This window comes from Megalops cyprinoides, chromosome 6, assembly GCF_013368585.1.
Source record: "Megalops cyprinoides isolate fMegCyp1 chromosome 6, fMegCyp1.pri, whole genome shotgun sequence".
Lineage (NCBI taxonomy): Eukaryota > Metazoa > Chordata > Actinopteri > Elopiformes > Megalopidae > Megalops > Megalops cyprinoides.
Window position 1 is genome coordinate 26,545,463 of NC_050588.1, and position 72,089 is coordinate 26,617,551.

Below are 72,089 nucleotides of genomic sequence, written 5' to 3' on the forward strand. Positions count from 1 at the left end.
GACAAGAGGGCGGATGTTGTGCAAGCCACTTGTCACTGAGAACCTCTAATGATTGATTCAGGACCTCACAAATGCACATCCAAAATGAGCAAGGACATTTATCTGTGGTGCATTGGTGCAAGGAGTCTAATTATGTGATGCAATCTTTCCTACAGTATGTTTGCATCTGAGAGGTAATTATTTCTTACCAACTGTAACCATTCTAGAGTTCTTACTGAAGAACATATCGGCCCACTTCATTTCAGAAGTTACTTGTTTGACTTTTGTACATAGTCACACAGGCTACTGTCACTGGTAAATCCTTACATAACCATTACGTAACCATTTACATTTTTAGTAAAAAACACAATGGATGATAGAACCAAAAAATGCATTTGGCATTGTGCCCATAATGTCATGTCACCATACATCTCCAGGGTTGGAATTGTTCTTCCAAGCTAAAACCTATATCTGTATTGAATTGCTAGTGTTTCTTATGCCCCTTTAAATTGATTTAGTTCTTTAAACTTAAACCTGGTCCAGGTGAATGCTGATATAACCACAATACCAAAGAAAGGCAAAAAATCAGAAAGGCCAAGCCTTGCCAATTAGGCTTCAGTTCCTGGCAAGGACAATGATATGCTGGTCAGAGGCCTGTTAAAATAGTTCTAATTCCGTAGTAACAGTCTATCTAACAATCTCTTCCCTTCATAGACCTGAGAAAGAGGGATTAGGAAACAAATCACAGACAAACAAAGCGACCAGACAGAAGCGACCAGACCAAAGCGACCAGAATACAGTTTCTCAAATTGCTGTCAATATTATTATTCTCAAATCATTATGCTCATGATGTGCTTTTTTCTCCATATTGTTGTGAGAGTACATGTGCAAGCAGACAGGTTATGTGGGCATGACAGGCGGGCACTTTTCTGGTTTCTGGCTTGCCTCCTCACCATGGTCTGTGTACCACTGCGCTCTAACCATTTCAGTGGACCCTCCTCTCCTCCACTGCCATTCTAAATTAACTCCACAACACAGAGGAAAAACAAAGGCTGATGTATACAAAGAAGCTTTGGCATGCTAGTTACATAACATTTGGTCAAAAGTTTATTAAACTATTAGTTGATTTAGTGACACTTAAATCATGTTTTCTATTCATTGTTATGATTATTTACCAGATCTCACATGCCACGTTGCTCATACTTTCAAAGACACAGAACATCAATTGAACTAAAATCACTAAGCATATACTGTATACTGTAATAAGTTAAATAGACTTGACAACATTTTGGCTAATGAAAAAGGAACTCCATTTCAGGTTTGAATTACGATCAATATAAAGCCTTAATACAAAACATGACAATTATTGTTCTTCAAAGAATTTCACAAGGAAAACATTTAAAGAAGCGAGCATGAAAAGTCTAAAGAATTTTAATCTTTTTTGCAAAACAAAGCTTAAGAGAATCCACATACAACAAAAAATTAAATGATTAGGAAAATCCTTTTGCCATGCATCAGAAGTACGCCTTGAATATATTATTGCAGATAGGAAAATACAAACACTGTGAAGCCATATCCTCCCATCTCTTGTCATGTCTTACTTCTGAAAAGCCCTAAAAAGTAAGATTGACTTTCAAGCTGGATTTTGAAAGGAAAGGGTTTTGGTCTATAATTGCAAAATAATGAGGGTTTCAGTGACCTCCTGCTACATCTTGGCCATGTTTTTTTATTTACTCGTCTGGTAATAGCCAATGGCTCAGTCAAAGAGATGGAAAAAATAAGTCTTTCCAGCTTCTGCAGGAATTTGAGTTCTCCCAACAGCTGTCTTGCTTTACACAAGCATGAAGTCAGAGAATCACCCATCTCAAATCAATCACACGGGCTGACATTTCCTGAAAACTGCGTTCATAAGACAGACGGGGGGGGGAATCTGAAAAGGGAACATCAAGTTGCCAGAGGAGCAGATGGAATGATGTGTTCTTGTTTATGTTTTGGCCATTTAACCAGGCCAAAGCTTTAATGCCTTCCCCCATTAGTGTTATGACTTTGAGTGGTCATTTACTGTGCTGTAGAAAAACACCTGACACTGACATTAGGAAATTGTACTTTTAATTGAAGTCTATTAAAAGTGGAAATGCCCTAAATCTAGGATTAATGATTTAACTTCACTAAAAGCCTTTGCACGGGCTCATGGTCTCATCAGGAGGTGGGTTTAAGTCCAACAAATGTTTCTCATCCACTTCCCTTCATCAAATTGACATCTCATCCAAAGACCATTTTAAAAGCTGTTCTCTTTTTTCTTGAAAAAGGAACTTTACTTAAAATCATGCTAGGTGTTAAAGTGAAGATTGTGTATGATCACATGAGCACCCTTTATCTATACAATAATACATACATACATACATACATACATGCATACATGTCTAGTTTAACAGCTGTAGTTAACATTTATGGAGAACTTCTACCCATGAGATTATGTTTACACAAATGCTGTAATTTAAAAAGAAAATAACTTTGCACTGGAGGGAAATGGCAGGTAGAATACACATTTTGGTCATTATGAATTATAAAGCATAACTCTGAGGCCTTGGGACACATAAAAATGATATTTATTTTACAGCGTTGCTTTGGGTGAGTGCCCACTCACTGGTATGGGCATGTGTGAACACAGAGTCTTAACAGTGGAGCCCTTATTCCCAGGCACATCAACCCTCAAGCTTCTACCAGCTTTAAAGATTGTGCAACATGGAGGGCTGTCCATTGTTCAACCCCTGAAAAAGCACAGGATTTAAAAAAGCCAAAGTCTTTCTTTATGTGGCATCTCTCTGGGGCTGCTAAAAAACTTCCCACTGAAAAACCTGCCACAAGGCTAATGTTTTCGATGGATATAACATGTTTTGCTTCTCTGCCATCCATCATTTAAGTACACCAGAAGAATGCTGCCACTGAATGGAGTACACTTCCAGTGTTTCCTGTGAACGACCTGGAGACACTCAAGGTGCCACCTACACGTGTCTCTCTGCCTGAGTGATTTATGTGCATCATTCCTCTCCAGCAAACTCATTAGACTCCATCTTTAATCTCTGACATTTCCTCCTCTGCTGAGAGGTAATGACAGTGGCGTAATTGTACATTTTTAAACCATTGCAGTTTACAATATGCTTCCTTTGGCGCAGTCCACTCTTTCTCTCTATTACCAAATGAGGAAAAAATTCCTAAAAAATTATGTGTGTTATTTCAGACCTTCTTAATGCACTCACACAGAAGAAATACAAAAACACAACAAAAAGATTTTATTTAATGGCTGTACTATCTTTTTGATTTTTTTTTTCTGCCTTGAAATTCCATTTGTAAAAGTAGGATGGAGGGGGGGAAAAAGTCCTGTTGTCAAGGAGAGTCCAAGGAAAATATGAGGAGGAATGGCGCAGTGAATGTGGAGCAGCGCCTGGGCTCCAGAGTCTGGACAGAGTTGGGTTTCATTCTAATTGGGATCATACGCCGCATGTGCAGTTTTGGCACATACGTTAGATTAATCAGAAAGGCTTTAATCGTGGATAATTTCTCCTGTGTGCGCCTGGGCGGACGTTCAACCACGGGCCCCCAAGTCGTATTCTGTTTAAGTGTGCACCTTTTGACTCCACAAACACCCGCTGCAGAAATTGGGGTCAGCATCCCCCTCGCGCTAGTATGCTATCGTGCCTCCACAAAAAGGTCCTTCTAATGATTAAATTGCGTCTCACATGGAAGTTCCAAATCACCAGATTCCTGGGGGCTGACTCTTCCTCTTGATTGTAATTTATGTCGGAAGTCGGGGCTGTCCAATACCCGGCGTGCTTTAGACTCTGGGGAAAAAAACTCCATGTGGACGCTGACTATATCAGACGTCCGTTAGATTTGCCGTAGAACGTAGAATACCGCTTTAGCATCGACGAAAATGGCACCCGCACACATTTTGCAAGCACTGTTGAAAAATGTTAATTGGAGTTGCCGTGGTCACTGCGTTTCATTGCCTTGGTCGTGCTTGCTCTCCCTTCAAGAGAGCCCCCCACCACCTCCCCGTCCAGTGTTTGGGTGGACCTGTCTTTAATCTGCATATGATTACACCAAGACACGAGCTGGACATGCTAAGTGAGCACTAAGGAATGATTAAACAATTTTCCTGGGAATGGGTGGGGGGTTTGGGGGGGTTAAGGGGGGTCGGCAGCAGTGGATATCTGAGGAAAGCCTTTTTCTGTGAAACTGAGAACTGTAACAAAGGACCACCAGTGCACAGACTCAGAAAAGGAACATTTGGATAAATTGTCATTTCTTTCATGATTAGGAGGAATTTCAAATAGCCAAAATCCAAATAACTGAGAAGGTACTGCTTCCATTCATGGCTAAATATAAATAGAGTGAGACAGGCTGACACAGATGCTAACACAAGTACGTATCAGCCTTGCCAGTGGAATTCAAAATTATGCGTTTGTGCCCATAGCATATAATATCTCAGATTTGTCATTATAATATACAGTATTTGTATATTACAAATACAAGGGACATTCAATGAGAAGATTCCCTGCAGGATATAGATCAGTATGTTTTTTTGGAATTTATTAGGTATTACTAGGGATATGGCTGAAGAATAAATAAATAGATAAATAAATACATTTTAATTTGCATACATTTACACTTCTGGGGTGTTTCAAACCATTAGACATAGCATGTTTTCATGTAGCCTAGGTCATATTTTATTCCTGTTAGCACTGAAGGATGATCAAAGTATGTTTATTATAGAATGTAGCAGTGTTAATGAGAGAATCCTAACGCCTTCCACCATCAGTCTGAACTCTTTGACGTAATGCGTTTTATTTTCTTATGTCTTATCCCTCATGGCTATCTTATCTTTTGAGTATCCCTTCAAGCTGTTCAAATATAGAATTTTGTATTATCAAGTTCCTTCACATTTGGAATGGTAATGATTGTGATGCATTCAATAATTAAAAATGGTAGGTAACTAATTACATCAAATGGGCTTGCATGACTACTGCACTCAGTAATATCTGGAAGAAAAATCATAATTCCAATCCACAATATAATTTAACAGTCAGCATGGTTTGTCCCATTTAAAGATAATGTGCATATTCTGTGATGATTGAATCAGACAGAGAGAGGCTTCCTTTAATCCACACAGTTATCTATAAAATAGTTTACACAATGAGATGACTCTTGTGGGTAGTTTATAAAAACTAAAGAAAATGAGGATTCTTCCAAATCTGACCCTAAGTTCAGGGCCGTGTGCTCAAAAGAAAGAAGTTTGTGTTCATTATCTCTGAGAACCTCAAGCATCCCAATGTCTTATTTCAGCTTTGTTTAAGGCAACAGCGTCAAGATGACAGAGCACCCGTATATTTCTTAAAGGCTCTTGGAGACTCTTAAACAAATTCCAACAGCAATATGGTGCTGTAACTATTTACAACAAATTTCAGTACCTGTACCCAAATCCCTCTTTGAAACTGAGAGATAATACACTTTCAGCAGGAAAGGGTTATTAAGAACTTGCCTTGAAATGTGTGAATGCCTGTTTCACTTCAAATATGTCTTCTGTTTTGATACACATTAAATATATAGTGCTCCTGCATGTACTCAGTCCTCATATTATTGCACACTGATTGTATTACATATCTGAAAGAAGAAACACTTAAGCAAAACAAGAATGTAAGCTCATTTAGTCTTCTTGTCCCAAATCTTCCACATAGAATACAATTTTATTGACTAACAATGACTGCCTATAATTAAGCATGCTATTTTGATTCAGTGTCTACTTTTAACAGTTCACATCTTTTAGAAAGCATAATAAGGATTAGCGAGTTCTTGTTTGTGGGATCTCTGCTGTATAATGTTCTGCCTCTCAGAACAGTCTAATTCATTTCCAAGTTAAACTTAACAAATGTCCACTGTTATTGAAGTGCACAGCAATTTGGCTTTCCTTACATAAAACCAGTCACACAAATAGCACATACACCTCTCTAGTGACACTGTTATTATAATGCTGCATATAATTTTGATAATACTAACAGCACTCTATAATTTTATTTTAAATGCACCAGTTATTCTCAGGTAATGATAACAACAATTAAGGATTTACAGGATTAAACATGTTTCCTATGACATTTACATCTCGTGTCTATGCAAACAGTATTTTATTCTCATAAATTCTCATAAATTGTTTTCTCATAAATAAACAGTGCAGATATTGTTTTTTACATATGTGTTAGATATGAATGAGAATTGATGCTGTTTAAAAAAAAAAAGACTGATGTAATCTTGATATCAACACAGTGAAGGTGAAGTGGTGCATAATTTCCTAATTTTAAAGAGGTTTAGCTCCCTCAAAGGTGACCTAGTACAATTTCATTTTGCAACAGCAACAATTTTCTTGTCAATTACTGTTTTCCTGTTTACACTCAAAGGCTGTGTATCTAGTGCAAAATTAAAAAAAAAAAAAAAAGTTATTAACAAACTCAGCACCACCCCTCTGGGGAAATTCACACTCTAATGCAACAGATTACATCATGATTTTTCTCTGAGTATCAGAGCTCCATGAATTAACAGGAGGAAGTAATTAAACTTTATAATACCGTGTCGAGCGACTTGCACACTGGCCAGGTCCAAGTCCATAAGTGAAGTGTGCCACGTACTGTCACATGAAAGAAGGAGGAAGCTTCTGGCTCGGGAAAACAGGGATTGGTTAATTATAAGGAAACAAGAAAGATGCTTGATGGTTACTGAGCCTGTTGACTTAAAGATGAGGAGCATTCTTTTGCTTTTTCTCTCTTTTGAGACCAAATTACTTTGTGTTGTAATTCATTACTTTTTAATGGTCATCTTCTGTTTCCACTGATGGCACCAAATGTAGGATGAACTGTAAGCATGAAGGACTGTTATTAGTAGCTCTGACATACTCTTTTGACAGAGAAGGTGGTCTATACTGAAATCAGGGCTATTAAAGACATACTGACCAGAAAAGTGTAGGCCTATACACTTCAAAATGAATACAAAATAAAACACAATTGTACAGTTGCAAGGCAAAAACATTGGTTTAATAATTTCAAGAGTTGTACTTTCAAAGACAATTATGAAACTGGCATACCTTGTAGGATAAAAACAATACATCATGGACATCCATCGTTGCTGATGTTACTGATATTAATTGTGAATAAAACTAGCAGAAGTTCTAAATTCTGAAGTTTGTCAAGCTTAACAATGATCAAGACATCAACAAACAAGACAACGGAGATAAAAATAAAATTAAATTTTTAAAAAATATATATTTTCAATTTAATCTTGAAATAATTGCCATATTTTTACCATAAATTTATCATATATATTTCATGTCCTGAAACTCAAGAGTTTTGCATTTTGACATGAAGTTACATATTGCTTGGAATATTTAATTCATTAAATGCAGGTGCTTGCTAATTGTTGAAACTGTTCCGCTTGCAGACACCAATGTGATGTGATCATATTTGATTACTTAGGGATGCTTTGCTACCAACAAAATTAGGCAATGAAACCAAGGAATATATATATTTTTTATTTATCTCAGATATTTTATTTCAGTTTGTTGTTGTTCTTAAGGACCAGGAGTGCAAACAACTAACAACAAAAAACTTGAAATTATTTATGGGTTATATTACTAATGTTGTAGTGTCAGATGTTCAGTAAGGAACTGGTTAATTGTTTTCTTTTGTTAAACACAGAAAAAGAAAAGGATTAGAGTAATCAAATCTGCATTATTTTATCCAAAGAAAAACATTTTTAACAAAGATTTAATGGATTCAGTGTTCAAACATGAGAGCCATTTCTCTGAAATCTCATTAAAAGTAATTATTCCATATTAGGCCTTGGCTCCAAGGAGCAGAAACTCTTCTGGTTTCAACAGTCAGATGCCAAAAGCAACACCGAATTTCACTTTGAGTTAACCAGACATATAAGGCCCACTGCAAGAAGAAAGGATTTGGCTCAACTTTATACAATACAATGTAATAAAATGAACACACACTTTTGTAAGTCGGATAGATACCAGCGTCTGCTATAGCGAAATCTCTAATGCAGTGTTATAAATAAAATTTAGTTAGAACAAAATTTTGTCCAAAAATACCCTTATCTTCGATTCTTTTGTGAATTAGAGGTTTATGCATGGCTTCTGGTGTGTGATCTGGGGACGAACTCATTCTAAACGCTGTGGTACCCAAGATTTTCGTAGAGAAGTTGACAAGGTATTACGTATCTTCATTCTTAATCACCACACCGAGATCGGCTGTCACTCAAATGAATGTGAAAGTTATGGAAGAATCGAGAACGTCTCATACTTGTAGAAACCGTTAATCGGGATGACGGATGTAACTGTCGAAGGGTAGATGGAATTCTACTCTTTTTACCATCCTTTAAACCCCAAACAATGTACATAGTAGTAACACCCAATGTGCTAACAAGCACAATATTCAGAGGTGTATGATGAAAAAATATGGAGATTGTACAGTCATGTCTCTCCAAAATAAAATTCACATTTCATTATGTTTGGGCAATTAGACACACATTGCATTTTTTTTTAAATGCAATTTGTGCAAAGAGGTAGCCATTATCATCGGAGTGAGATTCAAAGGGAAATAACATGTCATAGTATTATTAATTGGTCTTTTCCCCCTCAAACTGCTAAATTCAAGAAGCAAATGGACTCCCCGACCCCATTGTTCATATGCCTCAATCTCCAATAAATTACCTAAACAAATCTCAAAAACAATTCTGAGTAGAATAGCGTGTTGTGGTACATAAATAAGGAATAGATTAACATCAAATCTACACTGTTGCTAAATCGGCGTCACCGATATTATTTCCACAAGCCACAAGAAAGGATTGGGAAAAGTAAATGGTATGCTATGAATGAACCGGAATAATTATATTTCATTCAGAAGAACACCAAACCGGTTTACTTGACTTAACAAAACACATACGGAGAAAACCTGAGCACCAAATGTTAACTTTCCATCATCGGTTTTCTATTAAAATATTTCACATTCAACTTTCCTCGCGGAAAACATATTCGTTTTAAAGTCACATCTTTTCTATCAAACTAATCCACACCACCGCTCCAAAACAAGTGTCCACATGCAGTGCCTTACGTTGCCGCTGTTTATTCTGTCATAGGTACTGGCAGAAATGCCAAAAACCTTGTAGGCCTGCGTAAGCCTGCCGAAGGTAGTATGAAGGAAATGTAGTCTTTCAGAGACATATGGGTTATTTCCTTCAGCGAACCCGATTTTTGAAAACACAATCAGCGGTAATGCCATGGTCAGTTACATCGTCATTGGATTGAATATTTGTAACCGACCGTTGGCTGCATGTAAACTGCTACCACCGCTACAACTAGGCTACTAATCAAATAAAGGTAGTTTAAACTCGTCACGTCAAAACAGGATGAGAATGGTAGAACTGATTATAATGTGGAAGTCTGATAAATCGTATTTTAAGACTGTGCAACATGTTTTAATTTGTGTTCTGATTAAAACAAATCCAGACATTAATACAGTTTCAACCATAACCATAACCACAGTTTCATATTCAGGCACCAGTGATATCACACTAATTAGGCTACATAGTCTATGTCTACTTAAAGGTATTGCTATTGTCATAGACAACGCAGTTGTAAGAGAAACCGATCATTGCCTCAGATATTTATTTAACTGTTATAGTGTACAATGATAACTGCTGATGTCTACTTTACGAATTTACAGAAATGTAGCCCAACAAAAATTAACATGAAATGTTCAATTGAAAACGTCGGTGTCACGGAGGAGTAACTAATGCTGTACTGCAAACAGCGTCATAAATCCATCATTTAGACAACCACACCTCAAGTTAGTGTTGAAATAATCACAAAACTCACAAAGTTCAGCGGAAACAACTCAGAACGTATGATAAGGCAATACAATGCACTGTTAAAACGGTTTTATAAGTGAACTCAGTTCACTGCTCTATATTTGTACGATATGATCACTGATGTTTTCGAACTCTATACGCTATACGCCTTCGCGAGCTGAGTGCTCCAATCTATTTGTATAATAATAAAAAAGAAAATTGTATTTCTATTGAGTCACGTTTTTAACGTCGTATGTCTAAGCAAAACCACAGATTATAAAACTTCACAGCGCTCATGTTTTAGTATTCCGGTCCATTCGGCAAAATAAACCAACTGATCACAGCACAGATGAAAAGTGATCAATTATGCACATTTGATGTGTCGTTGCTCTGAAAACACTGAGATTTGTGTTGTTCACAATAACATAAAATGTCCAGTTCTTACATGCTTTATACTTCGTTACGCCCAAAACCAGCAGAAAAGCACATACCAGAGACAGCACATGGCTACATACCTTCATTGCCGCATATAGGCCTACAGAAGATATCCTGTTGTCCAGAAAAGATGCCATTTGTTGGGCCCTGCATTTGATTTCGTGCGAAAATTAAACTGTAGGCTTTAAAAGCGCGTACATTTTGTGCTGATGAGAGGACGAATTACAAAATAGAGACAGAGAGGAAAGGGGTTGAGCTATTTATTTCGCTCTTTTGTTGTGTTTCATCTAGAAACACATGTACAAAACGCATTTCATGAATCACGGGTATTTCGCACAACATGTGGGTGTATAAACGCCCAGTAATGACAATACAGGACATATTCTAGAAATGTGGCTCTGATATCTGTAGTGTTGTCAGAATATGATTCACAATTGTAACTGCAATAAAGAAATGGTAATTTTGTCAGGCACTGCAGAGAACCAAACCCTGTAATGACATGAAAAGGTTAATTATCCATTTAACCTCCTCGTTCCCTCTGCATAAACGCGGGCATATGGTCTGCAACTGCTGTTACTGATTGGCAACCTATTTATTTTTCCACCGATTTAATTAGTATTTTTAAAGCAGCGAGTGGTTGATTAATATATTTTAACTTTAAATAGTGCTGTTGTGTCCTCGTTATTCCTTGTTTTTTGGGATCCTTTAGGTGTTATACTAGGCTTCAATAACAATTTGGCTACATCTAGCCTACAAATTCCCTCTTTAACTACGCATGTCTTCGCTGTGTTTTTCAAAACTGATAAACGAACGGAGTGGGATTAAACATTACATGCAGTCCTAATTTGATATACAGTCATGTAGAGCATAAAACAATAATAATTAGGTTATGCAGATGTAGCTGGTATGTTAACAAGGGCGCAAATGAATTTGTTCAGATGGAATTTGTGCTCAACTGATGTGCTGATATTCGCATTTGATATTATTATTATTATTATTATTATTATTATTATTATTATTATTATTATTATTATCGTTGTTGTTGCGTGCGTAATAGTACGAGCAGTACTTCAGCAAGGACCAGTAGTAGTGGTAGTAATAGTTGCAGCAGGAGTAGTACCGTAGCGACTGTGATTGAGATGAATTGTAAAAAAGTATCACTTTGTCTGTACTCTGTCTCAAAGACAGATGTGTTCCTAGAACACGGTGATAAGGTTGGTTAATAAGAAAGGTTAATACTTTCACTCTTATAGTGTTTTGCTAACATCTAGCATCGCTGCATCTACTCTGTTACTTAAACAACCACAGAAGCGTCGATTTCTTTGATAAGTGTGGGATGATTATCATTTTCTCGCATAAATGACTACTTGCAGTTCTGCCCCTACAGTATCTGAGTGACGTTTAGGGATATTACCAAAACACAAGTTGTGGAATTGTTGGAAAAAATTACATTGTTTTGGTGACCCCGGGATTTCTCTGCTTTAGCGTTATTCCTTATGTTGCCGAATTACAGGTAGGAGATTTAACATGGAGCCTTACGTCTCAAGAGAATGCTGACATTTCTGACATTCACCTCATGCAATCATTTATGAAACCAGGATAGGTGTACATTATATCGGGTTAACACTGATTTTGGATCATGTGTGTCCACTGCACTATTCACATACATTTCAACACTATGAGGGGTAATTAAGTTCTTCCGCTTTGCGGGTTCTGCATGACTATGACCAGCGAATTTGAACAAGGGTCACTTTGGCAACTATACTTAGGCAATATTATGAATCCGACGTTCGTCAAAACTGGCGAAAATGTTGAATTGAGGCTAAAATGTAAAACTTGAGTATTAAGTCTATATGCTTGTATGGTCTGTATTTATGTAGGCCTATTTATTTATTTTAGAAAAGGTGTGGATTTTCACTTCAGGGTGTTGTAACGAGATAGCACTGCGTGCACGTGCCATGTCACATTGGCCTCGCTGTCTGGTTGGCAATTGAATGGGTCACTCTGTTTATCACAATATCACGTCATCTCCATATGACCGAAATATCGAGGACAGCATTTTCTCAAGAAACGAACGGAGTAAAAAACAAGTTTCTATTGACAGTTGTAGCCTTTGACGTCATTAGGTTTAATGTGTGGCACAGCACTAGTGCTTGAAGCCCACATGTGTTTAAGTTTGTTGTGATAGGCCTAACTTAATAAGAAGAGGTTAGAAATATACAAATAAGAATGCCATTGAGTGAAACCTACCTAAAATTTAATGTTAACGGCTTTACTGACTTTGTGATTTATGACAACTTGGCTAAAACTGACCCCAGCTGCGAATGATTCTGTCTACGTTGGGTATATTTGGTCAAATTATAATTACGGGACCTGCATTCGGCGCCCATTCCCTGCACACACTAACAATAAGGAAATATTGTTTTATTGTGTCTAAGTCAAACAAAAATTTTCCGTCTTGGAACCCCATCTAGCATTTCCGATATAAACATATAAGTGTTTATCATTACATGTCTATATATATAGTATATATTTAAACAGTACTAATCAATAAATTAGATTTTACTAACTTCAAATTCACCTTTCAAAATTTAATAAAAAGTACGAAGACGCTTCTTAAAATTGCATAACAGCGCACACCTTGCATATCGAAGTGTCAGCTAAGAAATATACATTTTTTACGTTGCTCGTGTAACCAATGTGGAAAGTAGGGGTGTGTTATAAATAAGATATGACTCAGCATCTTAATTAATTTACTTAGTTATTTTTACTTACTTACTAATTAACTTAGTTTTTAACTTAATTAGCGGGCTTTAATACCCGTTGGTAGCATGTGATGTACGCCTTCAACTGAGGTGCTTCTCAATACATCAGAAAAACCGTCATGTAGGCTGGACCCACAACCCCTGCACCTGATGAGTGACTGAGGTGCAGAACTCTACACACTTTCAAAGTACAAACCATGTCATGAAATTAGTCAATTTGATAATTCACGTTTATGAAATAGTTGAAATTATGAAATGGAATTAATAGTATTCATGCAATTTAAAAGCTGTCGCACATGGGAGAATTGCTCTTGTAGTTTTACAGACTAATTTTACCCCATTGGAAACAATGTGCATCTGTGCACTGGGTGTCAAAGATGCTTACAGTAACGGAATGGTCATATTAGTATGGTCACATTTTGAAAAGACAACTGTAACGTATACAAAGGAAGGGAAAGTAATCCAACCGTTATGCCTCTTGAAGGAACGCGAGCACGTGATGCATACTCTGCCTTTCTCCCCTCTTCTTTAATGTTTAAAAACACATATCACTGTGCAATGTCTCTTTCTACACCAATGAGATGTGGTGTTTAACACGTTCATCATTCAGGGAAGTGTTGTTAGGGAGACAGTTCCACCAGCAAGTATTTTGTAATTTCATGCATTGCCCTGGAATCTTTCATTTATGCAAATACTTAACAGGCATGCCGTTGAGGCCAATTTCTGTGATTAAAAAGATTTCTGTAAATATTTCTGCTAGAATAAATAACTTGGTTCAAAGTTCTGAAAATATTGTGTTATCCCATGGCACATACCACATATTTACACTACAGAGTAAACATGTTCTCCCTGAATTCAAGATTTAATGAAAATTGGCATACTTGCAGGATCTCCCACTGCCAAGTAGTTAACTCTAATTCTAAACACTTCTGCCCGAAATTAAAGATCTTAGAAGTAATTTCAACTGATGTGGCTCAAGATTATATAGTCTATAAGATGTGTATTTTTAGAATAGCAACACAAAACCTGATTGAGTTCTTGTTTGCTTTCTGATGTGTGTATTCAAATCGATGAAGATTTAGATCTTGAGTAGACAACTAATGCGTAAAAACAGTCTTTGCATACGCTTTGTACTGGATCAATCGAGAGATAAGACGATTTGACACATATTGCCGCCTTAACCTGAACAAAATTGCTTGTAGGAGTTGAAATGAATGCTATGTTACGGATAGGTTGGGGACGCGAGCAAGGCAATCGCACAATTAAATGCAAGACTATTTTTTAAGAGAAAATTGAACTTTTCTGGAAGCCACCTTTACAAAATCAAGATCCTAAATCTTTATGCGTTGCGGTTTGTCTTTCACTTTCAATAACAAAGTTCAGTATTACGCTTTTCTTTACTTAGGCCTACATGACATTGACTTCGGTGGTCGAGAAAATGTTAACTTAATGAAAAAATACTTGCTCAAGGCCGTTATTCTAAGTAAAGGACGAACCGCAAAGCGGGCGGTTTGAATCACCGACCAAAAGTGTTTAAATTGGCGCTGGATGTTCATCCTGTGACACGCAGTTACTGTACAAGCCGTTACTGATGCGGCAGCTCCACTGAAGGCGCTCATCATGAACAAAATCGACAGAGATGCAATTGCAGCCATTTGCTTTCTAGATGGCAGTCGTGAAATCACAATACAAATGCCCTAAGTAACAGTAATATCAAACCATGTTTATAAACACGAATGTTGAAAAGTTACTATTTACATTCATTTAAGAAACTTTAATTTCACTCCAAAGTTTTCGGCCCAGGCCGTAGGACGAAAAGGGGGAAAATATTAAGGGAAATTATATCTCAGTCAACACAGGAAACTTGATATCGTTTTAATTCCCATAAATTATTGAAAATTTCATGTAGTTGTGGGCTCTTTTACTTTAATGCGGTGAATGCACGGGTTAAACATATAAAGCACAGTTCAACAAGTACCTTTCTTTTCCAATCATGTAATCTTCAAAATGATATTGCATGGAAAAATAATATTGCTATTCTCTGGATGTAACCATCTTTTAATCTCACTCACTTTCTACATAAAACCAGGCGGACGAGTATGAGTCAGATATTAAAACCTTTACCGCCTTTCGTTCCCCATTGCTCCTAAATGGCATTTTCTACTGCCTCCCTACGTAAATTAATACAGTTATCCGTGCAAGAAAAAATGACAATCTGCCCAATGATAACTTAACCTTACAATCTTACAATTTTTGATCAGAGAAGCGAAATGTTTCTACAGGCACGTCCCAAGTGTAGTGAAACAGTTGCCTTGATAATATACTTTAATTCTCGATCAAGAAATTTTCTCAACGACGTCGTCTGAATCAATCAACTTCCGTGTTTGTACTGAGCAATTATTGTTGTCATTATAATTTCGATAACATTTTACAGTTCGGCGTGCAAAATATAACTCAATTTTAAAATACGTTTTACATTACATTATACATTATTTCTATACACATCACTTACGACATAGACTGCATTAATTAGCACTTATATTTTGATCTGTTCAAAGTTACTGGATTCTCATGGCCCTGATTACATAATTATTCCAGTGGAATATATCTAATGAGGCTGACCTCCTATGCTGCTTCTATGTAGTTCTTCTGACAAATGTTCAGAATATGGTTTACAGATTCATGGAAATAGTCTTTAATGTTTAACTCGTATCGCAAATACAGCATGCTGACATTTTATGTAACCAAGCTGAGAAAAATACATCGGTCCTAAAGGAAATATGTCATTTGACATTCGATTCAACAGCCTACACATGGATACCCTCAGCATGTATTAAACTACACTGAAATTTGTTGAATTCAAATTACATTCAGACAACATCAACATGTACTTGTTTTTCTACTGTGTGAGACGAATTGTGTTGCTTCTTTGCATTTCCTGGGAATGTAAATACGACAGGAATGGCAAGAATAGGGTCATGTTTTGAACTGAATGTGATTACCAGGTCTGTGACTGTTATGAGCCTGTGATAATACAGTAAACTATGAGTTAAACAGGTTTGAGAGCTCATTATAAATGCTATATGTTGTAAATTTGCAAGAATGATCCAATAATATGTTTCTGGTGGTATGAGAACGTATAGGAATAAATGGCAAATCATAACCATATCCGTTATGACCAAGTAATTAAAGCAGGATGTCTAATTACTTCAAAACAGTCATCCATGGAAACGCTAATTTTTCAGGAAATAAAATATACTATAGTTCGCTTCTCGGCATCTCCATTGTTTTTGCTGTTTTATACGAAACTGATAATGAAAAATAAAAGAACAAATAACTGTTAAAGAAAACCCATTTAATAATATTCAATCATTTCCTCAAAAAGACAGAGAAAAAACGCAGAACAGCGTGTGTTTAAGTGGGAGTCGATAGCATCCTTGAATGGAAAGAAAGAGTTGACCTACTGACCAGTGTTTCTCTCCCCTCCTTTCAAAATGACTGGGGGCATACAAGTTCATCGCGCCAAGTTGTAGAAACCCTTGGTTGTTGGAATTTGACTTGGAAGGAAAAAAAGTGATATAACGTGTGAAACATTCTACCACATATGGTAGGGTCTACATTTAGTCTTTAGTGCCAAACTGTCGACTTTCAGGGATGTACCCTCCAAAAATCTTGGGTAGTTCGCATTGGCACAACGGATGTGCTCTAAATCTATTCCTCTTGATTGATGTCAGAATGCGACGAGGAGGAGCCATCGGACTGGCGGTCCGCGTCTCGCGACCTCTCCTGCTCTGACAGCTGCTCGCTTGTGGGGATTGAATTTTTCTTTGGTCGGCCTTTGGGTTTAGTGGGTGACTCCAGTCCGCCACCTTGTAAGACCTGTAAATTGAGAACGATATACAGTTATAGTATTAAAAGCACACTATTGTATGAAAAAAATTCCACTAACAATAGTAGCATTAAATACCCGATAGTATAACGCTAGGCCGGAATGATAATCAGTGGCTACAAGTTTAAACATCGTCCCTATCACCACTTCAATCATTGCTAATTGTATATGATTTACATGCGGTTTTTGTATTATTGTTAATTTTACGTTGCGTATTCTATACACGTGCAGAATAATAACACTTACGATTTTTTTCCACTTCATTCTTCTGTTCTGATACCATGTTTTTACTTGCAGTTGACTAAGGCCCAGTGACTCCGCAAGGTCTATTCTGTGGGTTGAAGAAAAACACGATTTTGTGTCTGCTGCGGACTGTAATAATAGTTATAATAATTTAATGCGAATATTCCCATAAGTAATTAGAACAGAGGTAATTTAATTGAATTAAAACTACCGTATTCAGTTTGCTCAGTTTGTATTTCTTAAAATGTGCCGGGCATGTGAGAAATATTGCCCGCATACCTGTCTGGCGTTGACAGATACTTTTGTTTCTCAAATCTTTTCTCCAGGCCCATGAGCTGAAGTTCGGTAAAGACAGTTCGACTCCTCCTGCCTTTTTTTGACTTATTTCCTCCGTCTCCTCCGGGGTCCAGTTTACTGCGAAGGTGGAGGTCCAGCGGCAGGTGATGAGACGCCGAGCCGACCTGCAGACCCGAAGCCCCAGATAGGAGCGCCGATCCCAAAGGCGCGCCGAGCGAACATGACAGTGGTGACATTGGAAACTTAAGGATACTGGTCTGGTCTGCCTTCAGAACTGCAGAAAAACGATTATATAGAATTAGTTTTTAAATAATCACCATATACTTGCATATGTCTTATTTTATTACTGTTTTCCTTTCATTCAACACTTCGCTTATACTGGCAGTTCATCAGAACGAAAGCAAGTCCATAGTCCGTTGGAAATCGTCCTAATGACTTTGCTCACAATAAATAAATAAATGCATAAAAATTCAACAAGACTGCGGTGAGATGTTTTTTCACCTTCTCTTACCAAGACATTTCATAATTTCACCGGAAACAGCGCTAACTGTGCGATCAATACGGATGAATTGCAATTTATGTTCAACAGGAATATAATTGTGGCCTTGCAGTGAAGTAATAGAGGATTGGCCTCAATTAAACTATTTATTCTATTCCTACCGAGAACATCTATGTACAAAGTTCTTCTTATGCCTTAAACTTTTTTCCTACGGAAACACTAAATTATCTGCCAGACCACAGCTTTCATTAATGTGTTTTTATTAATATATAATTAATTGAGTGCTAATATTTATGGAGCAGATTACTCTAAGCACATTACCTGAAAGCTGTAGGGCAGCCAGCGTCCCAGTACAAATGACACATTTAAAGTGGGGTACATCCACGAGACCTTTCTATTAATTCTTCAAATGGAAGAATTAAAATGCCCGTTCATTTTTTTTCTGTCACAGTAGTTGCCATTTAAATATAGGCCCAGAGCTTCTAATAATTGTAAGAATCGGAAGACGACATTACCTTTTTATTAACTTTGAAAGTATTGTCAAAATAGCCTTAATTAACAATGTATAGGGTATTTTTGCGAATTGACTTGTGATTCATTTTACAATTTAAATTTATCAAAGAAAGATTTAAAGCCTCATATTAATCTCTCTTTCTTTGTAGGCTATTTTATATTTAACTTATAAACACGCACCAATATGGTATGCTTCTATGTAATACTACCAAAATTGCAACATTGGTACTTTTGTTTACTTTCAATAAACACGTTAGCTATTGGTTGCGTAGAAAAGTACAGTTATAAAGAGAAAAACATTTTCCATGTTAACGACATAACAGTCGTGCTATTCATTCACGCGGTGATTGGGTAATTGGCCTTAGCGAATGCAGGATTACAAATACTAAGTACAAATAAATACTGCTTCATGCACTACTTTGAGATTAAGCGATGTGCCATTGTGGTAAAATTAAGTTATATTTAATATAATCCATCAACGGGCTGATTCAGTGAAGCACGATGTAAACTAGTGCAAGAGTGTAACACGTCAGTGGGTCCTGTGGAAATGCGATAAGGAAAAAAAAAAACAAAAGATGTTTGATGCCACTGGTGCTAAATATGCGCTTAAATACGATATTGATCGCGACTGACTTTGCCTCCACACATCGAGTTCATCTAATGCAACACGTGTACGAACGACGTGTCCTGAAACTTCAGTCGGGAGTGCATTATTCCGTATGTGTTTACTTAAGTTGCAAATAAATTCGGTTCAACTTACCTAGGTGATTGTGGTACGGCCGTGCCGACAAAAGAGCCTGTACTCCGAACTTGAGCAGCTCCCCTGCCGGGGCAGACACCTTGTGGTCTGGGTGGTCCGTTAGAATCTCCTCGATCATGAAACTCCGGTATCGGTGCGACCTGTGGTCAGGGTGCACTTCTGGCGGATAGTAATGAGCGCCCATCTCCAATGGATGCTGCATTGTTTTATCAATGTGAACAATTGAATCCCAGTAAGCAAGGTACCGAACTCTTAGTTCTTGAGGATAATCTGCATGTGGGAGAAATTCGACTTAAAGAAGACGCATTGTGCCAATTACAGTTTTCAAAGCTTGCATGTCATTCTTCTTTGACGGCTGAAGAAAAACATCCTCAAAGAGACTAAGAAAATAAGGGGTAAAAATAACTCCAATCCTTGGGGTTTGTATCCGATCACGCGGTCTCTTCTCATCTGTTTTCAGCTTTACTGTAGATGTGTAAAGTGTGCGCTTTCTGAAGTGGGACGTAGAAATATACAACTCCGTCCAAATGACTCGATGAGAAAGTTTTATCTCCGCCCAGTTTAGAGTAAAACAGCCTATTACTGTTCTAAACGGATATACCCTTACCTATGAGTTCAGAATGAAAGTCTGAGGCTCGGGGCTTATACGGGGCCTCGTGCTCGATGCCCCTCCTACCATAGGCACAGGCAATTCGCATCGGCCATTGATAATAACGCATACCAAAACAAATATGAGTATCTCTCCTAACAAATTCAGCAAGAACTCAAACGGTATCTGAGAAGATGCCATTCAACGACGTGTAAAAAGTAGTAGTAGGCTAGCATACATAAAGTAGTAGTAGCATACATAAGGACACCTACTCCGTCCGTGGGATTGCTCTACTTCAAGATAAAATTTACAAAGTAGTTAGCGTGCGCATGAATCAGTAACCTTACTGTGGGCTACTTGAGGGCTTGATGAGTTTAGATAATGCCATATATTTGGATACGCCGTACTTCAGTCTAATTGCACATGAATTCTCAGAACAACTGTGGAGGAATACCCGCCGAATATAAACATGATGCAAAGTGCAAGGCGATTTCCCACAGGATTTCGTAGAATTTACAAATAGCACATAGGCCTATGAACATAAGAAATCGGTATACTTTCATTATAAGCGGCAAAAGCAGAGGCACATTACTTACCTCTAAGATTAGTATTACATGAGTAAATATGATAGTGATTATATGACCATTATATACGTCTGCTAAATGTAATGTAATATGAGTAAAATGTGGGAATAATTACCCAGATTATGTAATTCATCTTTCTTACAACGAGGTTTCATTGTAACTATATGTATACTATATATATACAACGTAGACGAGCGGATTGTACATACAGTGTCTATACTGTTTATCTGTAGAAGTCTATAGCGACAGTATAGGCCTATCCATTCCTTCCGCTATCATTTGTTAATGGGCTACCCCAGTTAAGATATTCTCGATTTTTTTCCCCAAAGCGTAATTCATAAACGCACAATAATACTGTAACAATCTAGGCGTCTTCACGATTATAACGGGAATAAAGCGTTTTGATACTACGTTTCCACATGAAAATTCCCGGGCCACTGAAATTGGTAATATGCTATACTGGATTCAATTTACATTTTCCTCATCTTTGCTCTTTGCTCTTTTTTCAACACAAATACGTTTTTCATTGACCACATGGAGTCGTTAGGCTGTGACTGATGAAAAAGTAACACTTGCATTTCACTAAGTCAATGTTAAGCAGAAATAAATATTGGTTGAAACCAAGGATTAGTGACCCATTACAATTATTATTTTCGTTTTGTTTGCGTAGAAAGTGGGTAGAAAACGTTGTTGTTGAAGCGTACTGTACATTAAAATGTTTGAGGCGTGGGGCTTCAAACAGCTATTCCTACTTAGAATAGTCTCGCCAAAAGACTCGTGCTGCTTTGTGTGGCTAATAGACTACTGGGTTGCGTGAAAAGGGAAGTTGTTATCGGTTGGTTTTGATGTAACCACTAGGAGGCTCTCTTTCCTCTGAATAAAGCACACATAAACGTCAATGTGCAGGACAGGGGTTTGTGACTGTTCAGGGTCCTCAGATCCCAGTTTACCAGCCGTTCGTTTGGATATCAGCGCTATAGAAGGCAGCAATGCTGACCAAGGCTTCTGCACAAGACAGGACTTGTGGACTAACAAACAATGCAGAACATGATTAGCTATTTCTAACATAATGTTGTGAACAAAATTTTGCATCACTCACCCTGATGAATGAAGTGCGAAGAGGACACCCACGTAAGTGACAATTGGATTAATGTTAAATCTAGCCCAACAACATATGTGGACCACATGGCTGTATAACCCATGTATTCTGTTGCTATTGCAAAAATGTCTGCTTGGTGGAGATCAGTTTACATCTGATCTATCTTACAAAATTTTATTTGTCATTTACACAGATTTAGTGAATTATTAGTAAATTATAAATAATATAAATAAGAACAGCAAGAAAATATTTTTAAAATAGCAAAGTATTAACATTATGTACATTACAAAAATGATGAGTGTAACCATTACACTTAAAAGTATACCTGACAACACCTTACATCTATGTAGTACCCTTTGGTATATGTAGGCAGCCATCTAAAATTCACACTGACTGCTTTCCCATGAGGTAAATTCATTATTTTGGTGAATTTTTTTTTTGACCACGGTGCTTTTTTCCTCCCTGAATGTTTCTGCAAATGTTTTTTGTTTTTGTTGCTCACATAACATTGGGAGTTTGATAGTCTCTGAAATCAACAATAGGTTGTTTTTTTGTCAGGAACATAGTGCAACACCTGTTATTACTCAGTTAAGGAAAATGTGCTTTGCTGCTTGATGAAATCTGGGTCTTGGTTAGAACATTGCCCATTAGGCATGTTATGCTCTGTAGTTATTATTGTATTAGTAAGGGATACACATACACTGCCATTCAAATTGCTGTTGTCAAAATGTTCCACTGTGATATTCTTCTGTATGTATTTATTTCAGTTCATTGGTTTACTTTAAGGCTGACTCAAGACAAAATTATAGTGCTGATATTCTTTTCGAGAATGACATCCAGCATAGCTTTCCAACTGTAAGTATATAATTTGCATGCAAATCTGTGTTTCACCGGGTATAGTTGAACACAAAAACTACCAGAGAACCAACACGAGGCCCATTTATCTGGCCCATGATTACATGTGGCAACATGCTATTATCTATTTTATAACTATCCAAGATGTGCTTAGTTGCTAAGTCAGATTCCAATATGATCAGGAAATTAGACCCTCATTATTACATGCAATGTAATAAATGTTTCCATGTCTCATTGAGTGTGTGTGCAGAATTCTGTCAAATGCTGTTAAGCTGGAGCCTAATGGGGTACACATGCAAGCAAAAATAGAAACCTCCCATCACTTTTGGCACAGTTACAGCTAGTATGACTGTTAGAGCTCTCAAACGCAGCATTGTACAGGTATGTGGGTGGCAAACAAAACCCTTTTGCGCTGTTCTCAATGCAGGCTGCATATGGTTGTAATTGGTGTGGACCCAGTTGCCACTCAAGGAAACACCAAGTCCTTAAGGGCATTTGAACAAGGAAATCTTGAACTGTAACCTCTAATTTACTCTCCAATGGTATTTGATATTCAGGAAACGCAGGCAGCACTGTAATTTTTAAGGAAATGGTGACATCACACATTAAAAAAGCTTTTAAGCATGGCTGTCGCATGTATTGAAGACAGTTATTCCATTACAGAAGATAACTGCATATTCATGCCTTTGAGGTCTTTAAGTGATATTGGAAGGGAGGTAAATTAGTTAAGTGTAGGTAGGATTAGGAATGTGGGAAATTGCACCAAGTCTGGAGCATGCATTGCACAAGTGTTGTTTCTCTCCCCTTGTGTATGGCAAGGTGACTGTACAGCAAACCTGATGTCCAACAAAGAGATGTGTGCACCCGCAAAGTGACAAACTGGACGGACAAGCAGATATGTCGGTTTTGTGCCACCCTGGGGAAGATTTGACTGCCCACATCAGGTCATGCAATTCCTTCCTATTCTTTCCCTTCCATTCTGATAAAAAGTGAAGAGTCCAGAGACAATGCTTGCTTGAGCAAGTGGTGCCATAACACTGAAGTCAGTTACGTTTGTGCACAGTGCTTCAGCCGGTGTTCCATCCCATCCTACAAAGGAAAGGCTGTGGTGGGGAGGGTCGATGCCAGACCTGAAAAGCTTCCACTGCCTGGGGGAGAATAATCCCTCACGGCTCCTGTTTCTGATGCAATGTGGAGTCATAGCGCACCAGGCTGGCAAGTACTAGCTGTGTGCCACCTGCTGTGCCTCTACGGGCTTTCATGCTCGCACCAAGATTACAGTTTTCAGTGAAATAAATTGTGAGTAGTGGTCTTCTTATATGTCCTAGGCTTGTTTTAGGGATTGACCTCATAAAGTGTGCCTAAAAGCATGTTGTAATGTACAGACAGACTGGTGCCACCTGTAATCTTGCAGTGGTGTACTATTCCAATCATCAGCCTGCAAAGAGAGAGGGAAAAGTGGTTGTTTAGAGGGTGGACAGCAAATAACTCAACACAGAGGTTCCTTTGAGAATTGTGGTGCTGTATGTAACCTATTTAAACATTACATTGTAAAGATTGAAAAATTGTGTTCAATACGTGTGTCCTGAGTATTGTGTGATATGTTCCAGCGATTTCACTGCGTGCAAGAAAAAAACTCAGATGGTTGCTAAAAGTGTTTGTACTCACTGGGCGTAGAGACAACTAAAACTAGATCATCATAGGAGGAAAAGGTTTATGAGAAAGCCAGCCTGCAGTTCCATTGGCAAGATTCTGTCTATGCATTCTGTCTATGCTTAATACAATGATTCTGTCTTGAATGGAACCTTTGGCACCTTTGACTCTGACAATGAGCCCTGAATATTTTAGAACATTTAAAGACGTCTGCATGGACTTTCAATAATAAATCTCTTAAAATCTGCAAATTGGATCAAACATGAACTGATGTGATGCGGTTTATTGCAAGTTCTTTTTCATTCCTTCTGTTGCTGTTGAAGAAAGAGGAGTACTTGCACTAAGCCTTCTTTTATTGCTATGTAGAATATTTGCTGCTGTTTCAGTTGACATCATTGGAATTCAGTGCACAGAATATTATTCCAGCAGACTGTGGAGACTGAATGCTTGAAAATAAAATTAGAGAGATCAAAATATTCAGATGATTTAACTCAGTTTTAAATTATACATAGCTTTCATAAACACAAAGGATAAAGCAGTGATCATGAAGAAATGTGTAAATGTTACATGAAATAATTTACAAACATTGGCCTTTTATAATGTCTATCCAATCACATATTTTGGCAGAATATATAGTAAAAATATTTTAACCGAAATATTTGAATGACAGTGTTTTCCAGCACTTTGGCTCCCAGAATGTGGATTGAGTCCCACTCTTGGAAATGGGTTATGAAGTAAAAGTGAAAAACACTTGTTATACCTCTTCCATACATATTTACCTACACCACACTGACCAGCAGTTAGCATGAAATGTTCACATATGTTCAAAATGCAATCCCTTTTTTCTACATACGTTATGCCACATTTTCAGAAAATATTTACAGAATCGTGTCCTGCTTTAACATGGTCTTAGACCCTTGTTCTAAACATCACATGCTAGAGAAGAAAATGATTTGGGAGGTAGTAACAATTTCGTACCACTAGATGGCATTCTTCATGCAAAATAAGAAAAACATCATGAATACGGGTCCAAAAACATTCACTTACTAGGTACTTTTAAACAGTTCAAATAACGTCATTGTATGGCACCTTCCATTTTTTCTTGCACGTGTGTTTTCATAAAGTGTTTGAAGTAGCAAGAAATAGTTGTTGAAGGATATGTATTTTTACTTCAGTAATAATAGAGCTTTGATGCAAGTAGTGGACTGAAAATATATTTCAGAAATAATGCAATTACCGTCAAAACCTAAATTTGAACTATTTCTCATCTAAATGAACATCCAGAACAGCTGGACAAATCAGTATTCCCTGCAGTGGAAGCGGGAAATGAAGCAGGAGGGAAAGCAGACCCGCTTCGAACGTAATTTCCCGTACGCGCTCCTGAAAGGAAACCTTCCGCAGTCTGTGCGTGGTCACATGCTACCTGACCGGCGAATGGGAGACTCAGCCTTGAGCCGACAACATGTCACTACATGGGATACAAGGAGCTACATGACAAGTGCAATATTGAATGAAATTAACAAGGGAACCGGGAGAGATGGGTTCACCGTACCGCGATGGTTTTTATTGTAAGCCGCTTTGGCGTGGAACACTCTGAACAAGCGGTTAGAAACGGAAGTGAAGAACCAGGTAGGGAATATATCATCAGCTAAGAAGCTAACTTGCTATAATATTAGTCTTCAAAAGACGAATGAATTCTAGCCAGCGGTTAGCTTTCTAGACGTGAACACTGTTGCCTGACAGCCTGGGAAGCTGAATGGCTAACCTAAACATAGTCTCTAAGAGATTTGAAAACATGCACGCTCGTCATCGTCACAAGCCTAAAATAGAATAGCTTTTGAGCTTGTTTAAAGTATGATGTGCACCGGTATGAACCAGAAAAAGCAGCAAAGAGATAGCATACATCCTATATTATATCTTATTTCTTATATTGTTATCATCAATCGAATTGGTATTTAAATTAATTTAAGATTAATTATGCGCACGCCAGTGCTAATTTGTAAGGAATTGTGTCAGATACATTGTAACCTGTTTGCTGGGTAGTCTGTGTTCTGTTTTGTAAATACAGGGTTCTCCACGCTGTTATTATAGTGAGCTCGAGCTATTGGGAATATCACTTTATAGCTTTATAGTGGGCTATAAATGCATAGCGTGTATATTATACTAATATTCCTGATACACAGGCATAGAGAATAGTTTTCTAGCAATATACCCTTATCATTCCGGACGTTAAAAGTGCACCTTGCTGTGTAATTAAAACAGAAACAAGACTATTCACATGGTGCTCTGTCGGCACCTTATAGTCGCAAAGCTCAATTCATGAAAGTATGTCAACCTCTTTGAGGCAACTCATACATGAGGTCAGCATACATGGAAAAATGGTTTTCTTTCGTACTCAGAGATGAGCGTTTATTTTATGTCCTAAAAACAGCTTCACTGTATTGTATTAGAATCGAGAAAAGGTGTTAGAGAAGTTTGTGGTGCAATATTCAGCATTCACCTCAAAAGCACACAACAGACATAGGCCTGCGTCTGAGTTTTACCAAAAGATCGAATCTTTGCTCAGAAGTGAGGCTGGCCACCAATTTCAGACTGCTATCTTGAAACAGCTGTAATAAATACATACTAAAGAGTTCCATATGTTCACTTCAGAGACTGTATTCACCATGAATGATGCCAGAGGCCAATAAAATGTTTTTAAATTGTAAAGGGTCATTTGGGAGACAACTGTAGTATTGTGTAGTTCTTTACACCCCGCCCTTGTCCCATACACTTATTTTAAACACAATGGGAATAATTATGCTGCTAGGCTGTGCGAAAAGAAAAGGGCATTATTGGTCTTTGTGCCAGCTGTGGCTGTTCTACGATAACTAGGGCACATTACTTGCTTTCAGTCCGAGACCCACAGAACAGTTCAGGGCAGATGTACTATGATGTAACTGAATGATGTACCTTCCATATTCTTTAAACTGTTTCTTTTGAAAGAATGAACATTGCCTCCTTTTTGGGGGTAAATTGTAGATATTAAGAAAACTCATTAAACATCAGTGAGTTGCTGATATGAAAAACACACAGAAACATTTAAATTCTAATGACATATTTATGAAATATAGTAATATTATGATATAATGATAATTTATTTACATTATAACTATAGTAATAGCTACCTTGAGCAGATATTATTATCTATTATGATTGCATATGTCATAGATGTTAGAGAAGTTGACTTTTAACCAACAGGCTACAGGTTGAAAGGGGATGTTAGGTGTTTAACCTAGACTGTTCCTGTCAGTCCAGCTGACTAAATGGTCAATATGTCAGAATGTTTTGTCGCTGTGTATAAGGGCATCTATCTGCTAAGCTAATAAATACAGTTTTACATTAAACATGGACTTGGAGAGAGAAATGAGCAAAGCAGCATGCTGCTCTGGGTCACAGAATGCATTCAAATGAATGTACACATTGTGTGTGCATACTAATGAGGCTGTTAATCACATGGAGCTATTGGTAGTCAATAATATAAATCTATCAAGAAGAGGTAAGTGTTTGTTATGTTTATATACTGGTTCCTTTAGCAATGCCCTATACTAATTGATAAGAAGTGAGATTTAATTTGCAGCGACAGGAACAAGCAACTGTAGCAGGTGTAAAATATGGAAAATTCCAAAGTACACTGACCTAATCGGAGAAGACCTTTAAAACTGAGAAGCCCGCTGCGGACAATCCAATCTGCCCTGTTAGGCGTGAGCTTGCTTGTTTTGGTGTTCTGCTCTGTGAACGCTTATGGGTCCTGTTGCACTTCTCATTGTTTTATCTCATTTGCCACTCTCCAGTCTCCTCTGCAAACTGATTTTAATTTAAAAATACATGAGAGGATCAATTCCAGTTCATTAGGTATTTCAATAGCTCTGCAATAAAAGAGTGTTGTAACATTCATGGTTTCTTGGGTCAGTACCTCCTACCATGAATATGGCCTGTTTGGCTTAACACATAGGATGATAGAATAGTGCAGTCGAGTTACATACTGTGAGTTCATGTTTTTCATGGGAGGAGACGCCAGCACTAATCATTTCCCACCACCGCATTTTGCTTGACCTTTGGAAAATGAAGCAATTTTAGTGATAAAACAGTGATACTTTATATAGTATTTATACATGTAGCAGCATCACCGGTAACTAGCTGGGGAAGGCTTAACAGGTGCTGTAGAAGTTGTTCACACATTGTGTTATAATTGGCAAAGGCTGTATTTTTAGGGGGTTGAAGATGCTGTATGCCTAATGTGTGTGTTTTTGTATATATGGACAATCTGTTGCTGAAACGAGCAGCTTACAGCAGAAAACAAAAATATTAACATGAGGCCTAATTTTGAATATTACACCTAATTTTCATAACACATGGCAGAATTAAAATAACCATAAAAATGGTGTAATGCTCAAGATTAGGCCTACGCACCAATATTTGGGTTACGGTAAAACCATCTGAAAGCTGATAGAAGATGCATATTGTCTCAGTGGATTTCTTGCAGGTTGTGGACTAAATTCTTTGGGGAGAAAACACCCATGCTAGTCTAATTAAAGCATCCTTACGGCTGACTCTTTCTCCTGAAGATAGAGGTAGAACAATATTTGTTTCAGAGTATAAGCAATAAACATTTTTTGGCATAGTTTTAGCTGAATACTTGAGGCATTTTCCTTTGACAATATGTATTTCTACCAAGCAAATGAACTCAACTTTCCCTTTGAGTTGTGCAAAGATTCAGTCATTTGCTGACTTGCAGATAGACATCCCAGGGGCATCTCTGAGGGGGTGAAATCTCTCTGGTAACAGCTATCACACCCTTTTCATTTTCAAAAGCATCAGCTGCTCTCTGATCTCTCACGTATATAGCAGTGGAATAATGAAGAGTTTGTAGCATAATGATTTCGCTGTTATGCATTCAGCAACTGGTCTTGTCTTGCGGCTTTAGTTGTAATGTTTTAAAAGGTAAGAGAAACTAACAGTAACTTGGCAACATAAAACAATGTTTTGCCTTGAATGGCAAACAAGGTATATTTATACCAGCTGCGTGTGAACAGTGTTCTAATTAGCAAGCACCTTGCTGACATCATTTTGCAGGTCTGAACTAGCCAGAGCTTAATTAAGTAGAAGCTCCCATTGATGAGAATATAAGATCATACCGCTAAGTTGTTTTATCCCTCCTTAAAAATCAATTTGCTGTGGCCCACTGAATATACATGACGACACAAACGCCAGTACACTATTGGAAGCATAGTACTTGGACAGATCATCCATCCAGTTATAATTCACGTGTACAGGTCAAGATTTACCCATCATGTCTGCATAATTTACATGCTTCAATGTGTAGATCAATATTGTAAGGGACCTAGTTTAGGTAAGGTGCTTTAGTTTACAGTACCTGAGGGAAATATGGTTTGTAGCTGCCTTACTGCAGCTGAGTTATCAAACACATTTTTCCTGCTTCTTGGCATTACTTTCATCTTTGTCTGGTGATGTCACAATTTCATTTAATATTTTGTAACTAATCTGAATGGATGTTATGATGCAATCCTTATGCATTTACATACATAAACATCTTTAGTGGAGTATATATCATAGGAAAAAGTAGGTAACTAGGGAATGTGTATGAAGTAGTTGCAAATATTCGGCATACCAATACACATATATTTTATAAAATATTTTGTGAGGTAATTGATTCACAGGAATGTATTTGGTATGTAATTTTGTACTGCAAATTGCAGTCTGTTAATAACGCAATAATTTCTTGTTTAAGGCAAGAAAACTGTGACAATACTATTATTAATTATTTGCATTGTAAATAATAGCATTACTTTGATATAGCTCTTGGAGGCTGAATCATTTTATTTTAATTATTATCTGAATGTAGGTATTTGAATATATGATCTAGTAATTTCTGTATTGTTAAATGAGTCAAATTTACTTTGCGAGTCATCTTTACTGAATTTTCAAATCCTATTCTGGAGTAATAGGATTAGCTGGTTAATCCAGGGGGAAGCAGAAATAGCTGTCTAATTTTTCGTTCCCAGTGCCATTTTAGACCTGCGGGAGTCAGTGGGAGTCATCCATGTCCGCTGCTTTCTCCGCCCCTTACTACAGTGGGAGGACTCTGTTATTTACCTACACGTATAGTGCAGGTCACAGTGTAACATCCCTACCGTCACCACAGAGGTCTGTGGCGACATAGATGGCAGACAGAAAAAGGAAGTAGACTGTGGTGGATTGATGGATACACTGGTCTCCTCATTGAGACCAACAGAGACCAGCTGGCCAGTGAGAAGGGCGAGGCACCTGATGTGGATACTGTATGGGTGCAAACGGTGTGTACTGGTATGAACCTACTAGTGGTGCCATTCTTCTGTAAAACCTGAGGGTAACGACTCATGCCTCTGATTGTTTTATTTAGTAAATTTTTTTTTTAACATGACTTTCATTAGCAAAGATGCGGATGACCATTAGTCTCTTCAGGGTGTTACTGGTAAGGAACGTACTCTTGTGTGAAAGTTTTCTGATGCAAATCATTCATTTGGTTTTGTAAGAGTAAACATTACCTTGGCGTCCAGTCATCTTCTTGTGGTGCTCTTTCTAAAGCTCTTAATGTAGGGCAGTGTGTCAAACTACTCCGTGTGAAGATAAGCTTATGTGTGTAGCTGGAGCCTTGTGGTACCGTTGATGTATTGCGTAATTGACTCACGTCCCCCCTCCTCCTCATTCATAGCTAACTCACCATACAGTCTATGGCAGCACCCCCAACCAGGACAATGAATTGTGAGGAATCTGACATGATGTCTTGTTGGATGCTTCTCTCAGCCCATACTGACCTTTTCTATGGGGAGATCAGATACACTGAATACCAACATATGGATGGAGTATTAAATTAAATCATACGGCGAAGAATTTTAATGGTTTAATGGTAAATTGCACATACGCATGTTGTGAAGTCTTTGTGGTTAATGTAATGAAAAGTATTTCAAAGGTGCTGTCATGAAAACATTTTTTAAGAAAATGGTGAAGAGGGAGTCTAAATCAGTCACTGGTTAACAAAATATTATAATGAGGGGATTTAATATTGGTTAGTTATTTTTTAGTAAATAAATACAGTATTTTTTGAGATTGCTCGTAGCAGTACAGATTGTGAGAAGATTTTTTTTTTGTATTCTGCTCATTGTCAGCTATTATAAATTGTGTTATTTTTAACTTGGCTGTCCACTCATTGAAGCAAGTTGTTGCCAAGATTGCGGCACTTGAGGTTACATTGTGGTAAGTTATGCTTGTTATCTTTTTGTGAACATATCCAGCTATTGTTAAACCATGAGCAAGCTGGTAGATGAAAAAGAACAGTAATTTAAAGGTGCCAAATGAAATGCTGCCTACAACAGATTATGGAAGTGGGCTGAAATTCATCTTCCTTTTCCTTGTTGTGACCTTGGTGTAGTGCACATCATCAGATCCATATCCTCCCAGTTCTCAAAAACTCACCAAGAGCTTACCTGCTGCTTCATAGCAAACACAAGTGTCAGAACAACCTTTCACCTGATAATCCTTTTATTGCGTGTTGATGGTTTGGGTTGTGATGCTTGGATAATATTACATACTAAACAAAAAATGTCAAAATCTATACTCAGACATTACATGTAGACATTTACAAGTATCTGTCATTTAAATGACTCCTATCAACCAGAGTAAAAGGTACTGCTTCTGTTTTAATCTTGTGAAGTAATCCAGTTAAACTATGAAACCCCTTGATGATGAGGTATGGTTATCTGTTTTTTAATGATAAACTCAGCACCTATATCATGCGTTTTCTGTAATTCTGTCAAAAATGACTGCTAGCTATGTGATTGTTTTCAGATGATACCAATTTTATCATTGTCAACATTATAATTCATTATTATATTAATGAACAAAATATCTCATATTGGTGTAAAGAAGAAAATGCATGGATAAAATATTTATCAGAAGCCCTGTCTAGTGTTCTTACAACCATCTATCATCTTGCTAAAACTTATATTTCAGACTGATTTATTTTTTGCAATACGTAAGGCGGAAGTTACTATGGGGTGCCGACTTAGATGGAAATTATTACAGCGTGACTTGAGAACTGCTCTAGCACAAGTACGGTAGTGTTGGGTTTGTGCTTTATGAATTTCCTGCTGAATTAACATTTGATTAATAAAATTATGCCTGTAGATGTTTTTCATAGGATATGCTTTTACACATCTTTAGAGACTGTTATTTAAATGTGTAAAGATACCATACTGTCCAGCATATTGTTTTGATTCATTTTGGCTGAAATACACATGCTGCTTGGATTTATTTCATACATAAAACACAAGGATGCTTTTAATTAATCTTACCAATTACTCTGGACACCACAAACTGATACTGAGTGAAGAATGTGTGAACAACACCAGTTTTATCCATGTTTGTTTATTCACAAGCCTAGTGGGTGATACTTTTAACATCCCACGCTCTGAGTCAGTTATACACAATCGCTTTCTGCCTGTCTCTCTCCCGTTCTCTCTCTGTCTCACACTGACACATATGATTTCACACTAGTGTACACATAAAATTCTAATGACCACTCAAAGAAATGACTGCCCACTCACACATTAATGAGCAAACACACACACCCACACCTGTACGAACACACAAGGAGCTGAGACAACACATTGCACTGAGTCACCTTAAAATGGTGTCCCAATGGGATGCACTGAAGATTGGGTGTACCCTATAAATAGCTTTGATTAGTGGCAATTTGGCTATACGACCTGACCTCGTTATCACGCTTTTGCAACAGATCATGCAACAAAGGTCTGTTTACTGACAATACCATATTCATACATAATAGATTTTTATTTGCTGTTTATATTGTTGCAATACTCAATGGGCACAATGGTTTAAAAAAGCAATTTCAGATGAATAGCTTGTCAGCCACAGAGTCACTGAAAGACCTCAGATGGTTTAGTTGGATGGTGTGAACACAGTCTAAGTGTAGTATCAGTTTGTAAGGAGAAGTGTAATGTTACCGTACAATGTAAATGAGTCTGAAAATACTGTCCAACAGTCATAGTATTCTAACCTTACACTATGAATTAAACATGTGATATCCAGTGCATGTTAAAATAATTCTAAGTGACCTCAAACAAAGTATTAGATACAATTATATCTTATTAGGAGTTGTATAGTTGTGTTTTTTGGTTTGCACTATATCAAAACAACCAACAACACTTTGCACTATATCAAAACAACTAACTAAGGATATTTTGGCTAATTAAGTTAATTCACACCTCAGAGGAAGAACATAGGCTACTCAATATATAATAAGATATTTTGTTGTTCATTGTTTTAGGAGACATAGGAATATGTTTCCAGAAGTCACTCACACCCCTGAGATAACACAGAATGTTCAACAGATGGAAGTTTCCAGAAACTGTGTTTGGCTTGTGTAATGACAGTCACTGCAGTAACAGACGTAATGTGAGAGGTTAACAGTTGGCTACTGATATGCAGAGATCCCTGGTGTTAAATTGACACATGGCAAGCATTGTGTAACATCCTCTCTTGACAGATAAATCAATTTTGTAAATTAAGAAGTGTTGCTTAAGATTAGTACAATGCTCAGGGGATTAGGTAATCCTATCAATAATTGAAGGTGCACATGGGTAGCATCTTCCAGCAAGGACATTGTGATAGCATCACTTGCACACTTAGCTTATCCAGGTTACTGTGGCAAGGAGTACCATGTGAACACTAAACATGATACTCTGGGAAATTTGCCAACACAGTTAAACATCCACTGCTTCCGGTATGCTTTGATTTTTTAATACTTATATATTACATTTTTGCTGTCATTCTGCATTGTATGTGTGTGAGTGTGTGAGCTACACTGAACTCCACAACACGATATCTCAATGACACAGACAGCACCTTTCTCAGGGGTGAGACCACGCCTATCTCCTTAGAGTTCATTGGCCAGGCAGTGACACAGTGACTCATTTTGCATGCCTGTCTCTCCCAGGGGCGTCTTGCCGGGCAACAGACGCCTCCTCTCCGAATGCCTCGCTTGCCTGCTGTTTGTTTTAGCCTCAGTGCTGAGCTAAGGCTCCTGTCTTCACACAATGCTTGCTCCCACCTTCCAGGCTCTACCATGGCAGCAGGTGTGCTGAGTGACCCGCCCTACTCCACCGCTGGAGCCCGCAGTGGGGAGCATACCTCAGAGATGGAGAGGGATCCTCCAGGTAGGCAGTTACTGTCACAGAAGTGACGCTCAATCCACAGCCCTACAAAGAAGTACATTTATGTAAACTGAAGTAATCAAGAATCATCAAGAAGACATGACCAGCAAATGGAGCCATGGATTGAATTATAAATGGTATAATTAATGGTAGTAATAGTTATTCCAGAGTTGATATTAATGATGAGGACATTTATAGGAAGTAGAAACAGCGTTACAACAAAACAATCATGAAATTAATCATGAAATACCTCACAATGGGCTTCTGGTATTTTCAGCATAGTTTCAGTTACAAAGCAGAGCAAACATTCTCATACCATTGATAATTTGTCTTAATTAAAAACCTGTAATATTTCATCTATGAGTCAGTTTGGATTTTTGATGCTGTTTTATTTTTTTCTGTAATACCACTTTTATATATAGTTGGATGGGTTGCAGACAAGACAACAGGATAATAACTTTTACAATTGCTGTCACACTTGACCATCTTCCACTTAAAACAGCTTGAAGGAACTTACACTTCTGGTCAAAGAGACATACTGTAGGTTCTCTATGTAACTGAGAACCTGAATGTTTGAAAACTGGGAGTGTCTGTCCTGTTGAAACTGGCATAATGAGTCTTGGACTTAATTGCAACAATAAAGACCTAAAGGCTAAAGTTATTCATTCGTGTACACTACATACATTTCCCTGTATGGGTCATGCCAAAATCGTTGCCACATTTCCAAATGAAACATGTTACAACTGTTTCTCCCATGCATTAAACAAAAACCTAGATCAGTTTCACAGATGCAGCTCGTTCCAGCTGAATGTTTGCACTGGCCAGAAGACAGCTTGGGTTTAAAAGGGCTAGTGAATGCGTAAAGCAGCTAAGTACAGCATCACCTGAATTTTCCCATGAAATACTCCTCAAGTTACATAAAATGTATATGCAGCAATATAAATGAAATAAATAGGGTAGAACATGGTTTAATTAAATCATCAGATTGTGCAGTAATTATGGTGTTGCGATCAGATGCTTGTTTCTCCATGTAAAGGTCCACGGTAAATCAGGTCTTTTCACAACTCATTTTATTTCAGCATGTACACAAAGAGACTTCACACAGCCTCCCACTGATGACTTAGTAGCTGGTTGCCATGGAGACGTTTCAAGCGCAACCGATGAACTGACGGATTGTGTTGGCCTCTCATAACACTTTTGTGCCACCGGGCTATTGTACAATGATGACTCACTGTTTGTGGAGTGCCATTCATCTGACGCCTCGGCTTCAGCAGACGGCGGTAGTGGAAGGATAGGCATTCGTCGTGCGCCATGCAGCGCCATGTCCGCAGGTCCCTGGCCGGGGAGATTCTGAGCGGTCTGAGGAAAAGCCGGCGGCACTCTGCCTCCGATGTCCTCCTCAAAGTTCTTCAGAGGCGGCGCAGCTCGGCGGTGGAGATCCTGTCCTCTTCCACTCAGAGGGTCATGGTCGCGCTCAGCATGGCGGAGGCTCACGCAGACCTGAGAGGAAGGAAACGTAATGCTAACAGAACAGCCTCGCCTTTCTCTTAAAACTCCTCTGTTGACTGCTTGTTCTGCTGGTAGCACTTGGCAAACTCACCATCTTGTCCTCGTGGTGATTTAGTCAGGGCATCTTTTGCTGCAGATCAGTTATGTACGTTTAAAGGCAGACGTCAGTAAGAGGTTAAGAGTCTTGGCCAACATGAAGGTTGTGAGATGGTTACGTTCCTCCGAAGACACGCTGTTGCTAGGACTCTACGGCGTTGGAAAATATCAGGAATAAGTGTGGCAATAGGGGAAAAGCGGAGGGTCTGAATGTGTGGTGTGGTGGGAACAATGAGAGTGGCGTGAGATTGAACACCGTGTTCCTGTTTTCCTGTGCATTCCTGATTTTCCCTCTCCTCCTTGCCTCCAGTGAGCACCAGGGTCCCCACTGCGAAGTACACGAAGGTAGGGGAGACGCTGAGGCACGTAATCCCGGGCCACATGCAGTGTTCCATGGCGTGTGGAGGGCGAGCCTGCAAGTACGAGAACCCCTCCCGCTGGAGCGACGAGGAGCAGGCCATCAAGGGGCTCTACTCCTCCTGGTAAGCAGCACAGCATCTTGCAGGTTTTAAATGTTCCGCTTGTCAAAACTGGCCCGAAAGACTCTTTACCCTGAATTTCAAATCATCAAGTCAGTGCATGTGGTTGGCCACACTTCAGCCAAAAAATTATTTGCTAGTAGTGTATTTTTATTTGATTGTAGGCATGATAGAGCTGCATTCAGCTGCAGGTATCAAGGTTGATATTTATATCAGATTAGCTCAAAATAAATGCATTAATGAAAGTGCACTTACTCACTTGGAGTGTTAAGTGTGAAGAGGACTGCAGATCTGAAGGTGATTTGAGCATTGTAATAAATACTCATTGAATAGTACTCATTCATGTAAACATGCTGTTCATTTCAGGATCACAGACAACTTGCTGGCTATGGCAAGGCCTTCTACAGAAATCATTGAGAAATACAACATCATCGACCAGTTTCAAAGGTATAAAAACTGCACTTTTTGAGCTGAAATTGCTCCATTTTAATGGTAATGAGGAAGTAATCAATGTGTCGTATGATGATACAGTAATACATTTTAAAAAGGATTCTTGCAAATGCAAAATATGGATATACTGGACCTGGATAAGTCCAACAGCATGTGTTATCAGAAAGTTCTGAAAAAGCCTAAATCCCCTTTCCAGTGTGGGAACTGGCTCTGAGGGTCGGATCTTGTGGAGGTGCATGGTGGCTCTGAGGGTCGGATCTTGTGTAGGTGCATGGTGGCACTGAGATTCGGAGCTTGTGTAGCTGCGTGATGACACTGACGGAGAGAAGAGGGACGTGATGCTGCCACGTGTGGCTTTGCTGACTGTGACTCTGTCCCTGTGCAGGTGCGGCCTGAGGACAGTAATTAACCTACAGCGCCCAGGAGAGCATGCCAGCTGTGGCTACCCGCTAGAGCAGGAGAGCGGCTTCACGTACCGACCTGAGACCTTCATGGAGGCAGGCAGTGAGTCACACCTTCGCTATTCTTCCATCCTAATTATTGGCTTAGCGCTAATGGATTCCTGCCTATTCACCAAGGATGAAAAGTAATTATTTTTCACCAACAGCAAATGGGCAGTCAGAAGGGCGTAAGAGGTCTCCTATGGAACATTTTGTATTGCATTTATTAATTATTCTTTGAAGTATTGAAGATATAATGCATTATAAAAAGCAAATCCTTGTTTTAGATGATATGGAGTGATTTCAGTTCTGAAAAAAAACTAAACTTGCATTGCAGTTATTGAATGCATTAACTGAGTTTGATCAATTCAGTTTCATATCAATTTCATTACATACGTTAAATACGAGTTTAAGTTTGGAAACCTTAAATTCACTTTCAGGTGCATTCAGATTTGGTACTAAATTCTGTTCTGTTCAAAGTTTAAAAAGACAGGCATTTCTTTTACTATCAAAGACCATACAATAATTAGACTTGTGTCTCTCTACTTTGACTATGCATTAGCAAGGAGTGCAGACGTCAGATTCCACAATTCATGTGAATGACACATGAGCCTTCTTCTCCCATGTCAGCATCTGTTAACCCATGCTGTCAAATTTTTCTCTTGAAATTCACTTTGTTACCAAAACTTGCATTTTATTCTCTTCTATTGCAATTGAATCATTGTAATGACTAGCACATACTGAAAATCAACTACATTTTGAATATTTATAGTTGGGGGCACTATGCATAGTTAATGTGATGATTATAATTTTTATTATATATTTGAAACATGACGACTGACACAATAATTTTTCTTTTAGTTTATTTTTACAATTTTGGATGGAAAGACTATGGTGTGGCTTCTCTTACTACGATCCTCGACATGGTCAAGGTGATGTCATTTGCGATCCAGGAGGGAAAAATGGCTGTTCACTGTCATGCAGGGCTTGGAAGAACAGGTAAAAAAACAATAATGAGAACAGAACTAAAATTGATTTTCATTTCATGTAAGGTGGAGAATATAAAGCTCCCACATGGACACTTAAGTGTAATTAAGTCCTGGTCCTTTGAGATTGTGCATCCTGAGTTCATTTGTAATTCCTATTAATGAGGCTTTGCTAATTCCTTGATTAATGCATCAACTGTGAAGTCAGGATTAGGTATCAATAAAATAGAAAACTGCAGAAAGAATTGAAAAGACAGGGTTCCATTTATTAATTTTTCATCACTGTTTTGTACAGGTGTGTTATTGGCCTGTTACTTAGTGTTTACTACAAGGATGAGTGCTGACCAGGCCATTCTGTTTATGCGAGCGAAAAGACCAAACTCGATCCAGACCAGAGGGCAGCTGCTGTGTGTCAGGGAATTTGCTCAGTTTTTGGTCCCATTGAGAAACGTCTTTTCCTGCGCTGAGCCCAAAGCCAACCCCGTCACCCTGTCCCAGTACCTGACACGTCAGCGCCACCTGCTGCATGGATACGAGGCGCGGCAGCTGAAAAACACGCCAAAAATCGTGCACGTCGTCTGCAAGCTGCTGTTGGATATTGCGGAGAACCGACAGGTCATTCAGGAGGAGGTCTTGGAGATCCCTGACCTCACGGCGGAGGTGGAGAAAACCGTCTCTCAGCAGGCCATCCAACAGCTGGGAAAAGAGATGATAGGGAAGGGCATCAGTGTGCCCTCTCCACGCCCACCCAGTCTGCCCAAACTGCCCTCGGTGCCAGCCAATGATGCAGTGCTCCCCAGCGATCACGACTTGGACCCACTGTGGAACAGACAAAATGGCGGACGTATCAAATCTGGGCCCTGCCTGCGGAAGAGCTACAGTGAATCTGACGTGCACAGGGTTGGAGTAACCTGGATCCTGGTAGACAGCCCTCTGGCTGTCCAGGAGGCCAAACCCTTTACCAACACGTTGAGCAAGCAGTGCTTGTCTCAGAACAACCTGGCGGAGGACCATGAGCCCCACGAGGCCATTCCGTCTTCTGTCCCACTCTCCCACAAGCAGGGCTTGCTCTACAGCTCCACCAGCTCGATCTGGGAGCAGTCGAAAGCAGCCCACGAGAAATCAGAGTCCCCCCTGTTTCACAGGAGGAGGCCCCTGAAAGGCGGGCACCGTAGCTTATCCCTGGGCTGCACAGAGAGGGGCGAGAAGGTCAACAGCAGAGCTGTAGTATCAGCCTGGCAAGCCGAGCGCAAAGCAGTGGCCCATCAGAACCAATCCACCGGGAGAACATCACCAGTCGAGGCTCCAGAGTTTCATACTGGAGATGGCAATGATGAAATAGATAGATCGCCAGAGATCCCCACTTTCACCCTCCAGGCAGAACTCCCTCCGGATGCACGGCGGTTGCGGGTGGCTCAAGCATTAGCAGTAGAGCTAGACGAGGATTGGGAGGAGCACAGACAGAAAGTCTCAAGTTGGCAGGTATGGTGCAGTGACATACAGGTAAAATGTGTCTTCATCACAGCATTTTGCAGTGGCTGCTGATTTCTACATTGTCATGATACAAGTAAGGCTATCACTCGTATGTTATCACTTGTAAAATGTCCTCAAAGTCAGTTTTTATGTAACAAATTAGATCACTTTTAACCACTGGAACTACTACAACTACAATGGAAAGGTGGCCAGCTGAGTGCATTGACATGATGCCCACCATTTCATTAAAGCAAATCTGAATAAAATTGAATAAAATTCAAAAAAAGTTGAATAAAATTGTAAAATGGAAACTTAAGATAAGGTGCTTTGAGTAAAATGGGCTATAACCTCTGTTAGCTGCATGATGACGTGCTGGAAGGCTTTTCCAGTGGATGCCTACGTAACACACTTTAGTGATCAGTGCCTCGGCAGATGAGGTGATACAGACAAGGTGACTAGTTTGACCTTACAGACGGAGCTCAACTCCAGAGAGGGGGCATGGGAGCGGATGTGCACAGAGCGAGACCCCGTCGTCCTGGCGGGCATCATGTGGTCCTGGCTGGAGCAGCTGAAGGAACCCATCATCACCAAAGAGGATGTCCAGGCCCTAGACAGGAACCACCAGGACCTGCAGCTTGCCCTCAGCTCAATGGACAAGGTAAGGGTTTTTACCAGACCGAAGTGTGGCTGTATGTGAGTGGCATGCTTTGTCTCCGTGTTCTTTCTGAGATGCAGTCTTTGCCAATATTTTTTCCTGCTGCAGCTCTGATTAATCTGACTGGAAGCAGGCTTGAAATACCAATGCTTTACTAAGCCATTTTGACTGATGCTCTTTTAACGACTGAGCAATTATACAGTCTTTACCTGACCTGAGTGGGGGAAAAAGCCAACAAATCAGTTTGTGAAATGTCATAAAAATAAACCATGTCATTTTTTGCAGTGGAATCTCAGTGCATTTTTCTTTGTTTTACCCAGTACGATGCTCAGGCAGCCTGACGATTTTGCATATGTGGTTATTTCGCGCCATGGATGTTGAGAGAAGGTCCAACTCATTGAGCTGCTGGGCTCAAACTAAAATGTGACCCTTACATTCAAAGGAAATACAGTGTTGTGCAAATAATAAACATTCCACTCCATACTCTGTAGGGCCCCAAACAGACGCTGGTGTGCATTCTACATTGTGTAGCACATTTAAAGACAATACCAGAGGAGGCTGAAGCCGCTGTTCTGGACCGCACAATAAAAGCTTTCACCAAGGTAGGTTTTCATAAGTCCTACCATATTTCAAAATGACCTGAAAAGCTTTAAGTTTAGGTCAATTACCGCTTTGTTTTCAACCAGATGGGTTCTGATTCAGAAGAGGAGATTACCGTGCACAGGACCCTGAAAGCGATCCTGAAGCCAGTTTTACATGACATGAGAAAGAAAGCCATGGAGGAGCTAGAGACACCTTGTTACTGTATATCAGTCCCCTGAGCCCCCTCAGTTAGAACTGTTCAAGGGGAAGACCACATGCAGGGCAAAGCAAAAATGATTCTGCAATGATACCTACTACATTTCACACTGAATTATGGCATAGATCAAGATTCACTGCTGCTACTTAAATTTCATTTGTTGAATAATGTTACCATTTTAAAGAATGTATTTCAAGACGTGATGTTATCTCTGCATCAAGCTGTTTTTCATTTGACACTACTTGTAATTGTTTTTGTTGATGTTTTTGAAAGAAAAAACTGCCATATGTTTTTGTGCCATCATGCTCCGTTGAAGGTTTATTTGAATTGTCGTCTGCAGTGTCTTTTGTAAAGTCAGGTCTGTGTGTTTTGAATATACTAATAATGTGTATTATTAATGTGTATGTTTAGTTTATATTTAATATATGTTATTGTTTGTATGTTGTTGAATGTTATGTAAAAGAACGAAGCCTCATTTGATGAGCAACATTATTGGAAATATTAACGTAGTTTTCCAGCATGCTGCAGCAAGTGCAGAAAACACCTCTTTCTCTATACTATTTAATTGAAACCAAAAAATATTTTCACTGTGCAAAACTGAATTGTCCTGACAAATATTGTCAATATATTTTATTTATTAATTTGTTTCTAATGGAATTTTTAAGTGAAGTGAATACTGTAAAAAAGAATTGAAAGAACTAACAAATGCAAGGTTTGCTTTATGATTGACATGATCTTTTGATGAGATCTATAATAGATTAAAATGCAAGATTCCTGTAAACCTGTAGAATAACCTGTCATAATGCTGTTAGCATTACCTGAAAAAAGAATACCTTTAAGCACCATTATATTTTGTCAAAAAATTTGTTCTGTTTGAGATTGAAAGGAAAACATATTTTTGACAAAAATGAAACTGCTCTTTGATTTTGTTAAAGACGTTTTTTAGCTATAGCATATCATAGTTTTTGGCTACAGCTTAGCACTTTGCCGTTTGACAGAATTTATCCTAGGATAAATACATACTTGTATCTCTTAAATAATATTCATGTATGTTGGTAAGAGAAATATGTACTGACCGTAAAGAAAAGCACTATTGAACTGAGCACTGTAACCTTTTGATTATCTTGTGTTCCAACCCTGACCTCATGCTTCAATAATGGAAGCATAGCTTTCTGTCGAGTAGGCATCTGGTGACATGCAGCACCAGCTACATCACACAGCAAAACTAGACAACTGACAGAAATATACTGTTCAAGCTTAATATTTGAAGGGATTTTAACCATTCTGTAACATTCCTGCATTTCAGGTTTACTTGAGACATTGTATTTACTGAATATTCCTTTTCAGCTACATATTTGGACAAAATTTATTTTTTCATCATAACATTCCTAAATTCAAAATTAAATGTTCTTGAAGGAGAAAACAAATGTTTCATGCTTTTTGTTTGTGGTGCTGTCAACGATTATTAATCTAAGAGGGTTGTTCAAACTCTTCATGATCATCCAGGCTTTATTTCATCTGTAGATTTCCACAGCTACTGGATAGTGGAAAGGTACATGCAGTTGAAATGAATATACCTGAAAATACCTGTTGTAATACCTGTTGTAATACTCTCAAATGAAAACTGAATGAAAGGATGAAATGAAATATATAACCCATTTACATTACAACAATTTCTTCTGGATGTATTTCTATAACATTAGCTGCGTGAACAGATTAGAGATTATTAATTTGTCAATATGCACTGATTATTTTTGTTCCAGGCTCAGATCATTATGGTTGTGAGCAGGATTATTCTGTGTATGATTAATTTCTAGGGGGCCAAACATTTTTCCGCTGACTATAGTTCGTTTTCCCAAAAGAAAGGATATTCACAAGTGTTATTATGCGGGCAGTTGTAGAAAAGAACAAAAAAAAACAGTTGTACAAGTAAGCAATATCATTATCAGCTATTAATTTTATTTTATGGGTGGGTATTCACTGATGAGACGTGCAGCTGGTGAAAGTGGAGAGGGAAGCAAGATGTTTTGGGATGAAAAAACTGAAAGTTATAACATTATGGAGTGCGTACTGGAATGTTGACTATAAAGTCCATGGTAATTGAGAAAGCTACAGTCTTTAAAACTTCTTAGTAGTCTTTTTGTAGTGGATGCACTCTATTATTTTCATAAAAAGTTTCTATTGTCTACTCAGCTCAAGCTATTTGCATAGTTACAGGTTAGCTGGCGTGCTGCATCATGCTATGCTGGCTTTGTTGGTCATTGGGTCGGTTGAACCATTGCTGGATTCCTTGCTTGTCTGCAGATGACACATAAACTGCATGATTCGTGACCAGCATGCTACCCAGAGCATGGTAACCTCATCTGCTGTTGCTCCAGTCACTGATGCTGCTGCTGACTCTGGGGTACAGTTGTTAAAGAAAGAAGTGAACAGGTTAAAAAGCAAAACGACTCATCTGTTATCTTCCTCAGCAGTTTCAGTGAAGTGTGACACTACTAATCTGAAGTCTAATCCTGCTGTCAAGAATAAGGGGAAGAGCTCTGCTGGATTGTCAAAGGAGAGTGTGCCTACCAAGGTAATGGCCAAAGCTAAATTGTTCTGGTACAAGTGGAGGGAAGACAGGCACTTAAAGCGTGATTGTGAAGGTCAGGAGAACCTGAGAAAAATGAACCAGAGCCTCATCAAACTGAAAGGGCCTATGGCAAACCACCCAGGGGCTCAGCAGAGGAAGGGCCTTACATCCCAGTGGAAATACACTCCACAAAATGTAACAAGCTGCAAGAAGATAAAGCTGTGATTCCTTTGTGTTTAACGGCGCCTAGCTCCATCTTTCCCATTCAGATGATATCTATGCTAAAGCTTTACTTGGTCATAGATCACAGATTAGTCTGCTTTATCTCTCTCTTTGCAACAAGTACCTTAAGCATCTGACTTTAACAGCAAAAACAAATTTGGGAGATATGGGGCCTGACTTTAGAGCTACCCCCTCTGATGGCTATTTTTTCCTAAAGCTTCAGTTTCCAGGATCCATACCAGGGATGACTGAGACCATTGAAACACTTGTGCTAGTGTGCACAGAAAGGTTCATTTTTCATCCTGGTTGGGACACATATTGCAGTGGTGAGAAGCTGATGGAGGTCTGCAAAGAAAAGGTAGAGAAAATTTCATGGGCATTCAATGGCATGTGGTTGAATGACATAGAAATGCCTGTATCTTATTTTTTCATGACTTATGCGCAGCGTGTCAAGGTTCAAGATCCTGGAATGAGCAGGTCAGAGGACAAGTCTACCTGTATCCAACAACATGCTAATGACCATATTTCATTTGTTAATTCAGAAAATTTAAAGGAAAAAAAAATGCCTGTCCCTACCTCTCAGCAATGGGCTGTTAATGGGAAGCACAGCACCATCTGGTGTGTATAAACTCAATTTCTAGTTAAGTCTTATCATTTCATTCTTAATTCATGACAGTGTAATAAAATGTGGCCAATTTTGCCAAATGTGTTTTGGCTGTGTAGAAAGCTTTTTTCACTATGAACCCTAACTTGCATGCAACAATTAATTAGGCTATTGCTTGGGGTGGGGTGGGGAGATAATCAATCATTACCCCAAAAACCAGGGTAGCAAATAAATAAATATATAATCAACAAAAGTAGTTTTACGTTTTTACGCTTAGAGTTTGGAGACGTTAGTGCATTCAAACTTTTTCCCAAAGTGTATCAGCATGCCAGCAACAGCCATCTGGTATAACAAAGTGCCAAAGTTCTTTAGCTTAGTAGGAAATGTTTAAATAAAGGAGCTAGCTAGTCAAAAATATTTTAAAGCAATATTCTCTTTGAGGTAAAAATATGACACACACAAGTTGATCCATGTGTTTTCCTTGTACGTACGCCAATGCCACGCCACGGAATTCATCTCATAACATTTTACCGAAGCGAAAATAAGAATTCATTATTATTCGAAAACAATTGGTACTTGTAATTAATTTGACTAGCTAATCAGTGTTACGGTGTTCACCGGTAAGATTGTTTGGTAACTAGCTAGCTAGTAGTCAGAATATTTGGGAGTGTGCAGTCCCAAGCACATGTACAATACAATTGCAAGAAGCTCAATATGTGGAATGAATAGCTTCATCCGGGTACTTCAATCTCCGGGTTACTGTACTACAGTACAGAGAAAGGCAGCGACGGTGGCAGCAGCAGGTAAGCGAGGGAGAGCCAAGGGGGAGACTGGAAAAATGTTTAGAAAAAGAACTTATTTCTGCCTTATTGCAATCCAATCTTAACTGGTGATGTCGGGACAAGACCACTGATCTTTTGACGAAAATCGTGAAAACCCAAGCAGACATGACTATACATGTTAGCTAGGAACATAGACTATATAGCTAGACAAGCTAACTTGGAAGCCACGTTAGAAATCATAATTGTGGGGTCAATTTTACCGTTATAATTTACCTAGCAAATAAAATGGGATCAGTGCTTAACCTAGTTAAATGAATACTTAGCTACATTACGTTAGCTATTTAAATCTCAGCCATGTCGGTTTGAAACCGCCATTTTTTAGAACACGGTAGCTAGCTGGATGGGAATATAACTAGACTATCTGGCTTAGCCAAGGATGCAGCTAACGTTAGCGAGCTTTTAGCTAATGGAGGAAACTTTTCAAGATATGTGAACGTTTATTCTGAGAGTGGTAGGTTGGTACCTAGTATGAGGCTACGATATTACTCTGCATGTACCAAACACAATATGCAATTGGACTAGCGAGCTGCAGAACTTATTGGGAGGGGAAATGCATCGCGTGCCATAGGTTAGGTCGCTAGCTAGGTTTCCCCCCATGTCCATCCGACACAATAGAAGGTTAGCTCGAAAAAAACAATCGCCGTTTGGTGCAAAACAAATTCTGAAAACACTAATATTTTCCTCCGCGTAATCTTTGTCAAATGCGGCACCTCAGAGTACTTCGAACGCTTGCTAGTCAATAATATAATAATTGGTTGTCTTGGGTTCTGTACGCTAGCTATCTGCATCCCTGGTTATGCTTTAGATTGCGGCTGGAAAAGGCTAACGTTAGCTAGCGTTATTTGGCAAACGGGCAAGATTCTGTCAAGTCGTGTGGTTCATTAATTAGACTAATTTTACGTTACGGCTTCAGAAAGGTAGACTGTCTACAGTACGGGCTAGCTGGCTCTTCATCAGCTCGAGCTGCTAATTTTCCAGCTGGCGTGTCGTGTCTACCCAGCTAGTTGTCTAACATTAACTGCGTTTCTGCTGCAAATAACCAAGCTAAGTTACACAGCTGGCTCGCTAACTTGGAATAGTTAGCTACATAGAAAATCAGTGATGGAATCTGCCTAGCTAGGTAACGTTAGTTACCTTAACTTCACGCCGTTAGCTGGCTAGTAAGCTATGTATTTGGCTATCTTAGCAGGCTAATTACCTTGTCAGATACGTCAGGGTAGCTAATGTTAATCTGTTTAGTACCAATCTAGCAAATTGTGTTGTGAGTTATATCTAAATTTTATGGAGTTTCTTGGATTTGGACTTAACCACGTTACAAGTTCTTTTCATTTTTTTAAAGCAGTCACATTTACAGATCTTTACCAGTCACAACCGAACTTGAGGATGAGGAGCCCTACCCTTTAGTCCCCTCATTGGTTACAGAGTGACGTTCCCTTCTTTACCTCTGGCGTTCCGCACTGTCAGTCAGTGTGTTTGCCGTCACTTCCTCCGTCATGCTTGTGCGAGTGGGAGACCTTGGCCTTGTAAAGCAGCCTTTGAGGGGGAAGGGAAGTGTGGTGACTTCAGAATTCCTAGCGGTGTTGCAACACCTAACGGAGATGACAATACACGTGAAATGAATATAAACCATTTATCACCAGGCTCCTCTTGGTGGCTAATTCTGACCGCAGCACTTACGCACATGCAAGCAGTCAAGTTGGACAATTTGGATATTCAGTATTACTAGCTAGCTAGGTAGTAATTTGCATTCCCCTCACCTCTCAATAACGCGAAGAAGCGCAAGATGAAGCGTTTTTCCACCACACGGCCCCTTTCACCCTCGGCAATCCTCAGCTCCTTTGTGTGAAATACCACAAGATAACTAGCTAACTGCTCAACTGGTCACATTACCATATAGCGAGAATGGAAACTAAAGGTGCAGAACGTAGCTAGAAAGGTATCATATTAGTCAAGTGCGGAGCGACATGACCTAACTGCAATAGTTGACTATCGAGTTTTTATCAATGATTGTTTCGGTGTGGTATTTGCTGGTTCTGTAAACCGTGTGTGAATCGCACTCGGGACACTTGTATTAAACATGCCAGCAACAGCTGGATATGGCTGAAAAGCAAAGTTTCTTATTACATGTTAACCCTTCCGTTCTGCAAACACAGAAAATATTTTTACCTGAATTCTATTAAAATAAACATCTAGAACATACACAATTTGGTTTTAAGGCATTGTGGCCATCTTGTATCATATCCAGCCAAATCTGGGGTATGACCTGCCTGTGTGCAACTCACCAATTAGGTGCACATCCTCTATCTTAAGTTTAAAGTAAAACCTTTGGAAGTGTGAAATATAATGCTTCAAAGATGTACTTCTTTTAAGGGCACTCATGAACCTGGAGCAAGACAAAGATCAATGGACACAAGAAAACATAAATGTTTCTGTACAGCAGTTTACTAAGATTAGTCCAGAATTGTCTCCTAGGCAGAAGAAAATGGACATGCCTAGTTTTGGACATTAATCTGAATGTAGTTGTGCTATATGTGTATAAATTGTTTCTAATTGATGTTTTGACTGATATCTTTTTCTCCACAGAATTTACATTGAAAGAAGATTTTTTTTTATCCTGAGGGCTATGACCTTCAGCATATTCAGATATTAGATTCACATGTAATAATTAGGTCCACATATCATGCAGTACAGTAGAATATGCATGCCCTTGATGCATATACATTGTTGAATAGGAAAGCACAGGAATTATTTGTCCACCCATGCATTTTCTGCACTCATAAACACCATGAAATTACTGTGACCTGCACCTCCGATGGACTCTTGGCATTGGCTCTGTACGTGGGCTGGTCTGATCCATTCCTATTTTGTTGCCCTTCCTATGAGAATTGTTCAACAACTTCAGTTTATTCAAAATACTTCTTAAGAAGTGCTCCTGTATAAATACTTCTTTAAGGTGCTTCTTAAGGTTCTTAGAAAGTTGGTTTAGACTGGATTAATTTTACATATTAAGATTTGTAGATAGGAAGGCTTAAAATGACATTGAATATAATTGTTCAGATGTTGGTACAGAATACATACTATTGCACTGTGGTGATGACCAATCCAATGGCACTCATTGAAAGTGGCAAGTTAGCTTTGGTGCCTTGGGCGAATTCCTAAACTGGGTTACTCAGTCTGGCCCCCTTATTATCCCCCTGTAATTGACTGACTACAAAATTATATGTATTATAATTGGCTACTGTTGGTGGCTACTGTGAAAGAAAAGAGTTCTTGGTTGACCTTTTTGGTTTAAAGAAAAGTTAAAAATTGTAAAATAACTAACACTAATCATAGGCTCACCATCACTCTGTTCAGTATCAGATATTATTGGATCATATGTGAACAAACACACCAACTGGTATTTTTGAAGAATTTTGAAACATTACCTTGACATTAGGTCCATGTGATTATTTGCAAGTAAAATGTAGTCCATGAAGTTCGCCATGGGAAATGTATACTTGGGCCGGCTGTATAATTCTACATTTTGTGAGGTCCAAATAGTAAATGAACAACATAATTCATCTTGAAGTACAAGAAAATTAGGTTGGCATTTTAAATATGTGAACAGCTGTTAATCAAATATTATGGTGCAAAAGATTAAACATTTACAGAAAGAAGTCTTGCTTTCACAAGAGAATTCATCATCCAAGAGCACACTGAGGTGTGAAAGTAATTGTTTTTTTTTTTTTTGTTTTCTAGCGTCTGGCTCCTTTTCATGTTTGCCATGAATTAGCTTGCCTGATTTTATGAGAGAGTCCCGTGGGGGGCACATGCGAGGAGGGACAGATTTATGACAGTGCGGTTACATGGCTCATCCACTGACGCAGTCCGTTTCAATCAATGGGGGTGCAACAGCAGGGTCCATTTGCAGGCAGGACTGTCCACTGCCATGCGACAACTGTCGGGTTTCAGCGGTGAGTACTTGAATGTGCATACCAACGCTGAAATATCAACAAAAAAAAAAAAAAAATGGAGGCAAGAAATGGCTGCCTTTTTTGTTGTTGCCTGAATGATCGCACTCTGCCAAGGGCCCCCGCTAAATCCTTTATTGAGCTAATCTAATGGAGGCCCAGTGCCAGTGTCTCACAGCAGTTCGTGGGTCCTGTCCCTGTGCCAGTTCAGTTTTTATTTATCTGTGTCTTTGGGGAAATTTTGAACCAACCAATAACTCCCATCTGTGCCGTGCAACATTAAAATATCCCTTGAAATACAAAATGCCCTGCTCTCGATTCGATGCTAACGATTGCTAGTACGGGTTCACAGAAGTAGATCTGGGATAGGTGCCAAGCCCAGGCAGAATCTTTGAACGATTGGCTAAACAGAAATCATTATTCATATGTTGCTCTGAAGAACAGGGCAGTCTGCTTGTGCGTGCATGCATGTTTTGTTTTCCTCTCCCAAGTGTCCGCTCGGTCCGTAAGGTTTGAGCATACTTTGTTTGAAAGAGTGTCTTGTTTGCTTTTGCATATTAACGTGGCTGAATACAAAGCTGATTTTGTGAGTGAATTAGCATGCATCAGAAGAAGGGCATCTTTTCATCAAGGCTTTGTCCAAAAATGTTCGCTCTGTCTCAATTTTAGAGAAAGGCTGAAAGATATACACAGAGCAGGTATTATAGTTTGCTAGCATCCTCGCTGCATTTTCCTTAAAAATATTTCAAATTTTCTTCACTTTTTATCCCTGTTGGTTGTTAAATCTGTAAAAATACTCACTGCTTTTTTCCTGCGCAGGAACAGATGCCAAAGGGGATTCCAAATTCTCACAAGTCTCCATGGCAAGTATCACATTTTTGGGGGGAATCTTTTTTAAAGGAGTATGTATCAGTTCCCTTTTTAGTTCACTGTGTGCACACATTCATATTCATATACAGAGAAAATTTTTTAGAAGAGATGTGCTGATTCTGAAATGAGGAAAACTGAGAATTAATGAAGATGTCATTACCTGAGTCTGAAAAGATTAATGCTGACCTCTGAATGGCATTTCCTCCTGCACAGAGCCAGATACGTCGCTTACTCTTTGTTCACACTACAAACCTGTGCACAGTGAAGGGAGACCGTTTATAAGCAGACAAAATGGCGTCTGACTCTAATACAACACTGTAAGCTGTATGGTGTCGAAGTGATGTTTCTTTGGCAGCTTTGTCTATCGGTTGTCGCAGCGTATGCCCCCATAGAGGAAGAAAGAAACTAAAAGGGATACAGCCGAGTTCTAAAGTCATGGCATTTAATCTTGACCGAGGAACCAGCAAGCAGCCAAGTCAGGAACACAATAACAACATGGCTTCCTGGTGCAGCATAGACGGGAGCGCCAGGACCAGTCCTGCCGTTTCACTGCAGTGCTCAGGTTTTTTGTAGAGCTAGGACACACACCGGATCCAAAGTGGATCATAAGCAAACAGGCGTAGACCACTGTTGCTTTCTCTAAAGTCCCCTGTTATTGTTATTTATGCTCATGAACCATCTAGTCTTAGTGTTCTTTTGTTTCAGTTATTGCAATTATGTGTTATGAAGCGGTCAGCATAGAGAGTTCTTAGCTGGTCCTTGCTGTAGTTGTAGCTCTGCAGTAAGCCCTTTTTAGCCACAGTTGCTTTGATTGAGTGATTCAGCCAGACTTCAGTGACCGAAAATGGTATATGATCTCACTGGGAACTCACAAATGACAAGAATTGTTGGTCTTTTAAGAGCATGTTTCCTAAATTGATATACTAAATTACATTTGTCCTGTAAAGTATTGTATGTTATGTTTGCTCTTGCCTTGACAGGTAGAAAGAAGTCAGTTGCACTATGGGATGAGGTAGTAGGTTGTATAGTTTTAGGGTCACACCCACACTGGGAGATAACTATACAACCTACTGTCTTTCTCAAAGAGGCATACATTCTTCTAAACCACCATCTCCAAGAAGCCTTTTGCCTTTTCCTTGTAAATGTCTTTGTAAATTTTCTTGCACATCACAGGATAAAGTGTTAAGAATGATATGCAGCTAAAACAACTGTATTTACTGAAGGGAAAAAAAAACATGTTTACTGTTGGGTCAGCTCCAGTGAACAACATGATATGTTCGAAGTGTGAATGAAAATGACTCATTTACTTTCTTATTCCCCCTTTGTCGCATGATTTGCTGGAATGTTTCCCAGCCAATGTGCCCATCCAGTGTGAGGTAGTAGATTGTATAGTTGTAGGGTAGTGATTTTACCCTGTTTGGAAGATAACTATACAATCTATTGCCTTCCCTGGGGAGCAGAAGAGCACCTCTTCTTTGTTTTTTCTTTTATTGATTTGACTTTAAGAAAGTTTTAATTATTCTTTATTGTCAATATCAATAACGTTTGATTTTGTGCATGTGTGATTGCTGCACAAATCTCGCAACTGATTTAAATTCACTTCAGACTGTTGTGTGCATGGATAAGTAACTGCCTCTGGCTTGACAGAACCCTGTCCTGCTAGCATCACGCCTCTACAGTGCCCACTGAGTTCACTCACTTAGTTGTATAGAAGCACCAACTTTAACCAAGATGGACCTCAGGCCACTACTGCCCTCTGTGCGGCTGTGTGTGGAATGTGATGTGATTCAGAACAGTATTATGCTGTGAATTAAAATTTAAGTGGGGGGTAGAAGTGGATTGTGTCTGTTCATTTGGGTGTTTTTATGTGGTCAGAACTGTAAAGGCACCCTGCACTGCCCTCACAATGCAAGACTAAGGGCATGCTGGGAGAAAGGACCTTGGGAGCTCCTGGGCAGAGGTAGCAGATTGCATAGTTGTAGGGCAGAGATTTTGCCCCAGAGGTGATAACTATACAACCTGCTGCCTTTCTTAGGGCTTCATAATTACAACTCCGTTTTGTTGTTCCACCTAAAGCATGGGAATTTAAGTATTACTTTATGTATTGCTGAAGTGAATAACATTTCATGTCAGTTGGCTTACCTTCAGTATATTGTATGTCAAACAATACCAATGCAGAAAGGGAAAAAAGGAAGAATTCAGTGGGCACAAATTGATGTCTTTGGTGTGTTCTGGGTTCTTGTCTTGCAGGAAGCTATTCTGCAACAAAGGTTTGATTGTACTATACTTCCCCCTATGGGTCTGAGTGTTATCTATTCAGACAGAAGGGTCATCCAATCCTAACATAAACAAGTAAAATGACATGCTGCCAGTTGCCTAGCCTCTGGTATTAACACCAGTTGCATGTTTGGAAGGCTCTTCATCACTTACCATCATGCCAGCTCTCACATACACTGGGAAAGCTGGTGGTTAATTGCTGAGTCGTAAGCAATGTGACTGTTGGCAGTCTATATTGATTAGCAGGTATGCCTTTGACAGACACTCACCGTGAGTTTGCTTTCAATATTGAATGCTGTGTATTTTTCAGAAACATTTTTGAGAGTAGTTATACAGCTGTATGCTACCTAATGATATTCAGGTTAAGTACCTTGTTCAAGGATACAACAGTATCTCACCTGTATGTTTGAACTTGAAAATTTCCAGCTACAAATAAAGGTGGGTTCAGATTATCTGAAAGGCTTGTGTTTTTTGTTTCCCATATTTAGGTCAAGGGTACCTCCCTTTTCTGCTACTAATTTCAGAGTAAGTGTCAGCATGGCTCCAAAAGTGAGATGGATGGATGCCCCTTAAACCCTGTTCAGAATATTAAAATATTGTGCTTTTATGTAATCCACAAAAGACATAACCAGAGTCAAATAATATGCTGCATGCATGTTTGATTTGAAATAAACATTTAAAAATTATTACTTGTTTTGTATCTTAATGAGATTGTACAACATTTAATTGTGCCTATAGGTTTAGAGAATGCCTGGAATATCTCACCAGAATTTAGAGTGAGTTGAGTTCATATAGGGGGTAATATATACTGGGAAAAAAGCCATGTGTTTTGTGAATGTTATAACACTGGTCAGGAGGACATATAAAATTTTCTTTACCATTTGATTGTGAGAATAGGTAGATTAGTATAGTCTTCCTGCTCCTCTAACAGAGCCTTTTCGGTGCAACCCCTTACTAGAACATTTTGCAAAACAGATTAAATGATGACAGGGTAAGGTTTCTTTTTCTCTTTTTTTTTTTACTGTAACTGGTTGGGAGTAACTCAACAAACTAATGGCTCAGGGGGGTTGACCTTTGTCCTGCTCTTGAGGAAATCATGAAAATTATTCTAGATAAAAGTATAATTGGAAAAGAAATCTATATGTAAATATAATTAAATGGCTACAAAAATTACCACACAAAGCCAACAATTACTGGTGGTGTGTGGTCCATGAAACGTGGGAGCGAGGCACCTTGCAATATGCAGACTCAACTCATTCTCCATGGCAACCACAAGTGCCGCTCCCTCTTGCCTAAAGCAGGATTTGTGAGTCTGTTCTAACCGAAAAGTTTCTACTTGCTGAATGCCAGCACCCACCACCCAACATCCTTTCATAAACGCATGCATTCTACCTGTAACCACAGTCTTACAGGTTTTAATGAAAACATCCTCATGTGGTAACAAATGTAATCACAAATAAAGCACATTGGCTCCCAGTGGAATCCACTGGATTAGATAACACTGGAAGTGCTAACGTTACTCACAAAATTCACAGATTTAAAACTGCATTCTGCATCTTCCATGTGACTTGACGTTTAATAATTAAGCATACCAGTGGTTTATGTCAGAAGCCATTTTAAAGTTTATTCAAGTTTTCGTGTATTACGCTAACTTTTAAAGATTGTGCCAAGCTACGGATATGAATGCCTGCAAATATGATTCGCGCTCATATTTCGCCCTCTTTTGGACAAAAAGAAATACACAGGGGCTACCGATTCCCTAGCCACCCGTAGACAGACGCCAGATATTTCGTAAAACTGTTGACTAATCAATGACTTGTATACTGCTGCAGCTACTCGACTAAAACTATTATAAACAACAATAACAAACGCAATGCTAACTCAAGTCATAAGAAAACGTCAAATAATTATTGTGGTTTCTGACCCAAGAGGATACCGTTTTAATTGCGCCATAACAGGAAAAAAAACTGACGACTTTAACATAATACTTGTTAATTGCTGAAACAGTAAGACTGCTTAGACTAGTCAGCTACAAACAGCTCTGTGCCTTAACTGAGATTGAGCATGCTACATTTGGGGTACGTGTAGCCTGTGTTATCTGAAGTGAATATTACAGATGATTACGTGACCACTGCCCAAATAAACCTGCCAAATCAATAAGGAACAACTGATTATAAGCTTGATTCAGTTTTAAAACAACAGATGAGATCAGCCTCTTTGATGCATTTCAATATGTGAGTAAATACTTGCATCCATGTAATTCTTACATATTCTATATCTGTGGATTCGACTGCAGAAATGTAATGGATTTGGGTGTAAGTGTTATCAAATCGCAAGTTTCACGTGAGGGGTATCTTATTGTTTCTTGAGTGTTACACCAGTGCACATGAGAAACTATTGTAATGTTCCAGGAACAAAACTCTCCCTTTATTAGGAAAAGCCTTGTGGAACATTGCAACAGTCATTATTTAAAGAGAACATTAAACACCTCTTTTTTGTCAGATAAAAGAGTGTGAAACATGTGCAAAGTTAGCAACATACAAACCTTTATCTCTGTTTCAAGGGGACCACTTACACTGCTATGGGTCCAACAATGTGAGTACAACTACAGTATGTTTTTCTTGTAATGAATGCATTCTCTGGGGATGTTGTGCACATGTCATAGAAAGGATTTCCCCCTCACAATTAAGCAGCATTACTGTTTAATTTTGTTATTTCAGAATCCCAATAAATCTTGGCACAGCCTATGATGAAAATGTTAATGTGTCATCATTGATTGGCATGCTATAGGGACTTTCCTTGCAAGCATTACTCACAAACTTGGTAAGGCGTGCATGAACTGGTACAGACTTATTTGCTTTATAGTGAACAAAATTATTTGATTAAAGGGATTTTCCTTCAGTGCCCTCATGGTTTCAGTAATCAAGAGAAGTAAAATGACTCATTCAAAGTAAATGATTTATTTTATACTGAGAATTTGTGCTTTATAGTGTTAAGATAATATTCTAAGTGTGTTATAGGTTTTTAAAGATGGAAATTAATTAAGCCTTTTCAAGTTATGGTGACAACCAGCAAGCACTGCTATTAATTCATCAGTCCAGGATGAATTAATAGCATTTTCATATATGCCACCAGCCCTTGTGCTGATCCTTCACCAGCAGGTAAAGCAGACAATGTCTGAAAACCAAGAGGACAGTAACTGTCCAGTACTGGTGACAAAAAGGATAGAGCCATAATGAAACTGAGGAAAAACCTGGCCATACCTATACGATTAAGAGTGGCATCTCAGTGGTGAACCAGTGAAGATCAAACATCTCACTTGCTGCAGGTGAGGTCACTACAGGGTCTCTATTCAACACCTAGTATGGCAATATGTAAGTGTTATACATGCCAATGCCATTAGCCTTTGTGCTGGTACACTAGCAGGTACATTTACATTTATTCATTTCGCAGATGCTTTTATCCAAAGCAATTTACAAGGTAAACCAGACACTGTCTGAAAACCAATGGGTTGTAGGGATATTGGTGCGAGCAAAGTGTTACCACTGATTCAATGTCAGATTCTAGCAGCACCAGCAAGCTTATTATCATAAAACGTCAAAATACGTATCGGGTTATCCACAATGAACTTCAAACCTTATGTCTTGTCAATACTGCATTGAAGCATTATTCCTGTTACAAACCATACAGGTACAGATTACAATATTTTTGTGCATATTTCTTCACCCAGCTTCTGGGGTGAAACATAATTCTTTGCCATTGTTTTTCTCGATAAGGTTCTTATAAGAAAGGAACAGGCAAGAGGCAAGAGTTAAACCAACTGGAGTTAAAGTTAGGTGGATTTGTTTTCCTCCTTATATCAAGAATAATCAACAATACTTGGGTGTGTTTTTTGCAGGCTGGCTTACCCTGGGTGGGCACAGTTTGCACTTGTGTGCCAATTGTGAGTATGATATAGTGCAAACTCCCCCCAGCTGCGGTACTTCAAACACATTCAGTAGAGATGATGATCAGTCATTACAGAAATAATTATGTGAACATAGGACCCCTGCAATGTGCTTAAGCAATATTTAGGTTAGAGATTATAAGATCTGATATAGTTTTAAAAGGCCTTTTATTTCACTTTAATTTACACTCTTGCATAACAAAGTCTTTTTTTCCATCACATTGACCTCAATTTGTGTGTGAGAGGTGGTGTGTTGCTCCTCAGGCATTGAATAATTAGTTAATTGATTAATTGGCTACACCTCTAAATTAAGAATACCAGAGGGTCTAAATGAGTGAAAATTGCAAGTAGAGCAAAAAGAGCAAGGGCCAAAAAGGGAGTTTGGGTTGTAAGTTTTTACTCCAGGTGCTAACCATTTTTATCCCTTTTACCCATGTCCTTTTAACCTACTTTAACCTGTTAGACTGTTTTCTGCTTGGTTGATCATTTTCATTATCTCCATCCCTGTGTTTTTTAAGATATAAAACTTTATGTGAGCAACTTCAGCCAGGTTCTTTACAGCTGGTGTCAGGGTGGGATCCACTACTCTAGCCACAGTGGGAAAGCCCCGGTTCATATGATTTTGTGAAGGTTTTTATTGGATGGAGCATCACTGCAGTGCAGGCAGCAGAGTTAATCTCAAAAGGATGGTGGACTGTAACACAGGAGGTGGTAGGACCAGGAAAATTGTGCCTGAGTATTGAAGTGTCACCATAACTTGAAGGGAGGAGCAGCTTTGGATCCCCTGTTGGTGTTGCTAGCCAGGGGGAGAGATGCTGCCATTGCTCCCATGCTACTCTGGGAGGTGGCAGCCTGGAGGTTATGGAAGACACTCCTGGGAATCCGGGGGAGGGGGGGAGGCAGCCCATGACCTGGTTGGAGCTCACAGCTGGGGAACCCCAGAGAGATGCTGTGAGTGCAGATTGGGGCGCTGATGAGAAAAGGCTCCTGGCATCTGGAAAGGGAGGAGTCACACCACTGTAACATCACTGTATTTTGGGAGCTGGAAGAGAGAGCAGAAGAAAGAAGGTGGCTGATGTATTGATGTATCCCACAGCTTGATTGGATTGTAATGCAATGGTAATATCAATCTATTAATAAAAGTGACATGACCAGTTATTTAAAATGATTAAATAATTCTTTTATTGAAATGAAATGGAAGAATTAAAATTTGCACAGTGGACAATATTTCATTTGATTTCAGGTCTGAACACCAGGCTTACCCTGAATGCAATCCAATTTGCTGTGTTGCAGGAAATTGAAATACTTCACTACAAGGGGAACAAAATACAGGCCACAATTAGCTTAATGTCTATGAATATTTTTGCTCCTTTTATATGTCTTTATTCATACGGTTCTCATGCTTTGTTTTGAGCACTTGTGTAAACATTAGGATATATGACGGTTTTACATTTATACTACACCTTAAATTAGTTCCTGTGTAATCAAACTGATTCAATGTTTTTTTTTTTTATTAAACCCAATTTAGCTGGGCCCACACCGCGTAAAAAAATCTATTTTTTAAAAATGTAGAAGCAGAAGTGTCAAGTGTTTCCCTGCAGGTGGCGCAGTTACAAAAGATATAAACCACTAAGCTGTCAAAAAGGCAATTAAGGTTTAAGATGAGACCATTTTACTCCAGTTTCAGGCGTCCACGAGAAACGCCTTCACATACTGGCAAAATGGAAATAAGTTAAAACAATAAATATTTAAGGTTTCAATAACTATTCCCTCCATTGTTTTAAACACGGCCACCCATATCCCATATCAAGTGACTCACACAGTAGCTAGATAAACCCGCGTTTTGTAAGATGACCATTAATTAATTGGTAATGTCTACGTCTTTCAGCGGTAATAAAGTATCATAGAAGGTTGATTCTCCATTGAGGCAGTGTAACTGACCTTAACGTCACAGAATAGACTACACCAATCATAGAAAAACGGTGATGCATAGACCATTCAGAAGGACCACCTGCAGCTTCATGTTTTGAGCTCTTCCCTCTTCCATTTTAATTAACGCCGCCTAAACGTCCATCCGTGTTTTACAAATGGTACACTGCACACCCATTTCTATCCGTCTAAAAAGTGCTGTCAAACAGCCACACATTTTTATATTGTAAAAGCTTTGTCGGACAAGCAATGAAAAGAGTGGCTGTGCTAAAAATCAGACTTTTGTGTGATCTTAGATCTTCTTACTACCTATGATTGTCATAGAATCTGGAGGTAATTAGGTTCTTTGCAGCAGGCCGTTTATGACTTTGTCATTCAGCTCATGAGAGATGCTGATGAAAGGGGTATTGGTATGGTAATGAGTTAATCCTACCGCATAAATCAAATGCAAAAAGAAAAAAAATTAAATGGTATTAAAAGTCAAAGAAGTGGCCTGACAGGAGGGAGGAGCGTATGAGCGCTGGAAAATAGATAAAACCACCCTACAAAGGAGTGCGCGTACTCCATATAGCCCAATCTATTTTAAGGTGGAGCATTTCCTTTCCTGAAGATATTTTACCTCCCACTGAACTGATCTTCAGAGACATAACAGCGACAGAAAGACTTAAAGCAAGTACAAGAAAAGTATTCGTAGAAGAACTTTAATTTACACTTTGAAATTTATGGTGCTTATGACTTTCTCAGTAGCGATGCTATGTATACGATCCCGTGACTGACAACCTACTGCTTGATCGTTTCTTCAAGTTTATCTTTGATGACAGGAATATAATTCTTTATTGAACTAAACTACCCATATGGATCGTGGTGATGCTGCGGCTTTGAACATTTTCATTAATAAACAGGTGAATGCACACTCCAGGACTTTTCCTGAGATTCTAGAGATGGGCTCTATGTCTTTCCAGAACACGCCCTGATAGATGAAGTAGATATAGAACCTGCGGGAAGGGCAGGGACTGCAAGCTTGAGATCACTGCAGTACAGCTCGTGCCATATCTCTGAGTTACCTGTGACACGCACCCGAATGTCAAGTGAACAACACAAAACAACAAAAAGAAAACAAGAGCTATTCAAGGATATTGCCAGCACAATTTTTCAAAGGATTTTTCTGGATTCACAGAGGAGATCTGTTCTGTCTCTATACCTTGACTTGGAGTTGCCTCGCTCGTGACTATATCAATCCAAGAGAGTTGAAGAAGAACATTGTATTTCTCACCAATCATTGATATAAGTCGAGAAGGTGGACATCATGAGCAGGAAAACACGACGCTGGATTTTTCATATTTTCCTTTGTCTGGGGATTGTGTATTTGAAAATTGGGTACGTATCTCGCTGTAACCTCCGCATGTTCAGACCTGATAACGCTTAACTTCACGAAGTTGAAGGGGAAATTTTCTGCTTTGGAGAAACAATAGCTAGCGTCTTGGAAGAGAAGCTTAACCTGGAAAAAATAAATTATGGTTGGGTTTACAAAACAACTAATATTTAAGTTATTTAGGATATAGCCGCCACAAATGAAAGTCATATTTACCGTGACCCTGAAACGGACACCCAGTCTTCTCATCTACTCGTCGCAACTGAATAAACTCGGCAACGTTTAGCAGCGTATGGTGTCCGGATCGGTGATAGCATATTCACATTTACAAATGGAGAACAATATCTCTGAGTCTGGCAATTTTCAAGTTTTATCTTATACACCTGTTAAATGGCTAACTACATATTTTTAAACGAAACTAATATAATGTCAGATACATTTCCAGTAACTTGCATCATGATACAGACAGAAGGGTTTATGTCGAGAGAAAACAAGTGTTACAGTTTTATCAAGTTTTGTTTTTGAATGGTTGCATACATGTTTCATATTAGCAGCCTTCAAATAACTTTATTTTGACTCCCGTAAAAATGAACCGCTTTCATTTCCAGGGGTTTGTGTTAAGCGTAATAATACAATTAAGATTCTTATATGCAAAGGTAAAACATGAAATGCTAAAATATTTCAGGGCGTAAAAGTAGCCTTCCTAAAGCGGTTTTTGTGTTCAAGTGTGTGGTCCTCCTATCTTGGTTTATTACCGCTATTTCCTCCTCGTTTCAACAATATTCTCTGATTGATTGCCATTTAAATTAATGTGATGGGTCACGACTCGTTAGCCTACTCGTTTTTGCCGCTTGAAGGTTATGTTTCGCAAAAATCTATCTATACTTCACATCTCTTGATACGTTCTGAAAAGCCCCATCTGAAATTACAATATAGAAAATCAGGGCATCAAACGATATAAGTTAAAGAACAAAAATTCAAATAATAATAGCAGTACATATCTATCTCGGCTTCTAAACAGTATCCTGAAAGTTGAAAGTGCAGACAAGTCCCACAATTGTTAAATCACACTTTCAGAAATCACACATCTGCATGGAAAAGCCGGTGTTTACCCAAACATTTAGGTTTTGCAAATTGGGTAACAAGACATTTCTTCATTTTTTTAAAAAAAACCAATTGTCTTCATATTTTACAGGGGCTTCTCCTCCGTGGTTGCCTTAGGAGCGAGTATAATCTGTAACAAAATTCCTGGTTTGGCTCCTCGACAACGGACTATCTGTCAGAGCCGACCCGACGCTATCATAGTCATCGGAGAAGGAGCACAAATGGGGATCAACGAGTGCCAGTTTCAGTTCAAAAATGGACGTTGGAACTGCTCTGCGCTCGGAGAGAGAACTGTCTTTGGAAAAGAGTTGAAAGTGGGTATGTTCATAATCGATTTTTATATGTTTTATTCTTTGAAAACAGTTCGGCCGTACTAGAAAATAATTAGGGTAAGAATGACTAAATGACCTACGAGATGAAAAGGTTACAGGTGATCCAAAGTTTTCAAAGTTCTTAAAATCCATGCATTACAAGAAAAAAGTAATGGTCCATCATGCTCCCAGATATTTTGTGCTGAAACTTCAAATTTTAATGCATTTTTATGGAGCAAGCTGCTGCAAGTGGGGAGACATGAAATACCCAATATGTGTAATATGTTCTGATAAGTGTGATATGTGATATGGTGTGTTCTTGTTATGTACAAATACCATTAATGGATGGAATTTTATTAGCCACGCCAAGCAGACCATAAATTTCACTGCTAAATTAGGCAACCCTCTAAAACAAACCAATACAAAAAGTTGTATTAGAATGAGAATTTACCATTTGCCTTTGTTAACAAACAACATTTAAGTTTCTGTAGTCATTTTTAAATAACTGATTGATTACTTTTTCGCTTTAAAGAGCCAGTGACATAGGCCTATTCAGTGGCTTTACTATGACCTTCCTTTTGGACCTCAGGTTATGCTTCCTTGTCATTTTCATGATTATTTATAAGGTATTTAAGTGTCTAAATAACCACAACCAACAGCAACAAAAAAACACCCCCGAAGAAATCAAACATGTAAAAGTATGACACCCTGTTTTCAACGAAAAGAGAGTTTTAACGTGCCACATCATTTTTGTTTCAACTTGCCGTAACCCCCCCGACCTCACATCCCCCATGTGTGAAACGGCCCAATAAACAAAAGGTGCCAAAAGACAGCTGAATGGATATACCGGCAGCACTATAATATGTAAACATGTGTGGTGTCACATGTTCACGATTTTACACAACCGAAAAGGTGAATGAACAAAAAAAAAATTACTAATGAAAAACTGGCAGGCTGTTTTTTTTTTTTTTTTTTTTAAATCTGTGGCAATTTCAATGGCAGACATTACAGGTTGAAAGTTGCCCAGTTTCATGGGTAAAGTTTCATGATGTGTAATTGTAATTCATATTTTAATATAAAAAAATACCCTAATTTTGAATCATTTACTTTGTGATCATTTTAATGAAAAATCTACTAGGAAACATGCCTTTTATTTTAGACTTCAATTAGGCATAACACTCATAGGTTTTATTGAAACACATCGTAAGAGAATAACCATACTGTAACATTCCCTGCTTCCTACATGCCTCAAATTTCAGATATAGTTCAGATGATCACATAACGATACCTCAAGTCGTCATGACTGCGTATAGAGTCTGTTGCACAAGTGCGCTGTCGAAGAGATTTTTTGAGCTCTCCAAACAGCGTATCATTAAAATAATCTCTCCACCATCAACAAACAGATCAATGACTAATATAAAAAACACCTAGGGCATTTTTTTCTTTCTACAGAGAAGAACAAACTTTTATAATTCACTTTTATAATCTTTTAATGAGAGATGACTCAATAGAGCTGACCAATCATCATGATTTCATTGCAATAAGAGTATAATTGCAAAATGAAAGCCACTCTGAAAACCATACAAATGCACTATATGTCCTCTCTGTTAGACTCATATGATAGATATTGCTTTTATAAACTATACTCCAGTCCAATTCAGTTTGTGTTCATTTGCCAATTTTATGGAAACTTATGTTATAGATAATTTATTTTATTTCCATGACACACTAACACATTCCCAGTTTGTAGAGGTGTCCTTTTTGAGTTGACTGAGACAAAATATCTCACCACAAGCTGCTTCCACAATAGTCCATCAAGTGAGAGTACTCATATAACAATGTCTGAAAGGTTTCAATCAGTCCTCAGTGTAAAAGAATCATCACTTTTTTATTCCTGCTTATCAGTAGATTCTGAAGATGAGGCACCCAGGCTGTTGACTTTACCACGAGTATAAGTTACACTAGCTGAATAAGACAACAGATGAAATACAGTATGGTGAAGAGATGCAAGACAACAGCACAGAAAAACAAAACAAATTAGAAGTTGGCGTTTTTTTGGGGTTTTTTTTTTTTTTGGAAGTAATGCTATCCATTTTCCTTAGGCGAACTGTGGTCTACTTAGAGGTCCTCTATTGCTATTGAGTGTTCGACACTTTGATGAATGGCTCTGTGGAAGACTTTCATGATTCGTGCCGATCCAGAAAGCCTTTGGCTGGTGGGAATTGAAGGTTGGGCTGTCGGCTGTTTGTCTGTGGGAGATGGCTGGAGGGAACCTAGATGCTCAAATGACTGGACTGTCGCGGAAATGAACAGAGGATCATTTTCAACACTATTCTACCGTTTCCCTCTCCACATTCTCTAAACCCAGACAACTCTTCAGCGATTGTGTGCTGAGTTTCACTATGATGCAATGATTTGTGAGGACTTGCACATATCATTTAGGGTAGACTAGCATTTTCTTTCCTTCGCAGCAGACACACACACACACACACACACACAGACTTCTCTGTTTGTGAAATGTTTTGTCATGGTCTTATCAGCACTATTATTTGACATGAAGACCATGTTCAATAGCATCGCAAAACTGCACTAAACCACTTGACCTAATGCAATATTCATACTTGAGGCCCAGTCTAGTTGCATTTCACATTGTTTTTAAGTGTGGTTACCCTGGGTACCTTTTCAATTTTTACACAATGTCACAAGTTCACCAGTCAGTAAAATTAGTGGGAAATGTTGTGTGAGAAATAAAAAAAATTGACACATGCTTAAGTTGTATTTCTAAGTGGAGGACGAAGTGACTTTCATCCACAATTAGCACTCAGTGTTGCCAGTGTGCCTGATTATTTGGTGATACAGTCTGGATGGGGAGGAGTCTTGCATGCTGTTCCCAGCCTCCTGATTCCATGCTTGTGGTGGTGACATTTCTCAGAGCTTTGTTTCCGTTAGAGGGGGATGAGTCTGAGAATGAAGGGGCTGTGCTTCGTGGTGATAGGACCGGCTTGTTTGCTCAAACTGCCGTCATCTCTGTCATACAGTGAGGTGCAAAGCGTGGACAGCCGTGCTAATCAGATTGGTTTCACTGGTCAGATTAGGCCCTGTCCACACAGCAGCAGAGGCCTGGAAGATGAATGCCATTGTTAATATCAGGCTTGTGTGGAGAAGGGCCCCCATATCTAGCGCTGGGAGAGAGTGAGCCATGCAGTGCAGTGGTTATCAACTGAAATTCCTGCAAATCTTTATTAAAATGTAGCAATATAGAAACAAAATTGTACTGATTTTTGGTTTGGTTAACAATGCTTTTCCCCCAGTGAAGAGGTCTCAATGAGTTCTCTGCATGTGATACATTCAGAACCCTCAATGAATGATTACCAAATGGAGAAACAATAGTGATGGCAGAGACAGAGGGCAGCTACCTCTTCTGTATGGTTTTTTGGTTCTCTTGTTTAACTGCACTCCTGACTGTTCGTAAAATAGTTTTCCCCCTAACAGCATAAAAGCCTCATGTCCAGACAAGCACATTGTGTTAGGTGTATAAATTAACCTCTTGCATTTGCAGTGTTGGCAAGCAGCGTTTTAAAGCAGAATCTTTCTAAGCCACTGATTCAGATACTTGTGAAAAAGCAGAAAAACCCTTGTCATAACAAAGAAGTTTTATGGGTTTTTTATCAGTGGTGCTTGTGTTCAGAGTATCTTGATTTAAATAAACACAGTTTCTAACCAACAGATGGAGAAACCAAGTATTAAACCTCTATTTTCTGGTGAGGATTTATAGGTTTCAGCATTTTAAAGCTACAAGGGTTCACTTACTTCTGTGACACACCTTGTTTATTGGCACAGTGCCCATTCTATCCATAAAAACCTCCACATAATTGATGCTTAAAACTTGCCTTTTTTAAATTGCAAGGGCACTGGTCCAAGATGTTTATCAAAAACAGGTTAGCACATACCTTGGTTCCTGTGGAAGTACTGAAAAGCTTGTCATATTTGTTGAGCAATTTCAGGTTAAAAGAAGGGCTGAAATCAAACAAATATATGTGCCAGACTTTGAAGAAAGATTGAAGGATAGATAGCTTGCTAATGCACACACGCATGCACACAAACACAGGCTACCTTCTGCACTCGCACTAAAATCCCCCGTTAAATGAAAGTGTGATGAAACATAGATCTCCAAAGTTGTAATCTAGATGTGTACAACCCCATACTACTAAAGCAAGCCTGTGCTGTTATCACCTCAGCTCAAGTGCTTATTTACGCAGACACTGTAGCATCATGCAAATGAGAGATTTGACAAATGCATGGCTTAGATTTTCTTCCTCCTCAATTCCACAAAAATATATCAAAGGAAAGACAGTGCAGTTTATCATTTATTAACCTTTGTTTAAACAGGAACTCCCATTGAGATTAAAATCTCTTTTTCAAAAAAGACCTGGTACAGTTGGCTGTGCACATAATACAAAGGTAGACAATCCCAGTTCTTGAAGGCTGGACTCACTGAGGCTTTAAAAGACACCATTTGTTAGCCAATGATTTCTACCTAAAACAACAACGAATGGACCTGTTACTATAACATTCAATCATAATATCAGTAAGGAGCAGAAAAAAATCACTAAATTGCAGCTGTGCTGCCATACTAATGGCCTCCATGGCTGAGCTACTTTGTCAGTGAAAAGCAATTGTGAAGCTTTAGAGAGTTGGGGAAGAACCCAGAAGAAGAGGAACATGGCCTGTTTCATTGACTTGTGAAAATTATGAACAGTGGATTTTTGCCCAGATCTGAACAAAAAATTCTGCAGTTTACTTGCTAGCAACAGGTGCCATGGCCTCTGAATGATCTACTACTGTGCGTGTGTCTCCAAATGCAATTCAGTTCATTTGAATAATGAGGTGAAATGTGTTTGACATGTATTTAAAGGTAAGAAATTGTTTCCCAATCAACAACACATAAAATAGCATATTCTTTTGTGGCTTTGTTTTAATCAAGCTGTCTTTTGAGTGGTGGTTATTTTAAATTCATGCAGATTTATTTTTCCATAGCCCATGTATTCCAAATTGTGCCAGGTGGTATTGGACGAATTCATAGGGATGTGTTAGCTAGCTTTGCTAATTTTATCATCAAGATTAAACTGTTGTTTGTGCTTTTTGCCTTATATTCCAGCACTGCTGCTTTCAGTATTGATGTGTTCAGCTCCCTATTGAATTGACCTGCTCAGTTTACGGGCAGCTGTAGTGTCTCTGGAATTTTCATGGGACTTTTGCTTTAAGGCAAACAAATTATGTGGAAAATTGATTAGGTGAAAGATAAGAGTTCTGCGTCGTTCAAAATTTGGATGAAAAGCCTTGTTGAAGTTTTCCTTGGCATACTGGTGGACCGTGGAGGGAGAAAGCTGAGGAAATGTTGACATGCTTAAATTACTGCATTTGCTACTACATGACATACAGAACAAGACATGGAGTGAAACAGTTAACCTAGATCTGTATTCTTTCCAGTAATAGTTCTGTAACACCTCCATTCCTTTCTTAGACTTTATAACTCCACCTTCAATCACAAGTGAGCTTCCCCAAGTTATCCATTTTTTCAAAGCCTGTGTGACCTACAGTATTGGAACATGTAAATCATTTATTAGAAGTGCAAATAAGTGATGACCCATCAACCTAGACCCTGAGGAGTTAACTTCCTGGAGGGTTCACAAAGTAGCCTGGTGATGAATCAGATCAATAGCTTTTCACACTGGTGACAGAACTCTCTCTCATACCACTGTGCTGTACATACCTAGTGATCGTCTTTTGTGTGTGTGACCTCAAGACAGGGCCATTGAATCAACTCGTTGTCTACTTCTGACGCCACAAGCATAGCGAATGTCCCTTTTATTCTAATTCCAAATGTTTTGCCAAATACCCATTGCTCATTCAAAAGGCAGGCAGATAGAGCAATTTGATGAAAGTGTCTCTCAACTCCATTCAGCTTAACAGAGATGTACAGATTACCTACAAATGAGTATTCACTAGATATGAATACCCATACAATGAAAGCATGCAGGTTGCATTTGATGTGGTTAAAGCGGTACTTTATTTGGCTTGGAGTCCAACGAAGAGATCATACCTGGTCATGGGCCAAGTTTGTTGTTTCCCTATGTGGACATCATAAACAGGGAAAAGAAAGGGGGAGATGGGGAGGGAGGGAGGAGGGATGCCGTGAAAAGCTGACTTGGAAAGGAAGTGGTAAGTGTGATTCTTAGAGTCGTTGATGGGATCGGTTTCTCTAGGTTTGAATAATTGTGTAGGGATTTTCTTTAAATTCTCCTCCTGAATCTTCATTTGGAGCTTCAGTATGTGTGTACTGGCACGCCGAAAAAACTGGCACGCAGAGAAAAAGAGTTGATCTAATTCAATGTTATATCCAGTATTGGTTGAAAATTGTTCTCTGAATAACTCATATGGTTTGATAAAGAGACCAATAGAAAATTGGTGCAAGGATACAATCGTTGAAAGTAACATTTCAGAGCCTATTCAAGTAATGTTTAAAAATGTTGCAGTTTGCTGCTAAAGTACCGATAAGCATTAGATGCAGTTTTCTTTCACGATCCACAACACATCCTCTGTGCCATTAAAAATATAGATGAGGCCTGACACAGGCAGGGCTGCCTGATTTTGTTGGTCTGCCTGTCCAGTGAGGGCCAGTTAGCTCCCGCGGCTCACCTCCAGAGGGTGTCTCCCATATGTGACGGAAGCTGGGACTGAAGCCAGCTTGAAGTTTAAACACATAACTCCTATCTTTTCCATTGTACTGTCCCTTAAATAAACTCTTACTCATTGTGCTCATTCAATAGATTTACTATTCCTTCCTTTTGTAGTAGACGAGCTTTGAGCGATTCACCACACATAGACGAGCCTCTGACTCGATGTTTCCTCTGTGTGACATAAGACTAAGGGATTATTATCAGTGTTTTGAAATTGCTGAGACCCTGGAAGTGTCGCTCTCTTTGTAAATAAAGCTTTATTTATACCACAAATCTAAACCAATCTAATCTTCAACTCTATCCTCAACTGCCATTATCAAGGCAATAACCAGCAGGCCTGCACTGCATGTTGCTCACAACTCCTCTTCTATCTGATAGGAGCTGCCATTTATCTGTGCAGAGCATGCATGATAAATGCATAAGACTTGGCAGCGTTAATGTATTTTATTATTCCTGCCTGCTATTTGAAAGGAAAGCTATGTCAAGTATGTGAGGAGGCTAGATACTGCATAAAACATTGGATCTGGTTGTCAGCGATTTTGATTAAAATGACTTCTTTATTCCAGGCAGTAAGGAGGCCGCCTTCACCTACGCTATTATCGCCGCCGGGGTAGCCCACGCCATCACGGCAGCCTGCACCCAGGGCAACCTGAGTGACTGTGGCTGTGACAAGGAAAAGCAGGGCTTCTACAACCAGGAGGAGGGCTGGAAGTGGGGAGGATGTTCAGCAGACATCCGCTACGGCCTGGGCTTCTCCAAAGTATTCGTGGATGCCAGGGAGATAAAACAGAACGCCAGGACACTAATGAATCTACACAACAACGAGGCAGGACGCAAGGTATGTCACATAACATTGGGCAGAGCCCAGTTCATGGGCAATTATGCTCTGGGTTGATCAAGGCATTATTTGTATCATCCCAATTTAGCTCAAATGAATGGAGTTTTCACATGCCCTTTTAACAAAGGCAGCTAAGGAACTAAAAACTGTCATGTCATCAAGCATTTGATCAATAAGTCCATAAAACAATTACTACAGATACCCTTTTGTTTATTTTTGAATGTTTTATGTGATCCACCAGTACACCAAAAACATTAAAGGGAAGACATGAGAGAAGTCAAGACAAATGATTTCTGAAAGCACAACTAACTGTTAACAGAATGGGTTAACAAACAGAGAAGGCAGCAGTGTAACCTTGGTGTTGTGATTTATAATCCTCGCCACGCTCTGGGCCTGATACAATTTGCCATGGATCTGGCCAGTTAGACAAAGATTAAAGAGGTCTTCTGTAATGAAATAATAGAAGGCTTTTAGAAGGGGAAGCCATAGAAGTGGCCGAGTTTGATTACAGCCCAGATCTGTGTGCTCCAAACACAATGATGCTGTAAAAAGCATTAAAGCGCTCTTCTCTCTTACCCTGCGCTGTAGGGGAAAAATGAGGTCCCCACACCTGTAATCCTTTACTCTGCAGCAGCCTTTGTTCCTTTGCAGAGGTGTAACTGGATGCTGGAAAAGACTGCTTTCTCTGTGCGCGGAAAATGTGGGAGCATTTCATGTTCATGATTTTAAGGGGCTTTAGCCAAACTTTAGCCTCGCTTGACTGTGTTCCTAAATCCAGATATGAGGAGTGAGGTATGAGGAAAATGTTACATTGAGTTATGTTATTAGTTCGCTTTTTAATATTTCAGTAAGGCTACTACAAATGTTTGCTACAAACTTATTACTCAGTCATAGTTCTAAACCAAAGGAGAACAAATCTTGTAAATGTAGATATCAACATTTATTTAGACAGAGGAAACAAAGATGAAGTGTATGCATGAGTAAACTGGTTGAAGAGAGAAGCCTTTTAATCTGTAGTACACATACAGTTCATATATTACCTGTCACCATATTACACATAATACATGCATTATGCTTCACATTTATCAGTATTTTGACAAACAAGATTATTGAGTGATGTGTCAAATGTACTTTTGCCAACGCTTCAAAATTTTACTGAATAGTTTGCAATAGTCTCAGATTTGTGATGAAATAAGAAAAACAAAAGATCATTCTGGAACAATTTAAATATTGAGCACTCACTTGAGAATTTGATAGTTCAGCACTCTGGACAGAGCTTTAGGGGGCACATCCACCCCCAAAAGATTTGGACTGGCTCTTGTTTGAGATGTGGGAAGACCAACCGTAAGGAATACTTTTGCTCAGTCCATTTTTCATGACCCATTGTCCCAACAGCTCATCAGAGCAGTGAAATGTGTGCTAAGAGACTATACCAATTGCACACAGGGCATCACAGTGACTTGCTTGTAAGAATTGAATGAACCCTTTAAACATATGTAGATCTTCATCAAACTGGAATCATACCTGATTGTGCTCAGCACTTACAAGAAATAATATCAAATGAGATATTATTTGGTGAGATTGAACCGGTATGAAAATGTTAAGCATGTGTCCTGAGGCCCCATTGCTTCAGCACAATAAACCATTGTACAGATGCTGCCAGCAAACGCTATGCTGGCAAAATTTCTTGGTATAGACAGGTAGAAAGAGGAGTCGGGGGAGTGGGGGAGGGAGGTTAAACATCCTATGCCACCAACATGGGCATTGTTTCAACACCAGCAGAGAACTGAATGTTTATCAAGCACTAAGAGCATGACCAAGTTAAGCCTGACATGCATCAGAGAAGGCTGAAAATTGCTCTGCAGACTCCAGAAAGTCTGAGAGTTGAAGATAAAGCGGAATAATTAAAACCTGGGTGAGGCTGCTACTCACTCAAGAGGAAAGAAGCACCTGTACTGGTACCATTCCACATGTAGCCACAGAGACACTCACATAGCTAACACATCTCCAACCGCACCAAAAGATTCTACTCAGACCTCCAGCAGCTGCCATTCCAAAGCATACATTTAATGCTCCTTTATCAAGATAGGTAAAGTGCTTCTTAGCAAACAGACTGTATTCAATTTCTCTCTCTCTTTTTTGTTTCATCCCTACTGTAAATGTGCTCTGTGATTTTCACCGTACAGCATATCCTTACTTATGGTAATCAAATGAATGACGTTGAACAGGAGCCATTTTCTTTCACACTGATTGAACAAAGACAGACAATGGCTGTCACAAGTGTTCAGCCTGAGAGCGAGCGATGAATGTGGAAGCTAGTACTCTGAATATTTTTGTTGACAAAAGGGTTGTAAGTGCAGAGCTAAGCACCTTTACACTTTTTACAACACAATGCACCTACGTGTTTGATAAGCAAATATGTAGACATTGACAATGATGGACACTGAACTAGATATCAGCTGAATGTAATTTGGATTTCACTGACACATGAGGACCTTGTTAATTATGTAAAATTGAGCTATGCAATCCTGTCAGGGAAAAAAAAAAATAATGCTCTACAAAATAAAGCCATTTAAAATGATTTTATCAGCCCTAAAATGGGCAAAGTGAAGAATTTCCACTAAAAGCATGTGATTTCTCGCCCCAGAGGTTTTTGTGGGACATATGGGAGCAGCTTACATTGCCCATGGTGACCTGAAACAGGATGCACCAACTTCATCTGTGTACACTGTACACAGTACACTGTACACAGGCTTATTGTTTTTGGGCACTCTGTGATAATCCTTCACACCCTGTGTGATTCAGATCTACTCCTCCAATTCTGCAAGTCTCCCGGTCTTCGCAAAGGAGACAGAGTCCTTCAGGGTGCTACAGCCTCTGATATTTTACTGCTGTGTGTGAAATAATGCACCCCATGTTGATCATCCCACACACAAAGTGATGGAAGCACAATAGAAGGTTTTGTAGGGTCTGTGTTTATATGTGTGCCCTCAGCTAGGATTTGCAGTCTGCTTTTCCTTTGTCAGTGAAAACATGAAGAAAACTATATCCAGTGAGTTTGAGAACTTTTGCATTCTTCGCACGGAATGTCTTAAAAAACCTTTGTCTCAACCTGTAAAACTATTTCAAAAATATGAGCTGGAATACTTTAAGTATAGACACATTCTCTACTGTCTAAGAATCTGTGTCATCCATGACCCACATTACACAAATCTACACAGCAGATTTGACATACAAGTTCATTCTCACATGATCAAGATTTGTACGTAAAGATTTTTTACAGAAATTATT

At 38.9% G+C, this 72,089-nt stretch overlaps 3 protein-coding genes across 3 annotated transcripts in view; 2 read left to right on the forward strand and 1 right to left on the reverse strand.

Moving 5' to 3' along the window:
• Positions 1–16,790: 16,790 nt before the first annotated feature.
• barx1 (BARX homeobox 1) lies at positions 16,791–19,537 on the reverse strand. Its single transcript, XM_036530217.1, has 4 exons — positions 19,281–19,537; positions 17,491–17,782; positions 17,215–17,299; positions 16,791–16,958 (listed from the first exon to the last, which is right to left on the reverse strand). The coding sequence occupies exons 1-4, from the start codon at positions 19,480–19,482 to the stop codon at positions 16,791–16,793; spliced, it is 747 nt and encodes a 248-aa protein (XP_036386110.1). The 5' UTR covers positions 19,483–19,537.
• A 5,965-nt stretch (positions 19,538–25,502) lies between these two features.
• On the forward strand, positions 25,503–41,856 carry ptpdc1a (protein tyrosine phosphatase domain containing 1a). Its single transcript, XM_036531193.1, has 10 exons — positions 25,503–25,689; positions 34,239–34,337; positions 36,250–36,421; positions 36,785–36,865; positions 37,254–37,372; positions 38,170–38,307; positions 38,590–39,776; positions 40,240–40,425; positions 40,914–41,024; positions 41,109–41,856. The coding sequence occupies exons 1-10, from the start codon at positions 25,617–25,619 to the stop codon at positions 41,241–41,243; spliced, it is 2,301 nt and encodes a 766-aa protein (XP_036387086.1). The 5' UTR covers positions 25,503–25,616; the 3' UTR covers positions 41,244–41,856.
• A 17,162-nt stretch (positions 41,857–59,018) lies between these two features.
• The window catches only part of wnt7aa (wingless-type MMTV integration site family, member 7Aa), a 14,935-nt gene continuing 1,864 nt past the window's right edge, over positions 59,019–72,089 (forward strand). The window contains exons 1-3 of the mRNA XM_036530735.1: positions 59,019–59,810; positions 61,001–61,227; positions 68,527–68,798. Coding sequence (XP_036386628.1) covers positions 59,740–59,810; positions 61,001–61,227; positions 68,527–68,798 — 570 coding nt within the window. The 5' untranslated portion in view covers positions 59,019–59,739. The remainder of the gene's footprint in view (positions 59,811–61,000; positions 61,228–68,526; positions 68,799–72,089) is intronic.

What these genes read in the sequence shown, in the direction of transcription:
- barx1 (XM_036530217.1), bottom strand. Translation starts at nt 19,482, where the DNA reads ATGCAGCATCCATTGGAGATGGGCGCTCATTACTATCCGCCAGAAGTG. An exon ending in GCCGTACCACAATCACCTAG is followed by an intron (nt 17,783 to 19,280) that starts GTAAGTTGAACC and finishes GTTTTTCTGCAG; the next exon opens with TTCTGAAGGCAGACCAGACC. An exon ending in GAATGAAGTGGAAAAAAATC is followed by an intron (nt 16,959 to 17,214) that starts GTAAGTGTTATT and finishes CTCAATTTACAG; the next exon opens with GTCTTACAAGGTGGCGGACT.
- ptpdc1a (XM_036531193.1), top strand. Translation starts at nt 25,617, where the DNA reads ATGGTTTTTATTGTAAGCCGCTTTGGCGTGGAACACTCTGAACAAGCG. An exon ending in GACCTTCATGGAGGCAGGCA is followed by an intron (nt 37,373 to 38,169) that starts GTGAGTCACACC and finishes TTTTTCTTTTAG; the next exon opens with TTTATTTTTACAATTTTGGA. An exon ending in CAATAAAAGCTTTCACCAAG is followed by an intron (nt 41,025 to 41,108) that starts GTAGGTTTTCAT and finishes GTTTTCAACCAG; the next exon opens with ATGGGTTCTGATTCAGAAGA.